This window comes from Pinus tabuliformis, chromosome 2_1, assembly GCF_031772625.1.
Source record: "Pinus tabuliformis cultivar Carrire ecotype Pingquan chromosome 2_1, CPIR1, whole genome shotgun sequence".
NCBI classification, from domain to species: domain Eukaryota; kingdom Viridiplantae; phylum Streptophyta; class Pinopsida; order Pinales; family Pinaceae; genus Pinus; species Pinus tabuliformis.
This window is the reverse complement of record NC_142299.1, coordinates 741,755,725-741,827,813: the sequence shown is the minus strand read 5'-3', so window position 1 is coordinate 741,827,813 and position 72,089 is coordinate 741,755,725. Positions and strand designations below refer to the sequence as shown.

General features: G+C 36.8%; 2 protein-coding genes across 2 annotated transcripts; one reads left to right on the top strand and one right to left on the bottom strand.

Annotated features, from left to right (window-relative positions):
• The first annotated feature begins 39,832 nt into the window (after positions 1–39,832).
• Positions 39,833–48,545, top strand: LOC149202718 (EIN3-binding F-box protein 1-like). Its single transcript, XM_089401679.1, has 5 exons — positions 39,833–39,852; positions 40,015–40,098; positions 46,661–46,743; positions 46,894–47,454; positions 47,938–48,545. Exons 1-5 carry the CDS (start codon positions 39,833–39,835, stop codon positions 48,543–48,545), a joined length of 1,356 nt encoding a protein of 451 aa, XP_089257805.1.
• A 22-nt stretch (positions 48,546–48,567) lies between these two features.
• On the bottom strand, positions 48,568–50,838 carry LOC149202717 (alcohol dehydrogenase 1-like). The gene is made up of 8 exons (XM_089401678.1): positions 50,446–50,838; positions 50,136–50,272; positions 49,894–49,940; positions 49,439–49,764; positions 49,247–49,329; positions 48,990–49,065; positions 48,789–48,850; positions 48,568–48,702 (listed from the first exon to the last, which is right to left on the bottom strand). The coding sequence occupies exons 1-8, from the start codon at positions 50,483–50,485 to the stop codon at positions 48,568–48,570; spliced, it is 906 nt and encodes a 301-aa protein (XP_089257804.1). The 5' UTR covers positions 50,486–50,838.
• Between the last annotated feature and the right edge of the window lie 21,251 nt (positions 50,839–72,089).

Below are 72,089 nucleotides of genomic sequence, written 5' to 3'. Positions count from 1 at the left end.
GTTGTACTAGGAGGCCAATGGCTACAATCCTTGGGTACAATAACTTTTAATTTTCAATAATGTTTTATGAAATTTTGTGCAGAAGGAAAGGAAGTTGAATTAAGGGGTATTTCAGGGAAACCTGGAAAGATAATCATCTCTAACGGTATGAAAAAACTTCTAAAGAAGGAACAACGAGGCGTAATTTCACAATTATGTTCAATAGAGGTTCCCACATCGAAATCATCTATTTCTCCAAATCTCCAAAAAGTCTTGTACAATCGTTCCAAGGTATTTGAGACTCCCAAAGGCCTCCCACCTATTCGTGATCATGATCATGCTATTCATTTGATTCCAGGAAGTGTTCCTCCAAACATCAGGTCGTACATATATCCCTATGCCCAAAAGAGTGAAATTGAATGTATGGTTGCAGAAATGCTTGAGGATGGTATAATTCAACCTAGTCAAAGTTCTTTCTCTGCTCCAGTAGTATTGGTGCACAAGAAGGATGGATCATGGCACATGTGTCCAGATTAGAGCGAGCTCAACAAGCTCACTATTGGACATAATGAAATCATAATGAAGACTGAAGACATTCCGAAAACAACATTTAGAACTCATGAGGGTCATTATGAATTTTTGTTCATGCCTTTTGGCCTTACCAATGCACCTTCTACATTTCAAGGTTTGATGAATTCCATTCTCAAACCCTTCCTAAGAAAATTTGTGTTAGTATTTTTTGATGATATACTAATCTGCAACAAGTCTTGAAAGGATCATGTTCAACATGTTGACAAGGTGCTCAAACTATTGAAGGAGAAACACTTATATGCAAAAAGCTCCAAATGTTTCTTTTGAGTACAAGAGGTGGAATATCTGGGTCATATTGTATCTCATGAAGGTTTTAAGGTAGACCCTAGCAAAATTAAATCCATTAAGGAATGGAAAATCCCCACATCCATAAAGCATCTGCGAGGATTTCTTGGGTTGATAGGGTATTATTGCAAGTTTGTTAAGAATTATGGGAGAATAGCAGCACCTCTAACAACATTATTGAAGAAAGATGCATTTTCATGGACTCTGGAAGAAACAAAGGCCTTCGAACATCTTAAAGACGCAATGTACCAAGCACCGGTCTTAGCTATGCCGGACTTCACAAAAACCTTTATTGTGGAAAGTGATGCTTCAGGAAATGGAATTGATGTTGTTTTAATGCAAGATGAAAGACCCATTGCTTTGGAAATTTGTCCAATAAGAGGAAAGTATTTACACAAATCTATTTATGAGAAGGAAATGTTGGTAATACAACACGCACTTAAGAAATGGTGACCCTACCTAATGGGAAGACACTTCAAGGTAAAAACAGATCATGATAGTCTTAAATACTTTTTAGAACAAAGATTATCCTCTGAAGAGAAACAAAAATGGGTCACAAAGATGATGAGTTGTGACTTTGAAATCATATACAAAAAAGGGAAGCAAAATGTTGTGGCAGATGCACTCTCAAGAAAGGATGAGGATGTGGAAGCATTGTTGTGCGCCATTTCTATTATCCAACTAGATTGGATAAACAAAGCAAGGGATGAATGGAAGAATGACGAAGAAGTGTGGGAACTCATTCAAAAGTTACAACAAGATCCCAGTACATCTGATACATTTAGCTAGAAAAATGATTCGTTATGGTACAAAGATCGCTTATACCTATGTAAGAATTCCCAACTCAAACAAAATATTCTTATGGAATTGCACACTTCTCCCTTAGGAGGGAACTCAAGATTTTTAAAAACTTACCACAGGGTTAAGAAGGAATTTTTTTAGGATGGCCTTAAATCAGATATTCAAAATTTTGTGGCAGAATGTTTGGTTTTCCAACAAAATAAAGTTGAAACAATTAAGGCCCCGAGTCTATTACAACCTTTATCCATTCCAAGCCAACATTGGGAGGAGGTTTCAATGGATTTTATCATAGGTTTACCCAAGTCCGAAGGAAAGAGTGTCATCATGGTGGTAGTTGACAGACTTACCAAGTATGCACACTTTTGTGCATTATCACATCCATTTAAAGCCAGTACAGTTTCTACTGCATTTATGGAAACAATTCAAAAGCTACATGGAAACCCAAAGATTATTGTAAGTGACAAAGATCCCATTTTCGATGGAAATTTTTGGACATAATTATTTTCTTATCTCGGTACTCAGTTCGCTCATAGCTCATCTTATCATCCTCAATTTGATGGGCAAAATGTGATAGTAAACAAATGTTTGGAAGGATATCTTCATTGCTTTGTATCTGATAAACAGACACAATGGGTCAAATGGTTGCCTCTGGCTGAATGGTGGTATAACACTTCCTTCCATATTGTAGCAAAAATGACTCCATTTATGGCACTTTATGGATATCATCCACCATCCATCACATCATATTTAAGAGAAAATTCTAAGGTTGAAGAAATGGAACATTACATCGAGCATCAACAACAAGTTCTCCAACTCCTAAAGGATAACCTCACCTTGGCGCAAAATAGAATGAAACAATAGACATATCAACATCACTGCGAAAGAAGTTTTGATGTAGGTGAGTAGGTATTCCTACGGCTACAACCATATAAACAAATGTCCCTCAAGAAAGCTAAGAAGGATAATAAATTATCACCAAAGTATTATGGTCCATACAAGGTGTTGCAAAAGATTGGTACTATGGCATACAAGTTGGAGATTCCTACAGCTTCCCGAGTGCACTAAGTTTTCCATGTTTCATGTTTAAAGAAGGTTATAGGTGAAAAGCTCCCAATTCAAACAATATTGCCAAAACTTGACGAGGAAGGAAAAATAATATTGGAATCGGAAGCAGTCATAGAAATAAGAACTCGATAGCTACAAAATCGATCAATTTCGGAGTATCTCATCAAGTGGAAGAACTTATCTATTGAATATTCCACATGGGAGGATGAGAATTTTATACAAAAGCATCCATAACTACTCAAGCATTGAGTAAAATTCTTTTCAGAAGGAGATGGGCATGTTAGGTCCCTATAACACTAGTGATTCCCCCATTATTATTGTCATTGCAGCCCTTATTGTTATTATTGTGCCCCTATTGTCCCCATATTGTTATTAGTGTGCCCCATAGAAACCCACTATTGTTATTGGTGTGCCCTTATGTTACTACTGTTGTGTCGGCTTGATTATATTGTGACCCCTTAGACTCCTATATATAGAAGGGAGATTTAGTCATTTATATCATCAAAGAATTGTTCATGTGTGTAATGTAAAGGAGGTTGCCCCCTCGAAGAGGCTGAATTATAAGGCTTTGATCTATCTTTTCTATCTTTTTGTGAGTTGGTTTCCTGACACTTGCTTTGATGATCTACATCTCCTGCTCTATCTCAGTGAACACATTAGCATCATAACAACCAACAACATTATGATGACACAAACTACATACAATGACCTCATAATACAGGTCTGACCTACTATACATGCATAACCATAACCATGTGTTATCGGGAAAACTAGTGTCCATTCAGAGCTGCTAGTCCCACTAAGACAGGTAGCTATCGTAGAAACAAACAAATTAAAGTTACTTGTGTTTTCATTTATGAGAGATAGATGAGAGAGAAGCAGAGAGTACCAACCTCAGTCTTTCGCTAGTCTCCTTGCTCGTTTCCTCTCTCCCTTGATAGAGCTTTCCCCGCTCCTTTCTCACTTGTCCTGCTTCAAAGAACACCTGTAGAGTCAAGGAAACAAAATACCATCAAAGCACAGAGTTCTATAACCATAAAAAATGTAGGATCAGATGTACATTAACCATACAAATGCATATACAAATACAAGATTCATAGATATACAAACATATGGAGGAAAACTCAAATAGCTTTATTGATAGAAGTAGTAGAAGAGAGGATTACAACCAAGCTGTTTGATCCAGCATCATCCTCCCAGCATGAAAGCCCTCTTCACCTCATACAAAGAAATATCACCCAACAATGTCTTCAAAGAGAAACCAACATCACTTCCTTGCAAATTACAAAATTCCAGCCTCCAGATCTCTTGGAAGAGGGATCCATATATAGATGTTTACAGGAGAGTGAGTCAGCTTCTGGGATTTTTATTAGTGTCATTTCACTGATAGTTCTTGGTTCCACTTGGAGATTTCATATCTCTTACTCATCCCTGGGCGAATTCAGAGAGGCAAGTGTCATGTGAGCAGTTTCTAGAAGATTATCTGGGTTTCCACCTAGCAAACTGCTTCTGCCATTTGTCTTCTCTCACTCATCACACCCTATAGAAGGGCTTTCCAGTATGAATCGCACCCCCCGTGTGTAATAGGTAGATGCATCGCACCCTATGAATGGAGCAGTCTGTATGGTCCAGTTTTGATCAGTTCTAAGTAGTTTTTCATGGAGAACTTCTAGGAGATGATGTAATCAGCTGACCTTGTTCCTTTAGGGTATGAAACAACACTTTTAGGGGTTTAGAAGACCTTGGTTTATGGACATATTTTATTGGGGTTGTAGTGCCCAAATATGTCTATAACAGTTGCCCCCTAAAGCATGAGGTCATAAATCTTTTGATGTTGGGTGAAATTGTTTATAATGAGGATCCAAGGTTTTTCAAACTGGAAGGTGACCTGTAATAAGATACAAAAAATATATTATCTTCACAATATTTTCATGAGCTAGCTGAGGCAGGCATTCCCATGCTCAGATTTATAAATTCATATTCACGTACATAAGACAGACAATCGTCTGTGTGGCAGACTGATGATTCTGTTGGAGCCATCATCCTTTAGCTTGGACGATTATCTATGCAGTTGTACATTTGATGTCTTTATTTTCCTGAATATATCGCAGCCCGGATGGATGAAACTAGATCCGGGGTCTTCAAACTCGTTCAATCTTTGCCCAAAGTACAAGTCGATCCATGTGAAAAGATGTTCTGATGTCGAACATGGAAAGACATTGCCTGATTACCAACCAATGATGCAAGCTGTTAGCAGGCACGAGAGGAATCACTGATAATGATGATGACCCTCAAGGTACTGTAGTACGATTCACGTGGTGTGAATACATGAGTTGATGTCGAACACCACGTAAATTATTTCAGTCGAAGGCCATTGATGTAAACCTTTCGCTGGAAGTGAGAAACTTTCCATTGAGGCATGAAAGCTTCAAAGTAATGAAAGGGTTGTCCCGAAGTCAACTTCTTAGATAATGAGCTGATGTTGACAAGAAGTGACCCATCATAAGAGGGCCTTAATGAATCCCACATCTATGACACGGAACAGAGAAAATGATTTTGTGGAGGTGAAAACAATCTGATGATATAAGGTTTAGGGTGGCGGTCATGAAAAATGGAAAATGAAGGTATTGCAGTAGATGAGGTGTTAGCTAGGTTGGTGAATTCTCTGAGTGACTTGTCTTGAACATATCGGCGACACTGAAATGGATTGGTAGTGTTAACCCCAAGGTGGATGGTACGGTGGACCAATGGTGATATGACCGGTGAACGGAATAACCCAACCCGACTCAATCATGGTGACGGAGTGAAAGTGTCATGTTTAAGAGTGACCTGCTACCAATGAAGCTATTCAAGTTTTCTTCCCTTTTTCCCCAGTCATTACTGACCAATACCTCTTTATTTTTGTCAAGCTTGAGGAGGATAACATATGCTCTTTCTATAATTTTCCCTTTGGGCAAACCTGTCGCTATGTTTTAACGAGCCTAGCGACAGTGAAACTTGCTCTTGTCTACATGGACAAGTTTGTCACTATTGTTTTAACAAGTTTAACGACAAAGATAACTTGGTCCTTTTCAATTTTAGAGAGTCTAAAAGGGACGGAAAGGAAACTCCAGTGGTCCTTTTTTGTAATCCCTTAAGTCCGAAAAAGTGTAAAATAATACCAAAGGGATGAATTTTCGATAGTTTTAACGAGCCGAATAAGACAAGCGCTCGATCTTTTTGTGTAATAATCCCTCGGGTCCAAAAAGATTAAAAATCTAGAGGAGAGATGGCACTTCTGATCACTTTAACGAGTTGGAGAGGCCAATTTCTCGGCAATCTTTTCATATTTTACGAGTCAGATGAAAAGAGCTTAAAGGAGACTCGTTTTTTGAGGAAAAAGTGATGTTTTTGAATAGCAACTGGTTCCAGGTAAGTTTTGGAACTTTTCAATCACGACAATGTAAAGAAGGTGGCTAATAGAATCACTTGTCGCAATTGTTCCTCAAAAGGGTAAACAATCAAATGGAGGCATATGATCGACTAAAAAAGAGTGGAGGTGATGGTAAGAACACAACCAAGGTTCAAAAGCTGATAATTATGTGATCGCAAAGATTATTTACTGAAGGTGGGGTTCATTTTTTAATGAGCTTAAACTCTATGGGAACACTTGCTCATCGCTAGGTTTATTTTTTAATGTGCTTGAACTTTGCGTAACACTGCTCATGCCAGTCGTATAATAAGGATGTCTCTCATTAAAGGGTTCATTTTTTAGGGAGCTTGCCCCATTGAAGCTTTGCTCCGAAGCCTTTCGTTATGCAAGCTAGGAACGACCAACCTATGAGTTTAAAGGGTTAAGAGCCTACAAACTAAGAAAATAAATGGTCGCTTTTCACTTGCATGCAAAAAGGTTTGCATGCCCCCAAGTATAAAGTAGAGTTTCCAGGTCACCATATGGAAGTTCTTGCATTAGCAAGATTGTTCCATCCGCGTCGCAGACAAAACGCTTCCTTGGCGATGTCCATCGAAATGGACAAAGGTGACTGTTGTCAGTGCCAATCACATAACCTTTGATGGGGGAATCCTTTTCCAGTCTGATCCATTTTCCTAAATGGACAGGATAGTTAGACTAGTCATATTCCTATGTGGAAACCTACCTTATATTTGGGGTTTTCCTACCGAAGCAGACCAGGGCGCATGCCTCCTGGGTTTCAGTCATAATCACCGAATCACTCGTGATCATCAGGTGGATGGACTAGAGATTGATGAGACATTCCTTGTGTAAAAAGACCAGTTAGGGATGGCATTGGACTAATAGCTATGTTTGAACCAGAGAATGAAATCTGGTGAACTAGGTGGACCACTCTGCCTTCATGTGGAAAACACATCACTCGGAAGAGTGAGGAAACGATAGCTCCCATGCTATAAATGTAGTCACGCCCAAGGAGTAGATTGTAATCTAGAGGTCCTTGGACTACCATCACATTTATATGAATGGTTTTCCTTCTCAAAGTTATAGGCAAATTTGGAAGTATCCCTAATGGTTGACTGGTTCCTTTGTTGAATCCTATCGGATTTCGAATCTCAGATAGAAGTGATGGCGAACCAAGCGCTTTCCGAGCAGTTGAGGAAATGATACTCAAAGAAGCCCCTTCATCTATGATAATACCAACCATGATAATTTTGTAAGCTTGTACTATGATTCGGAATGGTACATTAGATGGTAGGCAGGGTCTTCCTAGTAGATTCTAATTGAAGGAAATGACTAGATTGCTTGGAGGTGGGACCGAATAAATGGTCGGATAAATCTCTGACGAACTTCCTTCATGTGGTAAAGGAATGGGTAGACTTCCCCCATGTTCATCGGAGTCTCTGTTTACGAAGAGAATTTAAATGGTGTCGTTCTCATTCTCTTTGGTGATAGTATCATCTGAAGGTGGACCTTCTGAAGACAATATTGGGTCGACTGTCGTCTCGACCTGTTGACTTTGGTCTAGTGTGGACTCAAAGGGTTTATCTTCAATGATAGGTGCTTCGACTGACAACAATGGTGTGTCAGTCAGATTTTCAATTAGTGATGGACTCGGTAAGAGTTTCTTGTATCCAGGAGGAAGTCGTTGTGGTGATGCAGGGCGGTTATCCAAGACTCTTTTAGCTTCGTCTAGGAAGGGACAATGGTGGAGGGCATGATCACCTTCACACAGTCTACGAGGAAATTTGGATCTTCCTTTTTGTCCATTGATTTCGTTTTCACTAGTTGACGGTGTGCTTTCACATGACTGTCAGCGGTTGAAGACACCGAATTGTGCAAGCGGGGAAACCAGCCCCTCAAGATCCATGGGATGCAGGGACAATCTCGATGATAGTGGTCTCCCTTGCAATGACACATGGAGATTTAGGTTTGGAAGGTGCAGTGCGTGGATTTTCTCCAGATGATGCATGGTTGCCCCCTTTCATCGTTGAATTCTTCTTCTTCTTCTCCTTCCCTTCCTTCTTCTTCTCAGTTACTTGGTTTTTAGCGTTACTAGCTTCACCAAGCGAAGAGGAAGAAGGAGAGGGAGAAACAAACGAAGTAGAAGGTGGGGGAGCAACTTCATCTGGTTGCTGATTTGATTGTTGAGGAATTACGGCATTTTGAACGACAGAGGTCGAAAAAAGCCATACTGGAAGGCCAATTGTGAGTCCTAGAAGGGACAATGTAGCCATGTGTGGAGCACCAACATCCCCCCAAGAGGAGAAGGGACTAGGATTCCCCCCAAGGGGAAATCCTTGATTGGTAAACTCCATTTTCTCAACCTAAGACCAACGAGGGAACACTAATATTATTCCGACTAAAATAAATTTTATGACGCTTTGACATAACTTGCTTTTTCAATTTTTAAGCGTCGAGAAAAAGCTAAAGATGACTCTAGTCGCCTTCGATTTTCAATGAGCTTGAAGTGAAAAGTGCTCAGATGGACCTTTTCTTTTAAGGAGTCTGAAAAGGAATGAAAGTGACTACTCTAGAAATCTAGACAGAGGGATTACCAAACCAATTGAAAAACTGCAGAATACTTTTTATGGTACGACAGTCAATCTTCTCGAATGTTGTGTTCAGTGCATTGCGATCGATAGGGCGGTAGACACGACTTCCTAAGGATAAAGGATGTAGCCTATTGTGGTCTCCCAATATATACTCGACGGTATGTGGGAGCACAAGTCCGTACTGGTACTTGTTGTCTCAAAGAGGAGGAATCACCCAAACTATAATGAAAGCGATAGTTACCAGGCTTTACGACGTCGGAATACGTCTCTAGCCTAGACTTCCAGATGTTGTGCGTTAGGTTCCAAAGCATTTTTATGTTCATTGAAGTTTATTTTACAGTTGATCTTTCTTAAGAAGTCTGCCTTTAAGGTTCACCGCGTGATGTAGATATACAATTCCTAAATATGCAATCTAAGATGATAAATAGTCGTTTATTTTCTTTTTGCAATGAAAATCCTAGCTACTAAGGAAAGAGAAACGAAATTCTTTCAACATAGAGTAGAGAGCACACACTAGATGCACTTTTCCTAAATCAAATTCAGCATGCAGTCTAAATGCAAATGCACATGCATGTATTGTTTTTCAGTTTCCTTAATGTGAGAATGACAAAAAGAAAACTAACTATAGATCTAAACTATTTTATTTCAAAGAGACAATACTAACAATTTTCTTTTCAAAAAACGAAAGTAAGGTCAAGATGACACTTTGCGATTTTGAATTTAAAATTGCTTTCAACGCTTTAAATACTAATGATTCAAATCAAATACAATGGCAAAAGTGTAATCGACTATCTAAAATAGGAATTCTTTGTAACATTCTTTTTCTTGACTGAAAACGACACTTGCGACACTTCCAAATCAAAAGACGACAGTTCGATTAAGCTACTATTTGCAAAGGAGAATTGTAAATGATGAAAAATACATAAAAAAACATTCACAATTCCTTCTGATGGAGGCTGAAAATAATGCAAAGGAAGATGGTTTCAACAGAGAAATACTGATCATAGATAACAAAACTATTGAATAAAGCTGAAGACAATGAAGAAAAAATCAAAATCTGGAGGCAAAAACAGTCTTACTCAATCATCACACCTATAACACAAGGAAACATGAATGCACCTCACCTGCAACACATGGGAGGTGCGATGCATCCAGGTTGCCAAGAAGAGACGGTACGATATACCAGGGACGAGACTGAGATTGGCTTTCACTCACAGTTTGCAGCTAAGTTCAGGGGTTTAGGATGAGCTAATGATTGTCAGTAAACAAAAAGTATAGGTGCTGATCTAATGAGGTTATTTGAGCTACCACCAAGGCACTTAGGATGTTTGCAAGCTAGATGTTCAGTTCATAAACCAACCCAGAGATTGACTGAAGTAGCGTTGATCTACTTTGCAGTTGTATAGCAAAAGCAGTTCGAAGGCTAGTTGGCTTAACTTTAGGCTTCGTCTGTGGTTTATAAAGCAAAAAACAGTAACAAAACAGACAAACTATTCGCTCCCTAGTGGAGTTGCCAATTTGTTATCAAGAAAACTAGTGTCCATTCAGAGTTGTTAGTCCCACTAAGACGGGTAGCTATCTTAGAAACAAACAAATTAAAGTTACTTGTGTTTTTCTTTATGAGAGATAGATGAGAGAGAAGTAGAGAGTACCAACCTCAGTCTTTCGCTAGTCTCCTTACTCGCTTCCTCTCTCCCTTGATAGAGCTTTCCCCACTCCTTTCTCACTTGTCCCGCTTCAAAGAACACCTGTAGAGTCAAGGCAACAAAATACCATCAAAGCACAGAGATCTATAACCATAAACAATGTAGGATCAAATGTACATTAACCATACAAATGCATATACAAATACAAGATTCAGAGATATACAAACATATAGAGGAAAACTCAAATAGATTTATTGATAGAAGTAGTAGTAGAGAGGATTACAACCGAGCTGTCTGATCCAACATCATTCTCCCAGCATGAAAGCCCTCTTCACCTCATACAAAGCAAGATCACCCAACAATGTCTTCAAAGAGAAACCAACAACACTTCCTTGCAAATTACAAAATTCCAGCCTCCGGATCTCTTGGATTAGGGATCCATATATAGATGTTTACAAGAGATTGACTCAGCTTCTGGGATTTTGATTAGTGTCATTTCACTGATAGTTCTTTGTTCCACTTGGAGATTTCAGATCTCTTACTCATCCCTGGGCGAATTCAGAGAGGCAAGTGTCATGTGAGCAGTTTCTAGAAGATTCTCTGGGTTTCCACCTAGCAAACTACTTCTGCCATTTGTCTGCTCTCGCTCATCGCACCCTACAGAAGGGCTTTCCAGTATGCATCGCACCCCTCGTGTGTAATAGGTGAGATGAATTGCACCCTATGCATGGTGTAGTCTGTATGGTCCAGTTTTTACCAGTTCTGACTAGTTTTTTTTGGAGAACTTCTGGGAGATGATGTAATCAGCTGACCTTGTTCCTTTAGGGTATGAAAAAACACTTTTATGGGTTTAGAATCCCTTGGTTTATGGACATATGTGATTGGGGTTGCAATGCCCAAATATGTCTATAACACCATGACAATGCATGCATAACAACATATATACACTAACATGCATAACAAATGCATATACAACAAACATACATTCATGAAAAACACATCCCAACAATAACATCATCAACTCCTACATGGAAACACAACTATAACAATGACTACCACCATGCATACATAAAAAGCACATAAACATCCTTCACGCATGCATGACAAACACATTTTGCCCATCCAGGCCAAGGGTTGAACCATGCTCTGATAACACTCTGTGGTATCAAATGTCATCCAAAGACAACACAACCTAACATCACCCAAGGAGAACAGAACTCGTTCTAATACCACTCTCTAACACCCTCCTCCGACATTTGCCCAAGCTAATCATTCCACCGGGGTAAACTTACGATGAAGAGTTATTATGATATGATTAAAATCTCCATGTACAGCTAAGGAAGTGAAACCGACAAGACAAGACCAATCTGAACTTCCTTCGAAGCTACAGAACCTTCAGGAGCCAACCACCCCCCCAGGTGTCCAACCCCTGAGACAAATTGATGTTATGATGAACTAGACCCCTATTCACTCCCATGACATGCCTTCCATGTGACTAAGACCCTTCATTCGCTGTCACAGCAATGTATCCATGCGACTACATCCTTTTTTAGGCAGTTTTGTGCCAGTGACCCCAAATTCTAAGCCACTTTTTCAGGGCTAGGACTTATGCCTCTGCACAAAACTTGATGAAACTTCCAAAAATGGTAAATAACAATGAAATAAGGCCACTAATGCAAAAACTTGAAGAAGGACTAGACATAAACCCTACCAGCCATGACAGGCATTCATCGAACATATCATAAAAATATAATGTACATGTCATAAATACACATCTGAACATAGGGGTCTCATACTTATCTAAGAATCATCAAGAAGGACTGATGCCTCCTCATAATAGTTGCAAGATCATCTATTAGGCCATGCATTCATTAACATTTCATCTACTAATCAAAACATGATGAGATTCATAACTCAAGTCTGTCATAAAACATGCTTATAACCAAAAAATAAGCAAAAAAATATCAATAATGAAACTACCATTAAAGCCACATAATGACAAGCACATTTAATCCTAAAATACCAAAGGAAAAGGAGCTATTATTAAGATGTGAAAATCCAACCAAGTTAGGGACTTCCATGTACCACCCGACTATAGATTGGGCTGAACCAAATCTCTCTTTCAGCTAATAACCCTCGTGCCATATTCCAAGCGTGAATGTGGGACTCGCAACAAAATTGACCTAGGCTTCCCCAGGCTTTACCATATATCTTGCCAATACCGGTCAAGGATTCCTACACACGAAACCCTCATCTAAACAACTTGGCTTTACCGCAATCCCGTCAAAGGATTCCTAGGCCCAAAAAAGAAACATACACTACCAAGATTTACCGCAATCCCACCATATACCGATCCAAAGATCACTAGGCCTATACAAGCATGGATGCATCCATATATCTCCACCTAAACTGTGCGGAATTTGTTTGTATCCACACTCTAGGCTTTATTGTATATCTCGCCATTTACCGGTCAAGGATTCCTAGGCCCAACGAGAGTACACACAACTAGGATTTACCACAATCCCACCTTTACCGGTCCAAGGATTTCCATACCTTGTGATTTTTCATGAGACCACCCCACTCAATTTTGAAACCATCCAACAATCCAACTCAACCAAGTAAGAGAAACCCCCTCACACCATGGTTATCTAAAAATGGCAAGGAAAGGCTGAAACCATTGTCACACCTGGAAAAACCCATTCCAATGACAACAAGAGAACCAAAAACACACATGCATGTACCATGCATGTCAAAACTAGTAAGGAAATCACACATGCAACTCGATACCTACAAGTAATCTCGTTGCAGCCGCTTGATCCTACTCTTCCTTGCTTGATATTTACTTTCCTTTTCTTTGTTTTCCTTCCTTTGCCTTCCTTTCTCCAATGCTAGAGTGCTCCAAGAATGCTCTAAGTGTGCAAGAGTATGAAATAGTAGATAGAATAGAGAGAGAGCTCCAAAACTAAATTGACAAAATGCATAACTGACAAAAGCCATGAAATGATCCTCATAAGCTTTTTTATCACTGAGGCCTTTATTTTCTTCATTTTCCTTCTCATGCAAACATGTGACCTTTCACTTTCCTTTTCTCCTATTTTCCTTTATTATTAAATAAATGCCAATTAATGCCTCTTTGCCTTTTCAATGTCTTTGTCATTGCCTTTGCCGATTTCCCTTAGCCATAATAAACCAAATGAACACCCACTAGGATGTTTTTCTCAACGCTCAGCTTGGAATACGTGTCACATGACCTTGGTCTTATATTTTTTTACATGGAAATCAACCAAGCGTTGTTACATAGCTTAAAAGCAAAATGAGTTCCTCTGAAATGAAAGAATAATAAAAAAACATCGCCCCTCTCTTATTCTCCTGAAACTACAAAAACAAAGCCAATTAACTATCCTCGTGGAAACTGAAATAAAACTAATCAAAAATTAATGAAAATAATAAAAGTGGCCACCCCTAGAAACAAAGTACCCTTGATGTGAAAACCAAACGAGGACTAAAGAATCCCTTTCACCAGCCCAAGTATCATTGCAAACACACAAACAATAATAAAATCTTATATAAATATATTAAACATACGAATAAATATATTGAAAACCGAGTATAAATCATTCAACTTTTAATAAATACATTATTAAAATAGATTTAAATGATTTATAACTCATAAATATATAATTAATATTTTGTAAACATAAATATAATTCTATTTAATTAAATAAAGTAGGTAATAAATCTAATTTTAAAATAAAGTATGTAATAATAAATAAATAAATGTATGATTTTTATTTATATTCATAAAAATGTTTTTATTTATAATATGTTTACCTTTATAATATATTTTTTTATTATCGGCAAATTAACTAAATTATATAGGTTTTTTTAATTGATTTTTTATTTTTATTTTTATTAAAAATAAAATTAATTTATATCGATAATTATTAATGTATTATATCCACTTTTATTTTATTTGTAATAATATTTTTAAAATTTTTATTTTTTAGGAAGAATGTCTTTGTATAAACAATCGTTACATCTTTATTGGGGAATGAAGAGGTTATTGGCCAAAGCAACGGAGCAGGTGGCCATGAAAATGGTTGAATTGGCTCAAGGAATCCCCACCCTGAAAAAAGAATTGAAGAATATCCAGGTTACTCTACTTATTCAAGACAGAAAGATGGACGAGATTCTGCAGATGTTTAAAGCGAGCGGAATGGGAGTCAAGACAGAGAGAGAGTCCAAGCCAGATACAATGAATTAGTAGAAGATGGAGCTGCTGCAAGGAGGTTTTTATATATTTCTATTTTGTTTTTTGGAATATTAGATGTTAATGACTCAGAGAAAAAACAGTTTGACTATAGTAAGAATAGATGGGTATTTAGCGTGGATAGATAGACTGGTCATATACTTTTTTTGGATGGCTTTTAAAAACTTCAGATGGTCAAGAAACCCGGTTTCCCTTAAGGGCGGGTTGAGACCTGCGTATTTATGTAATGTCTTTTATTTTCAGTAATGGAAACATAGAATATCGCAAGAAACCCGGTTTCCCTTAAGGGCGGGTTGAGACCTGCCTATTTATGTAATGTCTTTTATTTTCAGTAATGGAAACATAGAATATCGCCTCAGCTTACAAAAAAATATTTTTTATTAAAATTTAAAATAATTATCTTTTTCCCTGTTTATTTTAATTTTTAAAATAATTCTTATTTAAAAACCTTTTAATTTGTTGTGATTATTATCTAAGTTCGATTAATTCGCTCAACTGTGTGAGGTTTTTTGGGTAGATAACGGGGGACCTTGTTACTCTAAAAAGCAATCGAGCATGTGTAAACAATCTCTACTACTAGCCGCAGTTCACGAATAGAAATGGTAACATTCGTGCCCACCCAGACCAACGGTAATGTCTTTCCTCATTACCCCTTGTTATAGCTTGGATACAGGATTTATATATGATTTTGACATGGTATTTTTTTTACATTATATTAAAATATATTTATATTTTAATTACATTTTTATCAATTAAATTAAATTAAATTATTTGTAAATATTAATTATAAATTTAAAGAAAAAAAATAATTAATTTATAATATCAAAATATGTTACATAAATTTTGAAAAATCAATATGTTATTAAATTATTTTTAATAATAATATTATGTTTAATTATTACATAAATTAAAAAAAAAATGAGAGAGCATCTAAAATAGTTATGTTAGTGGATTGGATAATTTTTGGCATATATGTATTTATTTGTATGTATAATTTGATTAATTTTTGTTTAAATAAAATTAATTAAAATAATTTAATTTAAAATAAAATAATATATATGATGATCTAAAGAAAACTAACTATTTAGTTTGATTTAAGATTTTATTCTTATAGAAGCCTCCTGAACTCACTATAATTTTGAAATGGTAAAAGGCTAAAAACAACAAAAATTATAAAACTAAATAATAAATATATAAATAAAATAATTCTTTGAATAATAAATTAATAAATATCCTTAAAATATTAATATAAATACAACACTTAATCTTTTTTCATTTTAATTTATAATACACATAATGTTTAATAATATAAATATTTAAAAACATTATTAAAAACTAGAATTTAAAAAATTATATAATAAACAATTTTTGTTTGACTCGGTATTAGTTTGTTTTTGACAAAAAACTTATGACACTTTTGCATAGTTTAACATTAGAAATTCAAATTTTATTATTATCTAAATTTATTTATTTGTAAGGTGATTGATTGAGATCTTATTATGGGTTGTTTAGTAACCTCCCTTAGTTAGAGTGTTTTTTGTTTTTTGTTTTATTTGTTTTTATTTAACTTTTCTTTTTTCTTTTTCTTTTTCTATTATTTCAATTTTCATGAATTATAATTTTTTCACAATATTTCCAATTTAAATTGACTTATTATAGTATAACCTATTCAGTTTTGTCTTTGACCAAAAATTTATGAAGCTTATCCATAGTTTAACATTAGGAATTCAATTTTTATTATTATTTAAATTTATTTATTTGTAAGGTGATTGGTTTAGGTCTTATTATGGGTTTTTTAGTAACTTCCATTTCTATTAGTTACTAATTTTTTGTTTTTTGTTTTATTTCCTTTTTATTTAATTTTTTTATTTTTTCTTTCTCATTTTTCTATTATTTCTATTTTCATGAATTATAATTTTTTCACCATATTTTCAATTTAAGGTGACTTATTATTATATTAAAAACATATTTTAATAAATTTAATTATAAACAATTATATATATTAATAAAAATAAAACACACACACATATAGATATATGTATGTTAATATAAACAATATTAGTTAATCGCATTTCTTAATTTTGGGTGATGACATTCAATAATACAATATTTTATTAGTTGTTTTATTTTTGTGTTAAATTTTTTGTCTTTCTTATTTTTTTGGTTAATTAAGGTATGTTTGAGTTAAGCTAGAGGTACTAGCTACTCTGTAGCCTTTATTATATTAAAAACATATTTTAATATATTTAATTATACACAATTAATATATTAATAAAAATAAAACATACACAGATATATGTATATTAATCTAAACATTATCTCAGTTAATCATATTTCTTAATTTTTGATAATAACATTTAATAATACAATATTTTACTAATTATTTTATTTTTGTGATGAAATTATATCTATGTTATTTTTGGTTTAATTAAATTATATTTAAATATAAATATGGTTAAATACAATATATTATCCTCACATATAAATACAATATATTATCATCACATATAATAAAAAACACAGAACATATCAAACAAATAAATCATAGATTAACCAGTTTAACCTAACAAAAACTTTACTAAAAATAATCCAAAGCATAAATTAAGCCAAGCTTCATTAGAATAGCCATCTCATTTCATAAGGGATATTTAGAGATATTTACATTGTCAGGTATTTATATTGTTCAGAGTTACTCAAGAGTGGAAGTCCTTACGGCTTTGGAAGATAGTTCAGCTCAGCAAAGTTAAAGTTATAACGTTTATATATATATATATATATTTTTGTTATTAATACTTTTTTAATTATGTGAATAATATTTTTTTAAGAATTAGTTTATTTGTTCTAAATTTTTAAGGTATATATATATCCAAAATTTCTTATTAAGAGTGTAGCAAGTTTTTAGTCTCAAAAAGGCTTTTGTTTTAACTTTAATGGTTGTCACATTTATGTAGTGGTAGTCTACCTTTTAGATTTTTTTTGGGAGCTTTTCAACTCATACCTTTATGTCTAAATTTCTTATAATTTAATAAAAAAAAATTTAAATCACAAATTTAAATAATAAAGGCGTTGTGTATGGAGAACATAAGTTTTTTCTGATTTTTCTAAAGAAACGGGAGAGTGTCTAACTCATGTTTGATGGTTAAAATGGATTAAGATTATCAAAAATTTTTGGTACATCCAAAATTTTAAAGCCCGATAACTATAATCTACATTTTTTAAAATTTCTATCAAATTTTCTCAAAATCATATCAAATTTTGTATTATTTACGGAAGAAATTATAATTTTATAAATCATATTGACAATAAATTCTCCATATTTCAAATTTCCCAAATTTTTCGGCCCGCTAAATAAACATATACCATTAAAAACACGTTTAAAATAACAAAACATCATAATTTAATAAAAAAATACATCATAATTTAATCAAAAATTCTTTTGACAAATATAGTGCCAAAACATCCATAATTAAACAACGCCCACGTAATTTGACACCACAGTTGAGGAAAGCTTTTGCTTTGAGTTGAATGGTTGCTGCACGTAATTTCACACACCACACCATCATAGATTTGTGATTCTCTTGGATTTGGATTTTGTGTACACAACAATCAATGCACCTAGTGATGCTTTCCACCTTGAAGTCACAGCCGATATTAAGATTGCAATTTTCAATGCACCAGATGCTTTCCACCTTGAAGTCGCAGCAACTTCCCTGAATTATTCGTCGCATAATTTCGGGCGCATAAATTCGTCTCCATTTTCGTCAAATCCGAGGGGCCAACGAATACCAATACCATGTGCTTTGAATAAATATAACGACCGCCTTTGTGCTATATTTTAAATCATAATAATACATTAACAGTTACCCAGCATCCAAAGCAGGGAGAAACCCAAAATAAAAGGTAGCTGTCTAGGCAGGCAAGGTAGCTGTCTAGGGAGGCCGGGGAATTTTCTGGACGGAGTTGTCTATAATGCGATTTTCTGGAGATTCTGGTGACGGAATCCGGCGGAAGAAATTGAGGTTAAATTTTGATTTGTTGCAGTTAAAATGGTTTTTTAACTACATATTTGGATTCAGCACCCTCGAAAACCCCTGGGACGCTTTCATTGTGCAGAAACTAGCTATCAAACTTGCGATTCCAATAAATTCCTGCAGGATTTCGACCGGAAAAACCTGCCGGAAAGGCTTTCAAAAAGTCGCGTTATAGACAACTGCTTTTCTGGACTGTTGAATTTGGACAAAAAATTTCAAAAAAATTTGTAGATGCTTGAATCGTGTTTTGTTTTGAAGGGTGGAAATAGATTAGCACCGTAAAAAATTTCTAAATCACTTAAAATTATGAAATTTAACAATTTTTAATTAGTTTACAAAAATCCCTGCCAGATTTTTTTAAAATATGATCGAAATTTCCAAAATTTTATGATCGAAATTTCCAAAATTTTTAAGAGTATAATGTTAAACTAAGGCAACTAAAAAGGTGAGTATATGAATCAAAACGGCATTTGTTTGTGTGTCATGGTACGTTGTATTGGTAATGGAATTTGATGGCTAGTTTGTTTGATTGATGTGATTTGTTTTGATGAACAACTTATTTACTACGGATATAATTTGTTTATTAAATATAATAATTTTATTTTATTTTAAAATGAAAAAGACAATTATTATTAGAATTATAAAAATATTAAGTTCGAGAAGTGTTTTAGATTTGAAATTTCTACTCTAATCTTATTCATTTGAGAACACTAAAAAATATTCATCTTACACATACATATTTTTGTTCTTATTAAATAGATTTAAAATTAATACTAAATACTATATAATAAATTTGAAATTAAATGCTAAAATTTTGTCGAAGAAAACGTTTTGCTTTGATTTGGAAGTCACTTCTTCTCCGCGGTTTGTTTCTAGTAAGGACGACCTTGTCGGTTATAATAAATTTGAAATTAAATGCTAAAATTTTGTTAAAGAAAACGTTTTGCTTTGAATTGGAAGTCACTTCTTCTCCGCTGTTTGTTTCTAGTAAGGACGACTTTGTCGGTTATAATAAATTTGAAATTAAATGCTAAAACTTTGTCAAAGAAAACGTTTTGCTTTGAATTGGAAGTCACTTCTTCTCCGCGGTTTGTTTCTAGTAAGGACGACTTTGTCGGTGGTAGTTGTTTTTCTTTATACAATCTCATAATGAATCCAAATTTGGGGATCACATAAAGTTGTAAATATAATTACTTTTTATTAGGTAGTTTTTTTCAATGTGAAGGAAAATTTAAAATTTTATTAATTTATTAAATTTTTCATTTTAATCCTAAGTTATTTTATTTTTATCAAACAATTTGAGAAATAAAGTAAAATAAAAAATCAATAATCAATTCACTGTTAGTGCTTTATATTTATTTTTATTCAACAAATTAAATATATAAAAATAAAAATTAATATTTATGATAACATCGTCGCAAAGAGTATGATATACAAAATATAGTTATCTTATGCTATACCAAAAACAACTATTGTAATCCTTCGACATTGATTTATTTTAGTTTTTAATTCGAGAGAAGTTCGGTCGTCAGAATTTACTTTAATTAAGATTATTTATAGGGTTGGGTAACCATATAGAATTCAACAAGATATCAAATTACAAAATGTAATATATGATGTATGGAAAGTAGGTTGATTTTAAATTTTGAGAATATTTTGAAATTTGATGATTAAGAGAGATAAATAGTTAATTTTTTTTTTTAATCAGAGAACGAGTTAACAATCTTTTACTTTAATAAAGAGTATTTTACATAAACATTATTGTTATGTTTTATATACGGGTTTTCATCTATTTTTTATTAAGACATATCTATCTGTTTATAAAATCAAAAACATATTATCTATCTGTGTCTTTACAACCTTTAAAACTATCATTTTCCACTGTACTAAGAACATATTTATCACTTATTCTATGATGTCCTAAAATCCCTTCATTATCACCTTGTATTTGTGGTCCAGAAATCCCTTCATCCTCAGTTTCTTGTTTAATGCTAATGAAAACATATAAAAGTATTATTTCATTAAAAAACATGATTAATTATGAATAAGCATGTTGACTTGGGGGCATACCAAAAAACTGTAAAGATTTATAATAGAGAGGACATTGTTTTTCCTTATCAATACATTATATTATTTTGAAATATGTTGTTAGTAAAGAAATAATTAAGTTTTAAGCATTTTATATTTCTATGAAAAAAATAATAGAAAAATATTTGTAAGTATTGGGAGACTTCAAGTTATTAATACGTTGGATAAGCAATAAATGTAAATTTAGAATATAATATCAGTTCCAATTAAAAATCAATTTTTGAAGGTTGTATTAATGTAGGAAATGTCTAAAACGCAGCAAGAGTTTAGAAGAAAAACTTAGATTGCATTTTCAAAAATATCTCTATATTAATATAAAAAGTGATATAATATCATAAATGTATTTGTTTGATTTTTTTTGTAGTTGTTGTAATAGTATTAAAGTCTTAGTAGTAAGGTTTAAAAAAGATTATGTTAAAGAATACACACACATATATATCCACAAAAAAAATCATAAAATAAAAATGTGATTGTTAAAATTTTTCAAAAACTTAAGTAAATTTTGTAAATTATTTTCAAAAGTTACATATTAATTAAAAGTCAAACATGAGTTTGACACAATTATCTAGAAATGAATTTTTTATAAATATTGAGATTTTATGTGTGTATTATTTTTCATAAATATTGACATTTGATATTTGATATATGTACTATTATGACATTTTGTAGCATATAGATTTTTTTTTCTACATAATTAATGAAATTTTCATAAATATTGAGATTTGATGTGTGTACTCTTTTTTAAAAATATAAGATTTGATATGGACTTTTTTATTTTATTTTTATTTTTAAAATAAATTTTATTTTTGGCAAATTAGATTTATAAACCCATAAAATTAGTCATTTCATTTATATGACCCAATAAGAAAATAAAAATTCAAATTTCAAAAATTATTTTTAATTTTCAAAATATTTAGTTTAATAGTTATTTTTTCAAAACTTTAATAAACTTTATAAAATATTTTTAAAATATTAAAAATAATTGAAAGTCAAATCATTTTGACTAAAATTATTACAATAAATATATTAAATATATATTTTTGATAATTGAAAGTCAAACCATTTTAACTATAAAATGATTACAATATATCCTGCCATATACTATATAATATACTATATAATAAATATATATTTTGTATAAAAAACTTTTTTAACAATTACTAAATATATAGGGGAGGGACGCCATTACCTGTGCGCCCTCCCCTCCACCTGGCGGACAAGCACGTTGCAGGCACGTGGCCTCGTACGACACCACGCCAACTCAATCCGCCACCTGTTAACATGCGTGTCAAGGGTTTACACTTTATTTAACGACCATGGATCCGCTCATTTCCGCCTTTACCGCGCGATGTATGCTCCGACTGTGGGTTTTCTGTTCGGGTCCGGTGTTTGTTCGAAGCCCTCCGCCGATGATGGCGCGGGAGGGCTCCATTACATGTGCATGATGTCCGCCATGGTTGAGCTCATGTCCGCCAATTGCTGTTCAGCCTGGACCGCCGGTGGTTTAGGGTTTCCTGGGTGGTTGTTTAATTCGCGCTATTTGCTCGCCAATTGCTGTGCCAATTGCTGTTTAGTCTGGACCGCCGGTGGTTTAGGGTTTCCTGGGTGGTTGTTTAATTCGTGCTATTTGCTGTTTGGGGAGGAGCCAGTACCAATTTACAGGTAACTGCAAATTTCGGTGGTATTTGTGTGGTTTTTTGGGTTTTTTTCTTCTGCATTTGCTCATTTGTTAATTTTTTCCAATTGTTGCAGGTGTGGCAGGTCCGGCGAGCACTGGAGAAGGTCCGCCGAATGTGTGGCGAGCTCTGGACTGATGGCTTCTATCCGGTAGGATTTTTATCCTACCAGCCATTTTCTGAAGTGTTTTTCAACACCTCTCACCGTGTGTTTCTCAACACCTCACCTTGCTTATTGGAAGTTTTGTTGTAGCTTTTCGGTGTTAAGGTCTTGTGCTTTTTTCGGTGTTAAGGTCTTGTGCTTTTTTCTGATATAATGGTAGCCCTCTGGTTTTGTTGAATGTATAATTTATTAGCTGCTTTGTTGAAGGGTTTAGGGTTTTGGATTCTAATGGCAGCTTGGTTTTGGTTGCCATCTCCAAAGCTTGCAGCTAGTGTGAGACTCCGAACATACGGAAATGATGTTGTAGCTTTTCGGTGTTAAGGTCTTGTGCTTTTTTCTGATATAATGGTAGCCCTCTGGTTTTGTTGAAGGTATAATTTATTAGCTGCTTTGTTGAAGGGTTTATGGTTTTGGATTCTCATGTGTATATTTCTTAATAGGAATTGTACATGCTCTTCCGAGGCCAAGATATGCTATTTTTACTACACCTCTTCGCTTATCCACCAGGAGATTGTGAGGCTTCAGGTCCCTGCCATATTATAGGCTACCTTTCAATATTGGAGCATGAACAGAGAATGTTTCAACTGCCTTTCGAGCTTCTGTACCATTCCATATAATTTAGGCATACTTCATGAATTGTAAGACTCCTAAGCCGGTGGTGTTCTAAATCCTTCTATGAGATGTAAGGTTGTTTGCTTGTAGGAAGTTTGTCAGACTGTCTTAAGGTGGCTAAGCTATTTCTAGGGTTCTACTGCGTCTAGTCTTGTTCTGAGGGTTTGAAGGGAGTTATACAGATAAGAAGGTATGCGGATTCCTTCCTAAGCAGGTATTGTAAGGATTCAAGGTCTAGTGTTTCATTCCAAAGATCTAGCTTCCTCAGTCCTTCTAAGCTAATGTTTATTCGCTGCTTTGTTGAAGGGTTTAGGGTTTTGGATTCTCATGTGTATATTTCTTAATAGGAATTGTAAATGCTCTTCCGAGGCCAAGATATGCTATTTTTACTACACCTCTTTGCTTATCCACCAGGAGATTGTGAGGCTTCAGGTCCCTGCCATATTATAGGCTGCCTTTCAATATTGGAGCATGAACAGAGAATGTTTCAACTGCCTTTCGAGCTTCTGTACCATTCCATATAATTTAGGCATACTTCATGAATTGTAAGACTCCTAAGCCGGTGGTGTTCTAAATCCTTCTATGAGATGTAAGGTTGTTTGCTTGTAGGAAGTTTGTCAGACTGTCTTAAGGTGGCTAAGCTGTTTCTAGGGTTCTACTGTGTCTAGTCTTGTTCTGAGGGTTTGAAGTGAGTTATACAGATAAGAAGGTATGCGGATTCCTTCCTAAGCAGGTATTGTAAGGATTCAAGGTCTAGTGTTTCATTCCAAAGATCTAGCTTCCTCAGTCCTTCTAAGCTAATGTCTCAGACCATCTTCAGATTGTCTCTGTCCTTCTTCGGAATGTTGGTTTGCTTCTTGAAGGATACTAGAGCCTATGGTGTAAGCAGCTTACGTATTATTCATATATTATGATAGCTTGTTTCTCTGTATTGGTTACTAGTAATCACAATGCATAACCTTATGGACAGTGTTCACATAATCTACATGCCTTAATTATGATAAGCTCTTGTTCCTGTATTAGTATAGCTTGATTACAGTGATATCATAACTCTTACATATTACTGATATAAGCTCAATGTAAGGATATGGAATATGAAGCGTATAGTCTAATCACTTACACGGTATCAATTGATGTACCATATATAATTGACTAAGCTTAAACTCCATATTAGTAGAAGCTGTAATACATTTATACCTATAACTATTTCACACATATGGCTCTGATTCCCATTGAATTGATTACAATGAGTACTCTTATTCAAGCATTGTGTTAGCTTCTCACTTCCATGGGACTAATCTGATGAATACCGATATAGTGCTTGCAGTAGTTTGGGTTAGGTTCCTAAAGACTATCTCCCATGTTTGCCTATGCCATTCAATTTTGTCTATCACATGCATTTTGTTCGTTTCCTTGGAACAATACTTAGCTCAATTATTTTAGAACTATATATGACTACATATTTGATTATTTTAAAATCAGATTTGTTGGATTTATTTACTTATTTATGGTTGAGAATTTATTTGCAGCTCTGTGTCTTATTATCTCAGTGTTTCAGGTTTTCTTCAACAAATTTAAATAATAATTACTTCAAAAATGAAGAAAATGACTTCAAAGAGTCTAGTAGTTCCAATTGTAACTCTTTATGATCTTTGTGGAGTACATATGTTGTGTAGGCTTTAAGTTTAGTTCAGTTTTGGTTTTGAGCTATTGTTGTGTATTAACTTCTTTCTGTATTCAATAGAAGATGGATGTGTTTGAGAGTTAGGATATTTTACAGAAGTATGTGCTTGTAGGTAAGCTTACTTAGATCTAGGTTATTCTTTCAAAGTTGAAAAACTGCTTACAGTGGCCTGCTTTCTATGATACTTGTTGACTGCAATGAATAATTAGATCTAAAGCATATTGCTACGGTGACTGCATAAATACCATAAGACAATAATAATAAGCCCAAGACCACTGCACATTGACCATAAGAGACTAATAAAGTCATATGTTTTTCTGTTGGTGACTTTCCAAGTGTTTATCTAAGGTATGGTATATGTTTTCTGATATCTGAAATATGCTTTTCGAGATCTGGTGTACTTGTTTTAGTAAGAAGAAATCAATTTGCTAAGGTTTAATATCCATAAGAAATCACTTATCAGGGTTGGGAGCATCATTTTGAAGCTAATGGTGAAGTATTAAGTGATTTATTTTGTGAAATATAGTTCATCTTTGCAGTGGAAAAAGATGCCCCAAGACATAATATGAATTGACATAACAATTTCAAAAGGGGAATAAGTATCTAAGTTATCATTGTAGCGTCTTTTGTGGACTGATATCATTTGTGCTTAACTCGCAAATAAAACTGCTTTACAACCAACCAAGCTGATGTTGGATTTTCAATGTAGTGAATGCATAGCACCATAATGTTGTTAGTGTTTCAAAGCAATAAAACAACCTAGGTTGTAAGCCAGAATGTTTTTGTGACAAGAAAAAGACACAATCCATCCAAAATCCACATCATAATGTGGTTACAAACAAAAACATATGACACCCCTATTCTTTATGGCCCTGAGAATCTTGAGTGCCAAAACTCCCCGAGTTACCTTCTTGAGCCAAGTAGGTTGGCCTATCTGTCAAGGGTTGATTAGGAAATGGTTGATTGCTGCCATATGATTGACTCCAATTTGCAGCTTCCAACCATGGAGGTATTGAGTACCCATACCTCACATTTGCACTACTGGTCCCTGCATTAAGTGGAGGTTTGTAATGAGCATACATAGAATTGGCACCAACTCTGGTAGGAATAAGGCAAGTGGGTAAACCCTCAGTGGTATAGTGAGGCACTTGAATGTTTATGAGATCTTGGAATAATGGTGTATTATCTGCAATGGAGTCCAATGAGTTTGAAATAATTCTGGTTTCATTAGCTATTCTTGTATCATTGTCAACCATATTGATCATCCCTTGTTCCTTTTCAAGCATTTGTTGTGCCTTTCGTTTTTCCTTTTCCTGTCTTGCCATTTGCTTTTGTTGGTCCTTAATTTGCCTTGCTTTATCTCTTTCAATCTTTTCATCTGCTCGATGTTGTGCTGCAACAATCCTTGCTGCCTTCTTCTCCTTGACTAGATCCTTCTTTTTCTGTTTTAATTCTTGCATTTCAAATTTCTTTTTTTCAGACTCAACTAACAGGTTTATATAGTCCTCTGAGGTGAGTAACTGTGAGCTTCGGCCCAGACGAAGACTACCTGGTGCACCTTGCTTTTTTTTCATTGATACTCTCTGTACTGGTAGCTTTAGGAATCGTCCAAGTGTCTTCTCCACCCCTCCCACTTGCATGTCATTGCTTGGTACTTCCCTTCCAGTTTCTGTTGGAACTGATCGAACTATATCATTATCTTCATTTGATGCCTCATTATGTCCTTCATCTTCTTCCATTGATATATTGTCCACAAAAAAATGAACAATTTCACTGTTCAATTCTGCTGGTTGTGAGGGCATGTTCATGCTTTCTTCATTGGTTGCTGAGACACTATGTGCATTCATATTGATCATTTCTTCTGCTAGCCATGAAGGTGGGGTTACTTGGCTTGGCAATGTCAATTGGTCATTGTCAACTGCATGTTCAGCAATAACATTAACAATATCAACAACAGGAATTTCATGTTCTTGAGTTGGTGGAACAATCTCCATGTTACTGCGAATTTGTTCATTGTTATATTGTGTTTCACATACAGTTTCATCATCTTCAGCATATAAGTGTCCTTGAGACAAGGAAATCATATTACCAACTGCAACAACATCATCTTGGTCATCTACTTCTTGCACTTCAACACCTGTTTGGGCATTCCCTTCTTCCTGACCATCCACATGAAACGCTTGGCTACAACCAGTATCATGCATAAGAGCATCATAGTTCAGTGGCCAGATTCCTGTCCTCCTAAAGCCAGCCTTGATATTTGATGGTGTCAAAGCCCTTTTAAAAGCTTTACTTGCAAGCTCTGCTAGCTCAAACCTTTTCACCTCAACCCCTGGATTCTTTGCCATCCATGCAGCACGCTCTGACCTGAAATAGTTCTTGAAAGGGCCAAACACACTAACATCAAGGGGTTGCAGTCTATGAGTGGTATGAGCTGGCAATGTCAATAGGTCGATGCCTAAATTGTTTGCTTCCTCAATTGTTTGTACAGCCATGTGGCTCCCATGGCCATCTAATATCAAAAGGTGTCTGTTATTAGGTGAAACGCCACCTGGTACCGATGCAGCAAAGTGAAAAAGCCAACTTAGAAACAGTTCTTTAGTCATCCATGCATGGGGATGTGTAGCCATGCATGCACCTGGTTCGCAGTTCTGTATATAGTTTTTCAGTTGATTTTTACCTTTGAATAGATAAAATCCTGGGATTGAAGTACCAATTGCATTAACACAACATAAAATAGTTATCCACTCCCTGCTCTTGGGCAAAATCTTTGGCACATTTCGGCTCCCTCTCTTGGCAATTACCCGCATGCCACAATTCCTCCCTGCCTATAAACCTGTTTCATCACAGTTCCATATATGGTCTGCTCCATAAGAATGTTTATCATAAGCACTAGAAAGTGTGTCATAGAATTTTTGCACAACTGCAGGGCGCAAATTTAATGCTCTGTCTCTGTCAAGGCCCTCAGCAGTACGCAATACAAGTTCTGGATGCCTTTTTTTAAACCCAAACCACCATGATTTACCAGGAAACCCATCTTTGAATGGGTTTGGCCTCCCTTGACAGATTTGAGCAACTGTTGATTTGAGTTGTATCAACTCTAGCCCATGTCCCAGTTGGGCCATCTCTTTACACCACTCAACCACCTCGGCCTCCTCATCCTCAGTCATAACTGTAAGAGGCCCTCTACGTTTTGTATGAGTCAGTCCATTTATCCAATAATGTATTGATGAGGGAGGAATACCATGTTTTTTTGCAGATGCCCGAACTGAGTATCCATTAAACTCTATGTCGTCAATTGCAACTAACATTTGTTCTTTTTTCCATCCTCTTATAGCACTGATTTTTTAAGTTGAGCTTGCCCCTTGGACTGTTGTTGATGGTGGTTCTGTGGCTGATGGTGTCTTAACATCAGCAGCTGTCACATGGTCATCTTCAACAATGTTCCCTGGTGCATTGCTGGCATCAACATCAGCTGGCCTGTCATCATCAGACGATGTGCATCGGAGCTGCACACCCCTTGTCACTCTCCTGCCACTTCTCCTTGTACGAGCAGAGTAACTTCCTTTTGCCATAGATGCAACAACCTATAAAATTATTGCATGCATTTAGACATTAGAATATATGTTAAATTATGCTTTATTACTTCTGCAAAAATTATCCCTATGAAGCTGATGATCGAATAATTCCTGTAAGCTAACCTTCAATTCTTGTAAGGTAAGCAACAAATAAGGTCAACAAATTATTACAGTTTTAAAAATAAAATTAAACATAAATAGATAGCATTCTTAAATTTTCAAGGCTAACAAAAGACTTACACACATGAATACCATTTTGAAAGAATTCATACCATTTGTAACTTACAACACTAGGTAGATCTTGAGATTAAGATTTTTTCTCATCTGTGATGTCAGAACAAGTTTTTACCATGGTGGTGAACTTGTGCTTTTATTTACATTATTGGGACTTTCTTTCTCTGCTTAGCATATCTGACTACAAAAATTTAGGTAGATAAGATGTTTTCTCATCTGTGGTGTCAAAACAAGATTTTTACGATGGAGGTAAACTTGTGCTTTTATTTACATTATTGGGACATGTCTTCCTCTGCTTCGCATATCTGGTTACAAAAACTTAGAAATGCTTCCCACTTGACTGATATGGAATTTGTGAGTTTGATTTTAGTTTTTCATGTAATGTCTAAATGAGTCTTTTTCTCTATCTTTACATAATTTCAAAAGAGTTGAAATTATTGCTTCAGTGCTTAGTATTTTATTGGTGTTTACCATGCTTACTGGAAATTTGGATTCAGTGCCCTGTTTTGATTGTTTCCTTTACAGTTACTCTGTCTCTTCTTTCAATTAATTTGTCCTTAGGCTTTTTGAAACAAATGGCTTGCATCTCCTCATATTACTTCACCGATAGTTCACTAAAATCCTATTTAGTTTGTTCCATGTGCTTGTTGCATGAGCAAAAATAAGCGCGACCTTTGTAAAATGTGACTGAACTTAAAATTCGGCTGAGAGGTCTCACTTTTCATTATATTTTGATATATTTGTGAAATTTTCTCTCATAATCATGTAAGTTCACGGGTTTCTTCAGTATCTGTTTTTCCTGGTATACCACTTAAGCGCGACCATTGTAAAATGTAACTGAACTTAAAATTCGGCTGAGAGGTCTCACTTTTCATTATATTTTGATATATTTGTGAAATTTTCTCTCATAATTATGTAAGTTCACGGGGTTTCTTCAGTATCTGTTTTTTTCTAGTATACCACTTTTGTTGCAGTTCCAAAATCTTTGCAATTCTAATATATATTCATAACATGACCAAGTGTGAAATAATAATTCTTACGCCAGGAGAACTTAAACTAGTATTTCTGAAATTGGCACCTTTAAAGTTTTGAGTTTTGTAGCTATGGCTTAATAGCGAGCTGGATTACTAATGTAGCCCAAGTATTTTTAAACTTAAAAAACACCTGTTTTATTAAGCAGACTTAAAATCTAATAACATCTTGTCCTCTTATTTGATTTGCTGTCTTTCTGAGCAAGATGTTTGATAGCTTACTGCACTAATTTGTTTGTAATCCTAGAAAAAATGATCTATTTTAGAAGTCTGAAAGTTGAGCTTACTGTACAGTGTATTGTTTCATATTGCTTTTGTTAAGTTGGTCCAATCAACATGGACACAGCGGGGCTTTCGTTGCGCTTACTGTACAGTGTATTGTTTCATATTGCTTTTGTTAAGTTGGTCCAATCAACATGGACACAGCGGGGCTTTCGTTGCGGAGACCCTACCGTGTATAAAGGGTTATCGGGAACGACAACAGGACGAGAAACGATGTTTAGAAGTTTCCCATTGAAGAAACTAGGAGAAACGATGTTTAGATGTTTAGAAGTTTCCCATTGTATTCAATAGGTTAACTGTATAAGCTAGAACACATACATAAACTCTGTATAAAAAAGGTTAATTGTAACTGTATAGGTTAACTGTCACCACCCTATGGACAGAACTGTAATGTAAGAAATCTGATAAATGAATGGACAGAACTGTAATGTAAGAAATCTGATAAATGAAAACAATGAAAACAGTACTGTAACAGAACTGTAATGTAAGAAAAAAGCATCATCCACTTGTGCCAACTGATTCATCAGCTTTATTAAAAATAATAAATATTATAAAATTAGAAAGTATTTTATCTTCCAAAAATATATATTTATTATATTGTTTATGGTAAGATATATTGTAATTATTTTACAGTGAAAACGGTTTGGCTTTCGAGTATAAAAAGTATAGGGGAGGGATTCCTATTCTTATGCAGGGACCAATAGTTGATATAATACTGGTCCCACCAAACCACCAATGATTAAGACTTGTGAAACCAAATTTTAAACAGAAATAAATAACATTATGTATAAATAAGTTTTAAATTATGTCCAAAAATCACCCATACATTGACTGGGCCCACAACTGTCCATAAATAGTATTTTACTACTTAATATTGCAAAACATATTGACCCAAGTAGAAAACAGCTAGAGCCATAAAGGCTTCCAAACTGGTCTATTCCAGAAGTACAAAACAGCAGTCACTTCAACCCCCACTCATGAGAACTCCAACTTTGCATCCCAAATAAATATGCCTACCTGCACATAACAAAAGGAATGTATGTCAGCCATAACTGCTGTGTTGTTCAACAACTAAGCACCCTATGTTCAATAAATGACACCCAACCCAATAAAATTAAATCCAATTTGTTCAATAAATGACACCCAACCCAATAACAATTAAATCCACTTTGTTCAATAAATGACACCCAGACCCAATAACTGCAATAAATGACACCCAACTCATTCTATTTCTCATTAAAACAAATCAAAGCACATGGATCAACAAATAAACAATTCCCAACCATTAGATCACAGCAAATTAAATCCATACCACACATTCAAAATGAAGCCATTGCAATCCATGTGCATCCATGTCCACCAATTAAAATCAAGTCCCCAAAACTATAAAACAAGTCCACCCACTGTTGAAGTTGTATCTTATGCTTTCAAACTATTCAGCAAACTTGAAGACAACATCACAAAACAGTGGCCAATATATTCAAGTTAGTTATATGAATTACAACTCATTCTTCTTACAGTTCTGTTTTCATTTATCAGATTTTTCTTACATTACAGTTCTGTTACAGTTCTGTTTTCATTGTTTTCATTTATCAGATTTCTTACATTACAGTTCTGTCCATTCATTTATCAGATTTCTTACATTACAGTTCTGTCCATAGGGTGGTGACAGTTAACCTATACAGTTACAATTAACCTTTTTTATACAGAGTTTATGTATGTGTTCTAGCTTATACAGTTAACCTATTGAATACAATGGGAAACTTCTAAACATCTAAACATCGTTTCTCCTAGTTTCTTCAATGGGAAACTTCTAAACATCGTTTCTCGTCCTGTTGTCGTTCCCGATAACCCTTTATACACGGTAGGGTCTCCGCAACGAAAGCCCCGCTGTGTCCATGTTGATTGGACCAACTTAACAAAAGCAATATGAAACAATACACTGTACAGTAAGCGCAACAAAAGCCCCGCTGTGTCCATGTTGATTGGACCAACTTAACAAAAGCAATATGAAACAATACACTGTACAGTAAGCTCAACTTTCAGACTTCTAAAATAGATCATTTTTTCTAGGATTACAAACAAATTAGTGCAGTAAGCTATCAAACATCTTGCTCAGAAAGACAACAAATCAAATAAGAGGACAAGATGCTATTAGATTTTAAGTCTGCTTAATAAAACAGGTGTTTTTAAGTTTAAAAATACTTGGGCTACATTAGTAATCCAGCTCGCTATTAAGCCATAGCTGCAAAACTCAAAACTTTAAAGGTGCCAATTTCAGAAATACTAGTTTAAGTTCTCCTGGCATAAGAATTATTATTTCACACTTGGTCATGTTATGAATATATATTAGAATTGCAAAGATTTTGGAACTGCAACAAAAGTGGTATACCAGAAAAAAACAGATACTGAAGAAACCCCGTGAACTTACATAATTATGAGAGAAAATTTCACAAATATATCAAAATATAATGAAAAGTGAGACCTCTCAGCCGAATTTTAAGTTCAGTTACATTTTACAATGGTCGCGCTTAAGTGGTATACCAGGAAAAACAGATACTGAAGAAACCCGTGAACTTACATGATTATGAGAGAAAATTTCACAAATATATCAAAATATAATGAAAAGTGAGACCTCTCAGCCGAATTTTAAGTTCAGTCACATTTTACAAAGGTCGCGCTTATTTTTGCTCATGCAACAAGCACATGGAACAAACTAAATAGGATTTTAGTGAACTATCGGTGAAGTAATATGAGGAGATGCAAGCCATTTGTTTCAAAAAGCCTAAGGACAAATTAATTGAAAGAAGAGACAGAGTAACTGTAAAGGAAACAATCAAAACAGGGCACTGAATCCAAATTTCCAGTAAGCATGGTAAACACCAATAAAATACTAAGCACTGAAGCAATAATTTCAACTCTTTTGAAATTATGTAAAGATAGAGAAAAAGACTCATTTAGACATTACATGAAAAACTAAAATCAAACTCACAAATTCCATATCAGTCAAGTGGGAAGCATTTCTAAGTTTTTGTAACCAGATATGCGAAGCAGAGGAAGACATGTCCCAATAATGTAAATAAAAGCACAAGTTTACCTCCATCGTAAAAATCTTGTTTTGACACCACAGATGAGAAAACATCTTATCTACCTAAATTTTTGTAGTCAGATATGCTAAGCAGAGAAAGAAAGTCCCAATAATGTAAATAAAAGCACAAGTTCACCACCATGGTAAAAACTTGTTTTGACATCACAGATGAGAAAAAATCTTAATCTCAAGATCTACCTAGTGTTGTAAGTTACAAATGGTATGAATTCTTTCAAAATGGTATTCATGTGTGTAAGTCTTTTGTTAGCCTTGAAAATTTAAGAATGCTATCTATTTATGTTTAATTTTATTTTTAAAACTGTAATAATTTGTTGACCTTATTTGTTGCTTACCTTACAGGAATTGAAGGTTAGCTTACAGGAATTATTCGATCATCAGCTTCATAGGGATAATTTTTGCAGAAGTAATAAAGCATAATTTAACATATATTCTAATGTCTAAATGCATGCAATAATTTTATAGGTTGTTGCATCTATGGCAAAAGGAAGTTACTCTGCTCGTACAAGGAGAAGTGGCAGGAGAGTGACAAGGGGTGTGCAGCTCCGATGCACATCGTCTGATGATGACAGGCCAGCTGATGTCGATGCCAGCAATGCACCAGGGAACATTGTTGAAGATGACCATGTGACAGCTGCTGATGTTAACACACCATCAGCCACAGAACCACCATCAACAACAGTCCAAGGGGCAAGCTCAACTTAAAAAATCAGTGCTATAAGAGGATGGACAAAAGAACAAATGTTAGTTGCAATTGACGACATAGAGTTTAATGGATACTCAGTTCGGGCATCTGCAAAAAAACATGGTATTCCTCCCTCATCAATACATTATTGGATAAATGGACTGACTCATACAAAACGTAGAGGGCCTCTTACAGTTATGACTGAGGATGAGGAGGCCGAGGTGGTTGAATGGTGTAAAGAGATGGCCCAACTGGGACATGGGCTAGAGTTGATACAACTCAAATCAACAGTTGCTCAAATCTGTCAAGGGAGGCCAAACCCATTCAAAGATGGGTTTCCTGGTAAATCATGGTGGTTTGGGTTTAAAAAAAGGCATCCAGAACTTGTATTGCGTACTGCTGAGGGCCTTGACAGAGATAGAGCATTAAATTTGCGCCCTGCAGTTGTGCAAAAATTCTATGACACACTTTCTAGTGCTTATGATAAACATTCTTATGGAGCAGACCATATATGGAACTGTGATGAAACAGGTTTACAGGCAGGGAGGAATTGTGGCATGCGGGTAATTGCCAAGAGAGGGAGCCGAAATGTGCCAAAGATTTTGCCCAAGAGCAGGGAGTGGATAACTATTTTATGTTGTGTTAATGCAATTGGTACTTCAATCCCAGGATTTTATCTATTCAAAGGTAAAAATCAACTGAAAAACTATATACAGAACTGCGAACCAGGTGCATGCATGGCTGCACATCCCCATGCATGGATGACTAAAGAACTGTTTCTAAGTTGGCTTTTTCACTTTGCTGCATCGGTACCAGGTGGCGTCTCGCCTAATAACAGACACCTTTTGATATTAGATGGCCATGGGAGCCACATGGCTGTACAAACAATTGAGGAAGCAAACAATTTAGGCATCGACCTATTGACATTGCCAGCTCATACCACTCATAGACTGCAACCCCTTGATGTTAGTGTGTTTGGCCCTTTCAAGAACTATTTCAGGTCGGAGCGTGCTGCATGGATGGCAAAGAATCCAGGGGTTGAGGTGAAAAGGTTTGAGCTAGCAGAGCTTGCAAGTAAAGCTTTTAAAAGGGCTTTGACACCATCAAATATCAAGGCTGGCTTTAGGAGGACAGGAATCTGGCCACTGAACTATGATGCTCTCATGCATGATACTGGTTGTAGCCAAGCGTTTCATGTGGATGGTCAGGAAGAAGGGAATGCCCAAACAGGTGTTGAAGTGCAAGAAGTAGATGACCAAGATGATGTTGTTGCAGCTGGTAATATGATTTCCTTGTCTCAAGGACACTTATATGCTGAAGATGATGAAACTGTATGTGAAACACAATATAACAATGAACAAATTCGCAGTAACATGGAGATTGTTCCACCAACTCAAGAACATGAAATTCCTGTTGTTGATATTGTTAATGTTATTGCTGAACATGCAGTTGACAATGACCAATTGACATTGCCAAGCCAAGTAACCCCACCTTCATGGCTAGCAGAAGCAATGATCAATATGAATGCACATAGTGTCTCAGCAACCAATGAAGAAAGCATGAACATGCCCTCACAACCAGCAGAATTGAACAGTGAAATTGTTCATTTTTTTGTGGACAATATATCAATGGAAGAAGATGAAGGACATAATGAGGCATCAAATGAAGATAATGATATAGTTCGATCAGTTCCAACAGAAACTGGAAGGGAAGTACCAAGCAATGACATGCAGGTGGGAGGGGTGGAGAAGACACTTGGACGATTCCTAAAGCTACCAGTACAGAGAGTATCAATGAAAAAAAGGCAAGGTGCACCAGGTAGTCTTCGTCTGGGCCAAAGCTCACAGTTACTCACCTCAGAGGACTATATAAACCTGTTAGTTGAGTCTGAAAAAAAGAAATTTGAAATGCAAGAATTAAAACAGAAAAAGAAGGATCTAGTCAAGGAGAAGAAGGCAGCAAGGATTGTTGCAGCACAACATCGAGCAGATGAAAAGATTGAAAGAGATAAAGCAAGGCAAATTAAGGACCAACAAAAGCAAATGGCAAGACAGGAAAAGGAAAAACGAAAGGCACAACAAATGCTTGAAAAGGAACAAGGGATGATCAATATGGTTGACAATGATACAAGAATAGCTAATGAAACCAAAATTATTTCAAACTCATTGGACTCCATTGCAGATAATACACCATTATTCCAAGATCTCATAAACATTCAAGTGCCTCACTATACCACTGAGGGTTTACCCACTTGCCTTATTCCTACCAGAGTTGGTGCCAATTCTATGTATGCTCATTACACACCTCCACTTAATGCAGGGACCAGTAGTGCACATGTGAGGTATGGGTACTCAATACCTCCATGGTTGGAAGCTGCAAAATGGAGTCAATCATATGGCAACAATCAACCATTTCCTAATCAACCCTTGACAGGTAGGCCAACCTACTTGGCTCAAGAAGGTAACTCGGGGAGTTTTGGCACTCAAGATTCTCAGGGCCATAAAGAATAGGCGTGTCATATGTTTTTGTTTGTAACCACATTATGATGTGGATTTTGGATGGATTGTGTCTTTTTCTTGTCACAAAAACATTCTGGCTTACAACCTAGGTTGTTTTATTGCTTTGAAACACTAACAACATTATGGTGCTATGCATTCACTACATTGAAAAGCCAACAGCAGCTTGGTTGGTTGTAAAGCAGTTTTATTTGCGAGTTAAGCACAAATGATATCAGTCCACAAAAGATGCTACAATGATAACTTAGATACTTATTCCCCTTTTGAAATTGTTATGTCAATTCATATTATGTCTTGGGGCATCTTTTTCCACTGCAAAGATGAACTATATTTCACAAAATAAATCACTTAATACTTCACCATTAGCTTCAAAATGATGCTCCCAACCCTGATAAGTGATTTCTTATGGATATTAAACCTTAGCAAATTGATTTCTTCTTACTAAAACAAGTACACCAGATCTCGAAAAGCATATTTCAGATATCAGAAAACATATACCAGACCTTAGATAAACACTTGGAAAGTCACCAACAGAAAAACATATGACTTTATTAGTCTCTTATGGTCAATGTGCAGTGGTCTTGGGCTTATTATTATTGTCTTATGGTATTTATGCAGTCACCGTAGCAATATGCTTTAGATCTAATTATTCATTGCAGTCAACAAGTATCATAGAAAGCAGGCCACTGTAAGCAGTTTTTCAACTTTGAAAGAATAACCTAGATCTAAGTAAGCTTACCTACAAGCACATACTTCTGTAAAATATCCTAACTCTCAAACACATCCATCTTCTATTGAATACAGAAAGAAGTTAATACACAACAATAGCTCAAAACCAAAACTGAACTAAACTTAAAGCCTACACAACATATGTACTCCACAAAGATCATAAAGAGTTACAATTGGAACTACTGGACTCTTTGAAGTCATTTTCTTCATTTTTGAAGTAATTATTATTTAAATTTGTTGAAGAAAACCTGAAACACTGAGATAATAAGACACAGAGCTGCAAATAAATTCTCAACCATAAATAAGTAAATAAATCCAACAAATTTGATTTTAATATAATCAAATATGTAGTCATATATAGTTCTAAAATAATTGAGCTAAGTATTGTTCCAAGGAAACGAACAAAATGCATGTGATAGACAAAATTGAATGGCATAGGCAAACATGGGAGATAGTCTTTAGGAACCTAACCCAAACTACTGCAAGCACTATATCGGTATTCATCAGATTAGTCCCATGGAAGTGAGAAGCTAACACAATGCTTGAATAAGAGTACTCATTGTAATCAATTCAATGGGAATCAGAGCCATATGTGTGAAATAGTTATAGGTATAAATGTATTACAGCTTCTACTAATATGGAGTTTAAGCTTAGTCAATTATATATGGTACATCAATTGATACCGTGTAAGTGATTAGACTATACGCTTCATATTCCATATCCTTACATTGAGCTTATATCAGTAATATGTAAGAGTTATGATATCACTGTAATCAAGCTATACTAATACAGGAACAAGAGCTTATCGTAATTAAGGCATGTAGATTATGTGAACACTGTCCATAAGGTTATGCATTGTGATTACTAGTAACCAATACAGAGAAACAAGCTATCATAATATATGAATAATACGTAAGCTGCTTACACCATAGGCTCTAGTATCCTTCAAGAAGCAAACCAACATTCCGAAGAAGGACAGAGACAATCTGAAGATGGTCTGAGACATTAGCTTAGAAGGACTGAGGAAGCTAGATCTTTGGAATGAAACACTAGACCTTGAATCCTTACAATACCTGCTTAGGAAGGAATCCGCATACCTTCTTATCTGTATAACTCCCTTCAAACCCTCAGAACAAGACTAGACGCAGTAGAACCCTAGAAACAGCTTAGCCACCTTAAGACAGTCTGACAAACTTCCTACAAGCAAACAACCTTACATCTCATAGAAGGATTTAGAACACCACCGGCTTAGGAGTCTTACAATTCATGAAGTATGCCTAAATTATATGGAATGGTACAGAAGCTCGAAAGGCAGTTGAAACATTCTCTGTTCATGCTCCAATATTGAAAGGCAGCCTATAATATGGCAGGGACCTGAAGCCTCACAATCTCCTGGTGGATAAGCAAAGAGGTGTAGTAAAAATAGCATATCTTGGCCTCGGAAGAGCATTTACAATTCCTATTAAGAAATATACACATGAGAATCCAAAACCCTAAACCCTTCAACAAAGCAGCTAATAAACATTAGCTTAGAAGGACTGAGGAAGCTAGATCTTTGGAATGAAACACTAGACCTTGAATCCTTACAATACCTGCTTAGGAAGGAATCCGCATACCTTCTTATCTGTATAACTCCCTTCAAACCCTCAGAATAAGACTAGACGCAGTAGAACCCTAGAAACAGCTTAGCCACCTTAAGACAGTCTGACAAACTTCCTACAAGCAAACAACCTTACATCTCATAGAAGGATTTAGAACACCACCGGCTTAGGAGTCTTACAATTCATGAAGTATGCCTAAATTATATGGAATGGTACAGAAGCTCGAAAGGCAGTTGAAACATTCTCTGTTCATGCTCCAATATTGAAAGGCAGCCTATAATATGGCAGGGACCTGAAGCCTCACAATCTCCTGGTGGATAAGCGAAGAGGTGTAGTAAAAATAGCATATCTTGGCCTCGGAAGAGCATTTACAATTCCTATTAAGAAATATACACATAAGAATCCAAAACCCTAAACCCTTCAACAAAGCAGCTAATAAATTATACCTTCAACAAAACCAGAGGGCTACCATTATATCAGAAAAAAGCACAAGACCTTAACACCGAAAAGCTACAACATCATTTCCGTATGTTCGGAGTCTCACACTAGCTGCAAGCTTTGGAGATGGCAACCAAAACCAAGCTGCCATTAGAATCCAAAACCCTAAACCCTTCAACAAAGCAGCTAATAAATTATACATTCAAGAAAACCAGAGGGCTACCATTATATCAGAAAAAAGCACAAGACCTTAACATCGAAAAGCTACAACAAAACTTCCAATAAGCGAGGTGAGGTGTTGATAAACACACGGTGAGAGGTGTTGAAAAACACTTCAGAAAATGGCTGGTAGGATAAAAATCCTACCGGATAGAAGCCATCAGTCCAGAGCTCGCCACACATTCGGCGGACCTTCTCCAGTGCTCGCCGGACCTGCCACACCTGCAACAATTGGAAAAAATTAACAAATGAGCAAATGCAGAAGAAAAAAACCCAAAAAACCACACAAATACCACCGAAATTTGCAGTTACTTGTAAATTGGTACTGGCTCCTCCCCAAACAGCAAATAGCACGAATTAAACAACCACCCAGGAAACCCTAAACCACCGGCGGTCCAGACTAAACAGCAATTGGCACAGCAATTGGCGGGCAAATAGCGCGAATTAAACAACCACCCAGGAAACCCTAAACCACCGGCGGTCCAGGCTGAACAGCAATTGGCGGACATGAGCTCAACCATGGCGGACATCATGCACAGGTAATGGAGCCCTCCCGCGCCATCATCGGCGGAGGGCTTCGAACAAACACCGGACCCGAACAGAAAACCCACAGTCGGAGCATACATCGCGCGGTAAAGGCGGAAATGAGCGGATCCATGGTCGTTAAATAAAGTGTAAACCCTTGACACGCATGTTAACAGGTGGCGGATTGAGTTGGCGTGGTGTCGTACGAGGCCACGTGCCTGCAACGTGCTTGTCCGCCAGGTGGAGGGGAGGGCGCACAGGTAATGGCGTCCCTCCCCTACTGTTGGTGTTCTTTTAATACATTTTGAATCAGTGAGCATTAATCCGAAAAAGACATGCAATGGAAGGTAACATCTGAAAAAGACATGCAATTCATTGCGTCTGACACTCGGAATATTTTATTCACTCGGTTTGACAAATTGTACTCATTTTACGACATAATAATATTTTAATAAACCTTTTACCTAGACAATGGTTATATTAATAAAATTTACAAAGATACGGTCTGACAAAATATGCCATGCTATACCAGTGTTAGTTGAGGTATGAGTATTGAACCTTGCCATCATTTGACTATGTGGAATGGCTCGGAGAATACTTATTTTTGGACCTAGGTTTTATGGAGTAGTGTGGAAGGTATGTGACAATTGGTTTATTATGATATATGTAGAGTTCTCAAGTTTTGGTTCTAGAGGTTATTAGGTGTATTTATTTTTTATTTTTTCTTTGTGATCTTCACTCTATGTAGGTGGTAAAGACATGCCTCAGAGCATAACTTCACTTTCTAGTTTAAGGATGTGGTGGTTTATTAAGGTATCCAGATGCACAAGCTAGCAACGTCCACACGTGTGTAGAATTCAATTATGGAATCCACTAATAGATTTTGGGAATAGGTTCTTCCCCACATCCATGAAGAGATAGAGACTATTGAAAATGAAATCCAAGGGGATCATGGTATAATCCATGATTGGGACATTGATGTTGAACTAGGGAATTGGGTCCCTAATACAAGGAACTCTATGGCACAAGACACCAAATGCTAGAAAACAATGGAGTCGTATTCAGATATGAAGATGCATGTGGAAAAGTTATTGTTAGGATTTCATGAGGCAAATGAAGAAATATTGTTATAAGCGAGTGTATATTTTCATAATTGTTCATGTTGTAGAGAATTTTTTGGAATAACTTTTGTAAATGATTTAATCCTTTCTACTTTTTGGGTGAACACTTCACCCATCATTAGGGATGAAAAAGCATATTGATATCAAACGAGTGTTTAGGAGTCCTTAAATAGTGAAATCTCTTAAGAAAGGCCAACCAATAACTCATTTTTTCATTTTTATGGTTAGCTTCTCAAATAATTTTATATCTTTGAGATATGCCTCTTTTTAGAGGCTAGTTATAAGTGAATACATATTTTCACACTGGTTCATGCTGCAGAGAACTTTTTGGAAGACACTATGTAAAGGATATCAATTGTCCCACTAAAAGATATCGGTTCTAGGTTGACATCATCTGCTCAACCATGTCAATGCCCTTAAGCCTTTTAGTTATGCTCCAAGAATTCTATTATTGGTGCCTTGACCCCCAGACTGGATGCTTCCATTCATATAATAGATTAATGTAAAGGATATCAATTGTCCCACTAAAAGATATTGGTTCTAGGCTGACATCATCTGCTCAACCATGTCAATGCCCTTAACCCTTCTAGTTATGCCCTAAGAATTCTATTATTGGTGCCTTGACCCTTGGACTGGATGCTTCCATTCAAATAATAAATTAATTTTTTTTATGTTTATAGATTCCATTCATATGTATGTACTAATTAGGGCCCTTAGTTCTTTGAGCTATCATTTTCACAATGTTTTAGTTGTGATATTGATTTTGACGCATACAATCATACTAAAAACTTATTTCATTATTGTTTAACTAATTTTCTAAATTACAAACAATTCTTATTAAACATTTTGTATAATTTTACTTCTCAAAAATTTATAAAAAATCTTAACTTACTAAAAAAACATATTAAAAGTCACCAATTAATAAAAAATTCATTCATCAATTTTTTTTATCTTTGATTACAATTTTAATAAATATTAACGAAAAATAAAATTAGACATAATTGTTTACATTAATATTAAAATTCTGCTTTTAATAAAGGAGAAAAATACTATAACATTAATTTTAAATAAATGATATTTTATAAAAATTTAAAATATTTAATATTATATTTAATTTAAATATATTTACATAAAAAAATTTATTTTATTAATTATTAAATAAAATTAGTAAGGAAAAATGAAAAAGTTGATTTCCATATTGTCAAATCTAAATATAAAATTAAACTTTATAATTTTATAGTCTCATACTTTGAAAACCGATAAGGTTGACGAATCCTATTACGTGGATAGCCATTAATAATGAATCAGTCAGCGTGCGTGAATACCGATTACTCCGGTTAACGGTTCATAGATTTTGTAAATCAACATTAAACATTTAATAAGTGAGAATGTCAATATCTTATTATTTTTCCACATATTTAATGATAATCTATGTATATATCAAATATTTATGAAGATAATGTCGCAGAAATGCGCAATTTGTTCGGTTTGACTTAGGATTATATTATTTGTTCGGTCTGAGAATTTGTATGCAATTTAAGACAACTCCAACACAAATAATATTTTATTCATTGTTTCATTCAGGCCATGATTATTATTTATGAAAACAAGAATTGAAATATTATGTAAGAAGACAAGATTTGAAATAAATATGTGATTTAGAGGGTCTGTCGGCCTGATGATAAAAGATATTTGGTCATTCGTTTTGAATATTTTTATACAATTTTAGACTAATGTCTTTTAATTGATTTAAGATAACTTAGCATGCGGCTAAATTTTACAACAATGTTATATTATTAAGGGGTAGGTCTATATTGGAATTGAGTTTCATGAATTTTGATTTTTAAATAAATGTGTGGATAAGATTTGATTTTAAGAAAATATTTTTCGTTTAATATATTATGTAAAGAATGATATTATTATTATTATTATACAATTTTAAGGATCATACACTAAATTGGTTTAGAAGACTCCCTGTTTATGGGACAAGGGACCTAACCTGCGCAATGAATTGACTGCTAAGTCTACAAAAGCATACATACTCTAACCCCCTTTGATTTTGAACTTGTGACCTCTTAGGAGGAAACGCATGCTTTAATCATTAAACCCACTCAAAATATATATATAAAATATTTGAACAATTCAGTTTCAAATCAAACAATAACATATTTAATTTAATAATTATTTATTTGACAACTTGTTAAGTAGATTGGAATCAAATAGTGTCATGTCCATATCATCGAGTTCTTAATTGTAGATTGCTTGGGGGTAGGCAACGTTGGCTTGGTCTCCAAGCGTCAGTGTATAATCATAACTGCTCACAGACGTGATTTGTTCCAAAATTATGAACAATTTTCCGAGAGCACGGAAGAATGGACTTTTGCTTGGGATTTGATTTGCGTTACAGTTAGTCGATATGGGTCTCTAGAACTTTCTGCGAGCCCTCCACATGCCACATGGAGTAGTAAAACTAGCAATTGCCCCAAAAGGTGCAAAGAGAGGCCGATAGAAATGTTAAATTGAAAGAATTGTATTTTGGTTTAAAATAATAAAAATTGTTCAGGACTACACCACTGAATATAAGAAATCAGCAAGCTTGCTAAATCTCAAAGTAGAAGTTCCTCAAACGTTGATAAAAAATTGAGGAGAACTACATGGCTACATCAGAAAGGAATTTACCCCATTTGAAGTAAAGAACCTTAATGATTCTGGTAAGAAGGCTCTATTTATTGAGTACAAGAACAGAAAACCAGCAGTAAGTGGGGAAATGGAAAACCAAGGAAAGGCAAACGAACAGAAATATGACTTTCACCGCTGCTTAGTGACTCAAAAGACAACACCAGGAATCACTACAATCATTGCAGTGTTGATTTATGGGCACACTGAGATATAATGCTGGAAATTACACCTGAAATTATATCCTACAATTTGGAAGAAAACATCTACAAGAATGTTGAGGGACAAAACTGGAAAGTTTCCAGAAGAGAAGAATATCGCTTATATGAGTGCAGACCACCAACTAAAGAGGACACATTATTTAATCCATTGTCACATATTTAAAAGCATATGTCACCTTTTGAGGTGTTTTGGGATAAGGACACAATGTTGAGGTCTTCTCTACAGATTTAGAGGCTAGCTCTTTCCTTATGGAGATGACAAGTAGCATTGTGGGCCTATTTTATTCACTCAAAGGGAAAAAAAGGAGGATACCAGGGTCTTTTGTAAAGAAATATTATTTTATTATTCAGGTTTTAATTTGAATGTTATAAATAGAAAAGAGGATTCACTTGCTAAAGTCACGGTTGGAGTTGTGGCAGTTCCTCTACAAGCTTAGTTGAAAAATATTTGGGAGAATGCAATTAAGGGGCAAATTCAATGTGAGGTTTTCGCTCTATGTTTCTCTTTTATCGATGACTAGGTTTTTTTGCAAGGATTGCCATTGTTTTTCCAACTGATATAAGCTTTGAAGAAGGTCAGTCTTTCTCCAATAGGAGGACGTTAGGGTTTAGGTTTTGCTAATGGTAAATATCTTAAATACTGGCAATAATTCTAGACCTTGCTTTAGCATATCACAACATTTGCACTTGCAATGATTATATCAGATCCGGTTTAATATTGCTAAAAAAGGAATGGATGTTTTTACTTTGAGACGAATTACAAAGAGTGGGCCAAATGACTTCATTCAAAATTTTCAGTTGACAGTTTAATAGTTTAATGGTTGGAATATTTTCTTAAGGCTATACTATTTAAGGGCAGATTCAGTTTAAGGCAGAATCAAGAGAGTAATACTTCACTTGGAATTATTTGTATAGCATTTTAGATGTTTTTGTTTTCATTCATTTGCAATCACTATTTCTTATGATAACATTGATATATGCCATACTTTGAAATATTATCTCATTGCTTATATTGTGATCATACACACGTACTAAGACAACGCTTCAAATTGATAACCACAACTACTTACAACCTAACACTTTGATAAGCGCTATTTGAGCGTGTCAATACCCACTGGTTCTAGAGATATTGGATATGACTCAAATTCGCTGCATTTTTGTGAATAAGATCACTCTCTTAAGGAGTAATACATGAAGCAAAAATGATTTATCACAAAATCTTATGGTCTTCAGTTGCAATTTTTGAATGGTATTTAAAATTGGCCTTTATGGATTACTTCTTGCAATTTCCATACGTGAATGGTCTCTATCTAAAGAGGGGTTTTAGATTCAGCATTACCTTGTGACTTGAATCAATCTAATTTTATAACAAATTATGCATCACTTGGGATACTTCACAATTGTTCTCAACATTAATCTACATTTTGTAATCATTTAAGCATCACTTTGGGATTACTTCACACTTGTTCTCAACATTAATCTACTTGTTTGTAACCATTTAAGCATTCACTTCGGGGGTATTTCACACTTGATCTCAACATTTGCAAATTCTCACATCTTTGACGAATGAATCGATTTGATTGAGTTAAGTATAAGAGTAGTCAATTCATGCTAGTATTTTCCAATTTCTCTCCCAACAATCTAAGTTTAAATTGATCATGCGGATTCCCCCTGGGATAGGCAGTCTCCTTGGTCAGGCAAGGCCATCAAGGTGTCATGCTAGTATTTTCCAATTTCTCTCCCAACAATCTAAGTTTAAATTGATCATGCGGATTCCCCCTGGGATAGGCAGTCTCCTTGGTCGGACAAGGCCATCAAGGTGACAGTGAGTGGCTTGCGTATTATGCGTCCAGGTTGTCCCATTGAGGTTAGGACTTTTCCTCCTAGGTGATAATTTGAGTGGTAACAGTGAGTTTGGGTGATATTTATGAGTTAAACTTTAAAGAATAAGTCGGGATTGATTCAGATTCAGCTGATTAGACTCTGTTTCCTCTTAAAACATAGTCAAACTCCCAACTCCACTTGGACTGCGAAGAGTCTGATAACACTGCCAAGAAGCTTCGTATGGCATAAATTGCAGAGCAGTAAAGGCATTAGTGGACTGAAAATAAAATGTCATACAGATCAACTTGGTTAATAATTTACTCAGTCCATCTATATTTAAGAAGCACATCTATAATAATTGAAAAGCCACTGACCTTGAAGAAGAGGGGATGGTTGAGGTTCTGTTCCTCCATCTGTTTGAGCACTGCAAGCCAATCTACTCTTTTGGGCTTCATTATTCTCACCCACTTCATGATTAATTCAGATGGATCATCCTCTTCTGATAAACAAATTATATGTTTCATCAAGGCCTTGCTCCTTCCATACAACTTTGGAGGCAGAGCTTCTATGAGCCTTTTTTTGCGTCTTATCCAATCCATTGTCGTCTACATCAGCCCACCTCAATCCCTTGCCCTTTACTTGCTGGTTGTCTTTATCTCCCCAACATCAGAATCTGATTCGTCCTCTGCATCTTCAACCTCAAATTCATAATACTTTTCTTCTTCGGTTGTCGCTGTTGCTATCGTTAATGGGTGTCCGGGGCTTTAATGTTTTGGACTTTTGATTTGTGGATTTTAAATCATTTGCTACGTTTCTTTCCATCCATTTTACCTTGTGCTTTTGCTTGTTCTTGCTGGGTTTAAGGCAACCTTTGACTATCATTTAGCATCTTAGGAGCAGGAGCCTTGGTTTTGTCTAGTTTTAGGCCTTCAGCTGCTGTGTAATTATTTGAATAATTAATCTTAATATTAACTTAAAAGGGATAAACGTATTATCACTCTATTCATCAATCTGGAATTATTCTCTGAACGATCTGTGGGTTTGTTTCAACTTTTCAAGTATGGTAGATGATTTACGAGGGTTGGTTGTGATCTGTTGGGTGTTGTAGCTAAATTTCAGTCTTTATGTTTGGTTTATTTGCCATTGAGGTAGTAAAAAAATGACTGGTGCTATATATCTTTTGTGCTGAGGGTGCTATACCTTGGATCTGCAGGTGATGAAGACTTTGGAAGGCCTAAGTTTTCTGGTCATGTGGATACAGATCTTTTCTTGTCTCTTGCACCTCGAATGGAAGTACTTTGCCCTCCTCAGAAAAGTCTCCGTGGTAATTTCATCATACCATTCAGAGAGACAAAGCGAAGGCAAGAACAGAAAGATCTTATTAGCATGCTGCCTGATGAATGTCTTTTTGAAATATTCAGACATCTACCAGTAGCTCGAGACCGCAGCGTATCCGCGTGTGTGTCGAAGCGCTGGCTTATGCTCCAGAGCAGCATGCAGAGAAGTGAAATCAAGAGATCCAAGCCAAGCCCCAAAACTTGTGGAGAAACACCTAATAGAGACTGCTCAGAACAATGTAAACTGTGTCAAAAGAATGCAAGTTTTACTGGGAACAATTTTGAAGAGTTTTCCGATGATGGATTTGGTGAAGTGGAATATTTAGAGTCAGAGTCAACGGAGTTGGACGTAGGATGGAAAGGAACAGGTGAAAAGCAGCCAAGATGGGCTATTAGAGACCTGTCCAAGTGTTTGGAAGGAAAGAGAGCTACTGATATTAGGCTTGCAGCAATTTCTATAGGCATGGGTGGTCGAGGAGGACTAGACAAGCTCAAAATCTGAGGAAATCACCCTTCTCGAGGGGTGAGTGATCTAGGTCTTAGTACAATTGGTCTTGGATGCCCAGCACTCAGGGTCTTATCTCTCTAGGATTGCCCCTTAATTAGCGGTAAGGGACTGTTGGCAATTGCTAAGGGCTATCATCTGTTGGAAAAGCTTGACCTGTTCAACTGCCCATTGATTGGAGACAAGAGTTTGGAAGCTATTGCGGAAAATTGCCCTGGCTTATTAACCCTCAACATAGAAAGCTGCCCAAAAATCGGAAACAAGTCCCTGGAAGCAGTTGGGCAGCACTGTCCCAATCTTAAATCCTTATCTGTCAGTGACTGTTCTCTTGTTGGTGACCAAGGGATTATGTATTTAGTGTCAAGTTCAACAAAGTTGGAGAAGGTGAAGCTGCAGGCCGTAAAAGTTACTAATCATACTTTAGCTGCTATCGGACTTTACTGCAAGAATTTAACTAAATTAACATTTGTAAATCTCCATAAAGTCACAGAGAAGGGTTTTCAGGCTCTGGGAAATTCTTCAGTTATGCAAAAGCTGAAACTACTGTCAATTACCTATTGTCGAGGATTAACAGACCCGGGTTTGGAGTCCATAGGACAAGGCTGCCCTAGTGCGCGCAAGTGTGAATTATTGTCTGACAAAGGTTTGAAAGCATTTACCAAAACTGCAATTTCGCTTGAGAATTTACAGTTAGAGGAACGCAATATGATATCTCACTTTGGCCTGATAGATGCTTTAGGAAGCTGTAGTGGAAAGCTGAAGGTGCTCACACTTGAAAAATGCACCGGGATCAAAGAGTCTGGACTTAGGGAAGTTTCAGTACCCACCTGTGAATCTTTGAAATCTCTTAATATTCGCTCATTCCCATTCCTTGGAAATGGATGCTTGGCTTTACTGGGACTCTGCAGGCATGGCACAAGATGCCATGGGCTTGGGACTCTTGTCGACCTCGACGAGACACGAGACACATACGGCGATAGACAGGCGGGATACCCATGTGATCAGCATATGCATAGTTGCTAAAACTGAGCGTATATTTACAATTTCAGAAGAGAGGGAAGGCAAGGCAGGGCAGACTAAATACGTCATGACAGGATTCGAAGGCTTGAATCATGGCCTTAACATTCCCCGTGCACTCGATACTGTAGTCCACCCCTCCATCAGTTTTCTCAGCAATAACCTGTAAAAGAATTTAATCAGCAGTTCTTGCAAGGCAAGGTAAAACTGTATTCAGCTTTAAAAGTTAATTAATATAAACTAAGTGACCTCTTGAACAGGCTTGGCGTGGTCCAGTGGGTTAATAAATTCCGTTACACCAAAGAGTTTTGCTGTAAAAGGATCAAAAAAATTAGAAAGGAAAGGCAATTCTTCAGTCAAACATATACACACTGACTCACAAATGACGGAAATGGGCAATTTAACATATATACACTGATTAACAAATGGTGGAAATGGTCAATTTTCAACCTTTTTCAAATCTTTCACTGTTTAAATCGATTCCAATTATTCGAGAAGCTCCTGCAATTCTTGCCCCTTCAGCAGCCTGCATAGATTAACCCAAACAAGATGCGTAACAGAAAACTAAAGGGTACACTCATGATATTGGTCCCAAAATATTCAGGAACAGTGCTGAACTGTTAAATAATCATCATAATCCATTAATGACTGTAAAATAAGAGTATTGACACGAACATAAAGAGAGTACACTTTTCGTTAGTACTTACACCAAGCCCAACAGCCCCAAGGCCAAATACTGCTACTGTTGAACCCTTCTTGGGTTTGGCTACATTCAAAGCCGCACCCATCCCTGAATCCACAGCAAAATGAAGTTTGCATGACATTTCTAATCTAGGAAACGATCATGGGTTTCACAATCATCAACCAAGTACATTAAGAAGTTCGCATGAAGTAGTTACCTGTTGAGGCACCACAACTTAGAACACAGACTTTGTCAAGAGGGGCCTCTGGATTAATTTTGGCAACACAACCAGCATGAGCAACAGTGTACTCGCTGAAAGTCGATGTACCAAGGAAATGGTAAATCGGTTTCCCATCTTTTGAAAACCTTGTTTTTCCATCATTTATCATAACCCCTCTCTCAGTGTTAATTCTCAGAAGATCACACATGTTGCTCTCCTCTGACTTGCAGTGTCTGCATTCTCCACATTCTCCAGTAAATACAGGAAGCACAGTGTCACCCTCCTTGAGGTCAGTCACCCCTTCTCCAACACTCTCAACAACCCTGTGTCAACCAACCTATAGTTAGTGAACAATAAATCACAAAGTTTCTGTCTCGTTTTCCCTTCTGAAATTCTACATGCCTACTAGTATAACTAATTAATTTATTTTGAATAAAAAACAGAGTGCATACCCAGCTGCTTCATGTCCCAAAATGCGGGGAAAGAGAGGGGTTTGGCCCTGCAACAGAAAGCAGTATGAGTATCAGTAATTTAATTTCACTGTTGAAAATATGTAATAATCAATGTTTGTAGTGACTTAATTGTATAAAGAGGAAGCTAATGTATCATACAGTGCAGGGGAATGCCACATATCCAGACTTTAATTTTTATTGATGTTTAATAAATTTAGTTCCAATAATTTTTCAAAGCATACCTTTGCTTCCCAGAAATAAACGTCTGTATGACACAAGGCAGTATAATGAATTTTAATTCTGACTTCCATTGCCTGTGGGGGAGCCACCTCCACTTCTTCAATCTTCAGAGGCTCCCCTGCTGCCCAGGCAACAGCAGCTGCAACAGATATACAAATATCAAAATATATCAGATTTCAAGAAGCACACATACAGTTTGCATAAATCCAACTTAACCCTGAAATTCAATTTTGCCCTGAAATGATATACATGAAATAAATAGAATGTGGCCATGACTCTTTGCACTGAACTGAACTCAACTGGAGTAATTACCTTTGCATTTGATAACCTGGCCTGCAGTAGAGCTCGCCATTTTCCTTTCTGCGCAAATGGTCTTCTCTCGCTATGGTAGTATTATGCAGGACAAACAAAGGCTTGCTTCTTGCGTTGGTGGTGAAGGCAGATATGGTTCCTGAATTTATATCCCACTTCCCTTGAAACACTGATAATCGAATGCGGTGAAGGCGTTGCGAAGTCAGGCATGCCATATTTGTCGGGATAAGCCTCCATGTCATTAGTTTGAATTAATGAGGGCATAGTTATCTGCAATATTTATGGAGTCCATGGTTATCTGGTGGCCTTACCTATCAGCCATACAGGATCTATGAAATCCGAGTCTGCGTTTTGCGTTTTTCCACTTAACTGCTAACAGAAACGCTTGAACAATTTCCCGCTGAATGTGGATGCCAGGTGTCAGTCTCACAAACAAAAGGACGACGAAAAAGGTCTTTCAAAGGAAGGCCTATCGGCCTAATTAGAGGTAAAGTAAACCCAAATGACTTGATCGTCATTGTTTGCCTCAAATGAAATAATATCACCTCTAATAAAAATTTGATTCATCTAGGTTATTTTCTATGCCTTCTGCTCTTTTAATAATATGATATAATAAAGTAATAATATAATAAAATAATGAAAATAATATTAATAATATGATCTTTAGAATGTATTTGTTTTCCTCTATGATTAGGATAATGAGATATGAAGTGATGTAATGAAGTAATAATATAAATAGATGTGAATAATACTAACACTAACATAATTACATAGATAAATGTGGATAGACATATACCAATCACATGCACAATCACATTATTGAAAAATGTTGATAGGCATTAATGGTACATAATAATAATAATAATAATAATAATAATAATAATATTAAAATAAAAAAATATTATTATTATTATATTTTAATTATGGTTATTAAAAATTTATTTTTATCTTAAAATTATTACTAAGTATAATTAATCACTATTAATTAAATAATAATAATAATAGAACTATAATTATTCAAAATAATAAAAATAAAACATATAAATTTATTATAAACTCAATGAAGCACCCTCCTCCCACATCTACCCAAGTAACCGACCAACCAGAGTAAACATGTGACGAGAAGTTACGATGATATGATTTGACCTCTTAGATCACCTTAAGGAAGTGGAACCAACGAAAACACACCATACAGGCCTTCCACACCAGCAACAAGATTCTCAAGAACCATCCCAACCTCTCAGGTAACCAACCCCTGGGTCCCACTGAGTTTTTAAACCATTAAACACCCAGACACTCCCTTGATATGGTCAAGCATGTGTCCAAAAGGATTTGGACGCTCCCACAACATGGTATGCTAGCGTCCAAGGACTTTCCTTCCCAGCGTTGTGCTCGCGTCCCTAGGATTTGAGCCACTTTTTCAGGGCTCGAGCTGAGGTCACTACCCAGAGCTAAATGACACCTTCAAAATAGAAAGATAACAATAGAATGATGATACAAATGCAATTACTTGAACAAGCTCTTAACTGGACCCCTACTAACCATGACAGACATTTCATCAAACATGTCACAAATATGTAATCTACAGGTGTAAACAATATATTTTTGCATAGGGGTATCATACTCATCTGAGAATATCTAAGAAGCATTGATGCCTCAACACATTAGCTACAGTTTCATCCATTAGGCCATAGATAGATTGTTCATTCATTTACAATAAAAAACATGATGAGAGCCATACATAGCTACTGTCATAATACATGTTCATAACCAACATAATAACAACAGAAATATGAAGGAAACAACAACCATATGATCCACATATAAACCAATACAATACTCATAAAATAACAAGGAGAAATAATCTCATATTAATCATACAAAGGCCAACCTGTTGTGGGACTTCCATGAACCACTCGACCGTAGACATGGTTGAGCCAACACTCTCTTCACCCAATCACCCTCGTTCCATATTCAAGCATGAATGTGGGATCTCATAAAACACATCAATCCAAAACCATCCACGGCTTCCAAAGGCCAACCACCTCACCGATCAAACAATGATTCCACTTCACGGTCGAAAATCACAAAACCATCATCAAATTGGTCTCTACCCAAGCCTTACAGGACTAGTAACTCAACCCACAATTGTCGTTGGGATTCTAGAGCATTTTTCCAACCAGGGCTTCCGGGACTAGTAACTCAACCCACCAAGGGCTTGCAGATCACTTGTCCAACCAAGGCTTATAGGACTAGTAACTCAACCCAAGTTGTTACAGGGCTTCTAGAACATTTTTCTAAAGGAATCATGAGAACCAACCAGAAAAACAAAGAAATAAACCAAAAACACCATGACTATCCAGGAAATGGCAAGGCTAGGAAAATCCACTATCAATCTAGGCAATCATCCATGCCAGTGACAGATCATGACCAATAAACCACATGCATATGCCATGCATGCCAAAACTACTGAGGAAAACATACATGCAACTCGGTACCTACAAGAAAAAGCCTTTATAGATGTTAATCTCGATTTCCTCTTGCACTTTCCTACTCTTCCTGTGCCTTCTTGCTCCAAAACTCCAAGTATGCCACACTCTCCAAGATTTCTCCAAGAAAACTCTAAGTGTCCAAGAGTATGAGGGAGAGAGAATAGAGAGAGAGCTCCAAAACTGAACTGAAAAAATAAGTCTGTGAATTGATCCTGATAAGCATTTTTATTAACGAAACCTCTATTTTCTTCATTTTCCATTATTTTCCTTCATTTTCCTCACATGCAACCTATGATGTTTCACCTCCCTTTTCCCCTAATTTCCATTATTTTCGTAAATAAATGTGACAAAATGCCACTTTTCCTTTCCGAGGCCTTTTCCATTGCCTTTGCCAATTTACCTAACCATTAATCAATAACCAGTGATCCCCATCACTATGCTTTTGCCCAACATTCAGCTTGGAATAAGTGTACCATCAACCGTGGTTATTATTTTTCCTTTATTAACTTTTATTACATGGAATTTTCACCAGGGTTGTTACAAAACCCTCACCGTCCTCGGTGTTCAACAACACTTACAGCAAGGAAGGATGCTATAAGCAAAACATATTTCCCATGGAGCTTTATAACTTAGCTTGTTGCAATATTTACAATGGTCATCCTGTTGAGAAGCAAACCAACATGAAAACATAACAAGTCAAACATCATAATGACATGACACCCATACCACATATTGGAGATTTATAACATAACTCATGACGATAATTACATCCATATACATATGTACATATACCAAACATCACCAAAACATGTACCAAAAACATATACCAAAACATCCACTCAACCAGCAAATAAGGAAGGATACATAGCCCACATCTAATCTACCATCTCCCATGTAGCTTCATCAGGCCCAAAGTGCTTCCAATTCACTTTAACCTACTCGATTTCTCGGTTCCGGAGCATGATAATCTTTCTCCACAATATAGTTTGGTTCTGCCTGGAATTATCCTTTTGTATCCACCTGCAATACAAACCAGTCAATCACATGATCAACTTATTTAACATACTTTTTAAGTAATCAATCATGGAAAACATAATGGAATTTCACTGTTGGAGGTAGTGCAAGTTGATAGGCTACTGGCCCAATCCTCTCAATAAGCCTAAAAGGTCCACAAAACCGGGGTTCCATATTGGCACAAGATTCAATCCGTAAGGATCTATTCTTTAGTTGATGTGCAAGTACACCTATTCCCCAACCTCGAACTCCTTGAACAACCTATTTCGATCTTCATATCTATTCTTCCTATCATGTGCTTCTTTCAAACTGTTCTCGATTACTTGCATTCCCTGCTCCATGACTACCAATATGTCCGGTCCAATAAACACCCCGTTAATTGGATCACTCCAACTAATGGGAGTATTGCAACTCCACCCATACAATGCCTGAAACAGACTCATCTTAAAAGATTCTTGGTACCCATTGTTATGATTGAACTCTACCAATGGAAGGTACTCTTCCCACTTTCACTGTTGATGCATCACATACATCCTCAACATGTCCTCCAATATCCTATTAACCCTTTCTATCTGTCCATCTTTTTGCAGATGATAATCTAGAGTTAAGGCCAAATTCATGCCCAAACCTGCAAATAACTCGTTCCAAATCTTGGAAGTGAACTTCGCATCCTTGTCTGACACGATATTCTTTGGAAAACCATACAATCTAACCATTTCTCTGATGAAAACTTGTGCCACATCAATAGATAAATACGTAATCTGCACTGGAGCGAAGTGCACAACCTTTTTCAATCTATCCACAATAACCATGATGGAATCATGTTGTCTCATTGTCCTCGGAAAACCTGTGATAAAGTCCATGTAAATGACCTCCCATTTCCACTTTGGAATCGCAATCAGTTGTAGCTGTCCACCTAGATGCTTAGAATCTACCTTCACCTGCTGACAATCCAAGCACCTAGCCATAAACCCTTCTACTCCTCTCTTCAAGTTCGGCCAATAATAAAATTTCTTCACCGTTGTTAGCATCTTATGATAACCTGGGTAACCCGAATATGGTTTCGCATGAAACTTCCTCAAGATCACCTTCTCGAGCTCACTGCTATCCGGCACATATATCTTGTCCCTAAATCTAACCAATCCATCTACTGTGAGATAATACTCTACATCCTTTGCACCTACACTTGTATCTATACCTGTACCACTAACTATACTTGTACCTGTACTACTACCTATACCTTTACATTTACATGTACCTATACCTAGACGTTTTCATGTACCACAACCTATACATGTACATGTACCATCACCTGTACCTGTACCACTACCTTTACCTATACCACTATATGAACTATGTTGTAACCTATGCACAATCTCCGTATACCTGACATCCTGCTAACCTACGTGCAAGATCATATCCTATAAGTCTATCCCGTAAGAGCTCATAACTGCTAAGTGATTTACCTGTATCCACATGCTAAGAGCATCTTCCATCCTATTCTCTTTACCTTTGATATACCTGATCTCAAAGTTGAACTCACTGATTGTAGCCAACCACCGAACATGCCTGCCATTCAGATTCAGTTGGTCAAATAGATACTGCAAACCACTGTGATCACTCATCAATACAAACCTCCTCCCAAGAAGATAGTATATCCACATCTTCAACGCATGTATGATTGCCACCAACTCAAGATCATGTGTGGGGTAGTTTTTCTCGTGCTCATTCAGTTTTCGTGACTCATAGAATACCACATGTCCATCCTACAATATAAGGACTCCATCGATTCCTCTCTTGCAAGAATCTGTACATACTACAAACTCTTTGTCCAGATCTACAATCTTTAACACCGGTGCATGTGTCAATAACTTCTTTAGCTGCCAAAAACTTGCCTCACACTCCTTTATCCATTCAAACTTCTTACCTTTCCTCTACAATGATGTGATAGGATAATAAGTTTGCGAGAAGTTCCGAATGAACCTCCTATAATAAAGTTATAACCCAATGAAAGTTATCACCTCATCTACATTCTTGGGAGTTTCCCACTCCATGATAGCTCTTACCTTTTTTTGATCCACTACGATGTCATCCTTGGAAACAACATGCTCCAAGTAATGTACCTCAATCTGAAGGAAGCTACAGTTGTTGAGCTTAGCATACAACTCATTCTCTCTCAAAAATCTCAACACTTCTTCAAAATGCTTGGCATGCTCTTATTTATTTTTAGAATATACCAATATATCATCAATGAGCACAATAAAAAACTTCTTCAAGTACGGATGCAACACAATATTCATCAAGCACATAAAGTTAGCTGGAGAATTAGTTAAACGAAATGGAAATACAACAAACTCATAATGCCCATACCTGGTCCGAAAAGTTGTCTTGTAGATGCCCTTTGCTTTAATGCATACCTGATGATATCTGGATCTCAGATCAATATTTGAGAAAAATGCTACTCCCTTCAACTAATCGAATAAGTCATCAATCCTTGGTAATAGATACCTATTATTAATGGTCACTTTTTTTAACTACCTATATTCAATGCATAATCTAAGAGTACCATCTTCTTCTTGGAAAATAATATTGATGCACCCCAAGGTGATATACTTGGCCTAATGTATCCCTTTTCCAACATTTCCTTCAACTGCAGGTTCAAATCTACCAAATCAGGTGTACTCATCTTGTAAGGTGCCTTTGATGTCGGAGCTGCCCCTAGAACCAAGCCAGTAGAAAAGTTTACTTTCCTGTGACATGGAAACTCTGAAATCTCTGTGGGAAACACATCATGAAATTGTTGTAGAATTGGGTACCTACTCAAAACATTTGCATCCTCAACTTCCTTACCTTTTTCACTAGAAATGTGCACTACAAATAATACACACCCTTTCTTACAACTACACTTTTCCAACATAGTTGTCAGCATTCTAACTGATGTTGCTTTCTTCTTACATTGCAAAACTCTTGGTTCCCCATTGTCATCCAAGTACCCAATGGATTTGTCATAACAATCCACCTTGGTCCTATGAAGTTACAACCAATTCATACCCAACAACATACTATATGATCCAAATGGTAATACATTCAAATGTGTTGCGGTAGGCATACCATTCAAATCAAATGAACAAGCTCTTACCCAATGATGAACTCGCTTCTTTGTACCTGTAGCCAACAACACTAACCAAGATTCTGCATGCACTTCTTTATTCAAACCACACTTATCCACCAAGTCAAGACTAACATAGCTATAATTAGATCCAGGATCAATCAAAATATAAACAACTTGATCACAAACGTTACCGTCCATCTCAATGATAGATGTCTGATGGTCTACATGTTTGTTATCCACCGCTGCATAGATCCTAGGAATACTCTTCCCAGCATACCCAACAGTCTACGCCTTCTGCGCACTATATATCTGAGACCTACCACCCTTGTTCTACTAAAAATCTCTCTTGCGATGATATTTTCCACAATTCCAACACTCTATAGGCTTCCAACCTGCATCCTTGTTTAGTTCCTTAGATCGAAGTCCTTGTGCTATGTCAGATGCATTAGACTTCTTTAATGGTGTTGCCTTCTCTTTATCCCCTTTACCCTGAGATCTTACTTTCTTCTTGTCCCATTTTCCTTTGTTCCTTTCATTGCCTTTCCAGTCCAGCTTAGTCTCATATATGTTCTTTGATTGCTCATAGAAATTCTCTAGGTTTCGTATGGTCTCCTCCAATGATCTAGGCTAATCAAACTCAATTCGGTCTTTGAATGCAATTGTTAATCCACTAATGAATATTTGAATCTTGGCCTTCTCCTCTTTGAGGTAAGGTAGATACCTTAGTAGCTCCATGAAGTTGCTAGTGTACTCCTCATCTATGATTGATCCCATATTTAGCTCATAGAATTTTTTCCCTTGTCATCAAAGTATCGCTTTGATAGGTACTTCCTCTTGAATAGTCTTTTGAACTCATTCCAAGTCAATTCCTCCTCATGAATACCTCGAACATTCTTCACATCTTCCCACCAAATATATGATTTTCCTTTAAGACTGAATGTAGATATTCTGGCTTTCATGTTCTCTGAATAATCATGCAACCTGAAGAACTTCCTCATACCAAGAAACCATGCCTCTACATCCTATGATTTCTTCATCTCTCCATCAAATCTAGGTGGATTTTCTTTCTTAAAACCATATGGTAAATATCCCATGTCACTCCTCCTATAAGGATAATAATGATTATGACCATAATGCCTATCAGAACTAGAACTAGATTAGTACCTGTGTCCATCACCTTTCCTATCCGTAGTATCCAACGACCTGCCATCTCTCACTGTGTCATCTCTATCTAACCTGTGACCACTATGAGACCTACTGTCATATGCCCCATTAGTTTTGTCCTCTTGCTCATGGCTGATACGAAGTGGTACCTTTCGTTGTTATTCTGAAAAACTTTGAAGTATCACCACATATACCTCTTCTTGTTTCTCCTATGCCTGTATTATTTTGTCATTGTCTACCTTACAACTCCTTATTTATGCCTTTAAGCTTCTAAATGTGTTTTTCAAATTGGTTTTATTTTTTGGTAGCGCCGGAAGTTCTCTAGACTTGAAAATTGGTGGAGAGGCTAAGGCACATGAGTTCTAAAGAACCCAGAAATCGTTTGGTGAAATTCCACCCAGATTGTATTTTATTAAAATAATTAATATTTTTAATGGGGCTCCTAAGTCTAAACTTAAGAAAATTAAAATATTAATGAGTATTAATCAAAATATGGGTGAGAATGATCTAGAAGGTGGATCAAGTCATGTTTTAATATTAGTCATTGATTAGAGACTTAATCTCGATCATTGAAGACTCAATAGGAAAAGTATAAAATGGAGGCTTGGGGTTCATTTGGAAACACACAAAGAGAGAGAGAGAATTGATTTGGAGTTCGATTTCTAGGGCTAGGAAGCTGAGAAATTTGAACTAAGTGATCATTCAGCAAGAGAAGGGTAGTGAGAATCCGGGAGAAGGACTTTCCAGAGAATATTGACAGAGAGGCAGAAAGAGCTTGCAGAGAGGCAGCACAGAATCCGGGGGAGTTGACGTTGGGCCAGTCTGGGTCCACGCAAACTTGACACAGAGCCAGAAGGGCCAACGCAAAGCAGAAAAGTTGCCTATCACGTAGAATCGAGAACTGTCGGGAACTGTCGAGAACTACAAGAACTAATGAGATAACTGACGCAGAGGGAAAAATAGGTGACGCGGGATTGATACAGAGCCTAAAAGGTTGATGCAGGGCCAGCGCAAAAATAGTCGAGGTTAGCCAGTCTTGTGCCGGATCAGCCAGAATTCTTCCAGATGAAGTGAGGTAAAACTCCCTCATATTTTCTGGTAGTATTTTCTCTGTAAAGGATTTCTAAATGAGGATCCTAGATTTGTATTCAGATATTTTTGCCGCATAATAATAAACCCTTAGACTGTTGCACTAGTTTTCCCACAATGGGTTTTTCCGAGGACTATTATGTCCAAAAATAAGTGTGTCCTATGTATCTTGTTCTTTTCTCTATTTTTTGTTTCATGAGATCAAATATTTAAATAGTGTAGGTTATAGAAGTAATTTGCTTCAGTATTCAGAAGAATAACTTGGTGAATTTAATTTTAAAATCAAGTAGGTGAAGTATATTAAGATTTTCTACAGTAGGTGTTCCTTCAGTGTAGGAATTTTCACATGGTATCGGAGCATTGATTTTGTAACAGGAAGAACAAACCCAGTGTTGAGCAGTGAGGCCGAAAGTTGCACTTGGCAACAATTCGAATCCCCTTGAAGGGATTGCATAGTCATTGCTGGGAATCAGATCCGCGGAAATCTCTCTTTGAGTGAGATGACATAGGTACGATTTCCAATTCGTGAGTTTGCAAAGGCAGAGGGAGTGACACAGAGCCTCAATGCAGTTTTTGAAGGGTGCAGTTTCTGCCAGGGTAGAAATCTTTTGGAAAAGAACGAAGACATGTAGAAGGGGAATTTTCTCCTTAGAGAACTTTTCACCAAAAAGTTTGAATTTCTCACTTATTAAGAAACTGAGTAGTGCTAAACAGTGACTAGAGGAGTTAGTTTGAAAATTGGGTGAAATGGCATTGCATGGGCTTAGAGATCAGGATAGGTTGGAAGGAGCTTCCAACTATGTCATATGGAAGACCAAAATCCTCAATATTTGGGAGGAACATGATCTCGAGACCTACACCAATAGTGTTGTAGTTTTTCCCACTGACAACGATCAAAATAGGAAGTACAAAGCTGAGCAGGGGAAGGAAAAGAGGCTCTTATTGATGGAGTTCAAGATCATGTGGTCTCACACTTGCAGGGCAAGGATACCACTCAAGAGATGTGGGAAGCCTTGTCTTCTTTGTATGAAGGCCCTTCCAAACAATGTAAGATGTATTTGGAGCAAAAGTTGTGGCAGAATTTGATGCAAAAAGGAGAAGGGGTCAACCTCTATCTTCAGCGTCTTTAGGACACTAGAGACCAGCTTGCTGCAGTGGGGTTTACTCCTCGGTCAACCGTGATGGTGAGGATAGCCCTGAATGGACTCTCGAATAAATGACAAGTTTACGTCCAAAGCATATTGGGTAGAGAAAAACTACCTTCATGGGAGGAGATGTAGGCAAATCTTCAATAGGAGGAGTTAAGGAGGGACCTAGTGAAGGTCAACCTCAGTGGCAGCAGTGGGAGTGGCGCAAAGATGAAGGAGGAGGAAAACATAACTCTAGTATGAAAGGGGCGACAGAAGCTGAAGCAAAAGAAGGAAATTTCGAAGGTGAATGTTTCAGTTGTGGTGAGATGGGCCGCTATGCATCCTAGTGTCCTTTGAAGAAAAAGGATAAGGATGAGAAACATGACCCTAAGCCTGCTTCAACAAATATCAATGAGGATGATTTTTCCATGAGTGCCCATGCATCTCCAGGCAAGAGATGGGGCGATATTGAGTTGTAGTCGGGAGGACTACATGTGGGCAGGATCCTTGAGGAGTCCGCCTCTTGGATCAATTCCTTGCTATAAGAGCCCAAGATTCAACAGTAGTGAGATGGATTTAGTGTTATATGATGTCGTGGAGTGTTTGGAGGACAGATGCAGTGGCTTGGGACCAGAGACTGATGAGCACATAGAAAGGTTGGCAACAGTGCAAGAGTTAGCAGTAGTGCAGAAGATTCAGAGGGTCAGAATCAACAACAGTCAGATTCGAACATTCATTGTATTATGTTGAACAAATTTAAGTTCAACTAGTTTTGGATGTTTTTCAGTTTCTTCTCTCAACAACTGAGTTGCAGTACAAATGCAGTGTTAGCAATGGCAGTGCTAGCAACATAAAAGATGCAATGTTTGAGAGGGAGTTGTAGTACAAATGAAGTAGTGACATTGATAGTGTCATGGGTAGTAGTATAGTAGCAACAACAACACAATGTTGGTGGCAGCAACAGTGCAAAAAGGAGGTGCTTCGGAAACAGAGCAGCATGTAGGTGGACATTGTTGCTAGGGCACTTTCCTCATTAAGAGGGAGTGTTATGTTTTTGTAGCATCAGAAGTGATATATCCTTAAAAGTTGGTGGAAAGGCTAAGGCACATGAGTTCTAAAGAACCCAGAAACCGTTTGGTGAAATTCCACCCAAACTGTATTTTATTAAAATAATTAATATTTTTAATGGGGTTCCTAAGTCTAAACTTTAGAAAATTAAAATATTAATGAATATTAATCAAAATATGGGTGAGAATGATGTAGAAGGCGGATCAAGTCATGTTTTCATCTTAGCCATTGATTAGAGACTTAATCTCGGTATTTGAAGATTCAACAGGAAAATTATAAAATGGAGGCTTGGGGTTCTTTTGGAAACACAAAGAGAGAGAGAGAATTGATCTGGAGTTTGATTCTGGGGCTAGGAGGCTGAGAAATTTGAACTAAGTGATCATCCAGCAACAGAGGGACAGTGAGAATCCAGGAGAAGGGCTTTCCATAGAATACTGACAAAGATGCAGAGAAAGCTTGCACAGAGGCAGCACAGAAGCCACGAGAGTTGACACGGGGTAGTTAGTGCCCACGCAGTCCTGACATAGAGCTAGAAGGGCCAGCACAAAGCAGAAAAGCTGCCTGTTACACAGAATCCAGAACTGCCGGGAACAGTCAGAACAACTGGGATAGCTAACGTAGAGGGCAGAACAGGGGACGTGAGGTTGAAGCAGAGCCTGAAAGGCTGACACAGTGCCATCGTAGAAATAGTCAGGGTTAGCTAGTCTTGTGTCGGATCAGCCGGGATTCTGCCGGGTGAAGTGAGATAAAGCTCACTCATATTTTCCGCTAATATTTTCTCTATAAAGGATTGCTAGATGAACATCCTATATTTGTATTCATATATTTCTCCTGCATAATAATAAACCGTCAGAACTATTGCATCAGTTAAATTCCTGCATTGGGTTTTTCTGGGGACTATTGTGTCCAAAAATAAGTGTGTCCTATGTATCTTTTTCTTTGCTATCTTTTCTATTTCATGAGATCAAATATTTAAAATAGTGTTGCTAGCAGAAGTAATTTGCTTTAGTATTCAGAAGAATAACTTGATGAATGTAATTTTAAAATCAAGTAGGTGAAGTAGATTCAGATTTGTTGCAGTATGGATTCCTTCAGTGTAGGAATTTTCACAATCATAAGAGTGTCCAACACCACGTTGCTCATCTGATCCATAAGGAGAATCTAGTGAAGTGTAGTCTAACATCTTGCTAGTCATCTTTGATACTATTCCTGCAAGGTATATCATGTCAGCTAAACCAAATCACAATAAACCATCGTACCTTATTATAGTTCATGGATGATACCTCATCTGCAAGATCAACCAATCCACATAATACATGTATAACATAATCATGAAAACATATATAAATTTAACACATAAGCATATAAGAATATAACCATCATTCTAGCTAGAGTCCATTCATCACTGCATGACCACCAACTATACATACCATGACCTCATGCACGAAAACAACCACCACATCACTGCACACTTGACCACATGTGAATACTAACATGCATAATCAACCATACACTCATGACGACACAATCCACAACACTACCATCGAATTCAAATGGTGAGATCACTACAATCATGACCCATACCATGCAAATGCAACAAGCGCATTGTCTTACAACACAAGAAACACATATGAAATTGAAACGAATGCATGAACAACACACATCCCATCTAGTCCGAATAGTGAACCATGCTCTGATACCACTCTATAACACCCTCCTCCCACATCTACCCAAGTAACTGGCTAATCAGGGTAAACATGTGACGTGAAGTTACTATGATATGGTTTGACCTCTTAAGTCACCTTAAGGAAGTGGAACCGATAGAAAAACACCATACAGACCTTCCACATCAACAAAAAGACTCCCAGGAACCATACCAACCTCCCAGGTAACCAGCCACTGCGTCTCACTAAGTTTTTAAACCATTAGACTCCTGGACACTCCCCTAATATGGGCATGCATGTGTCTAGAAGGCTCTGGACGCTCCCACAACATGTTATGCCAACGTCAAGGGACTTTTCTTCCTGGTGTTGTGCCTGTGTCCTCGGGATTTGAGCCATTTTTTTAGGCCCAAAGCCCAGGTCACTTCCTAGAACTAAATGAAACCTTTAGAACAAAAATATAACAATGGAATGATGAACAAAAATATAACAATGGAATGATGATAAAAATGAAATTACCTGAACAAGCCCTTGACTAGACCCCTACTAGCAATGAAAGACATTTCGTCAAACATATCACAAGTATGTCATCTATATGTGTAAACAACATAAATGATCATAGGGGTCTCATACTCATCTAAGAATCACTAAGAAGCATTGATACCTCAAAACATTAGCTGCAGTTTCATCCATTAGGTCATAGATGCATTGTTCATTCATTTACAATTAAAAACATGATGAGAGCCATACATAGCTACTGTCATAAGACATGTTCATAACTAGCATAATAACAATATAAATACCAAGGAAACAACAACCACATGATCCATAGATAAACCCATACAATACTCATAAAATAACAAGGAGAAATAACCTCATATTAATGATACAAAGGCCAACCAGTTGTGGGACTTCCATGAACCACCCGACTGTAGTTATGGTTGAGCCAAAAATCTCTTTAGCTAGTCACCCCCGTGCCATATTCCAAGTATGAATGTGGGATATCATAAAACACATCAATACAAAACCATTGAGGGCTTCCAAAGGCCAACCACCTCACCCATCAGACAATGATTCCACCTCACGGTCGAACATCACAAAACCATCATCAGATTGGTCTCTACCCAAGCCTTCTAGGGCTCCAGAACATTTTTTCAAACCAAATCTTCCAGGAGTAGTAACTCAACCCATAGCTACAAATGGGTTTCCAGAGCATTTGTCGAACCAAGGCTTCCAGGAACTAGTAACTCAACCCAAGCTAAATGAAACATGAGAACCAATCAGAAAAACAAAGAAATAAACCCACAACCCCATGAATATCCAAGAAATGGAAAGGCTATGAAAATCCACTATTAATCTAGGAAATCCTCCATGCCAGTAACAGATCATGACCAATAAACCACATGTATATGCCAAAACTAGTGAGGAAAACATACATGAAACTCGATACCTGCAAGAAAAACCCATTGTAGCTATTGATCCCGATGTTCTATTGTGATTTCCTACCCTTCCTTTTCCTTCTTGCTCCAAAACTCAAAGTATTCCACACTCTCCAAGAGTGCTCCAAGAAAACTCTAAGTGTCCAAGAGTATGAGAGAGAGAGAGAATAGCAAGAGAGCTCCAAAAGTGAACTGAAAAAAAGCTTGTGAACTAATCCTCAAAAGCCTTTTTATTAATGAGGCCTTTATTTTCTTCATTTTCCATTATTTTCGTTCATTTTCCACCTCACATGTGACCTATGACCTTTCACCTCCCTTTTCTCCTAATTTCCATTATTTTCATAAATAAATGTGCCAAAATGCCACTTTTTCTTTCCAAAGCCTTTTCCATTGCCTTTGCCAATTTCCTTAGCCATTAATAAATCATCAGTGATCCCCATCACTATGCTTTTTCCCAACATTTAGCTTGGAATAAGTTCCCCATCAACCATGATTATTATTTTTCCTTTATTAACTTTTATTACATGGAATGTTCACCAAGGCTGTTACACTCAACGAATTAATAAACCCACAAGATGAATATTATAAACCCATGGATTAACAAACCTAAGGGATTAATATTAGAAATATAGGAGATTAATAAACCCAAGGGATTTTTTTTTTTCTCGTTAAAATACTAATCTATTATATACAGAACAAAAATACATTACAGTCACAGAGATGCATCCTCAGAGGCCTGATCTTGGCACTCTGGTATGTTTGAGATCAAAAATGGCTACCTTCGCAGAGGTGCCCATACTAGTTATGACCTTCCATGCCGGGGTTCCTTGTTCTTCCATTAATATTTTCCCCATTAGTCTAGAAAGCCCACGCAGGGGCATCACAAAATCAACAACATTATCCCACACAGAGGCTTCAAGAAACTTGACACTAACAGGCATTAAAAACTGATAATATAAACCGAACGCCGAATCAAAACCTGAGAGTCGCTGAGGCTGGTGAAGCTGCGCGGGAGACCTGCTACTCCTCTGGTTCCTCTTCGACGATCGGTGTCCATCCGAATCCTCCAAATTCCTCCTCAGAAGGGAGGGGGTCAGAGTTGAAGTCGACCTGCTTGGACGAAGATGCTTCCTGGGGCCGAGGAAGGTTGGGGGCTTGGTCCACTTCCTTCCCAGATGAGGCCTGGCCCAAATTCGCTTCCTTCCCCGGCGAGGCCTAGACCAATTCTGGCATTTCACCCTGGTGCATCCCCTGATCACGGTTCTCAACATTGACAGATTGTTCCTCCTCCATAAATAGAACTGAGACATGGGCATTGATACGAGGCCTAACCATCGAACTGTTGAAAGCAAAAATGGCTGAGCCAAATGCCGGTGAAGGAATTGAGTCCGGGTTAGAGCTATAGGAGTTCATGAATTGCCTGGGTTGGATAGGACGAGCTGCAAGAGGGCTATGGCAGGGGCAGCGACAACATCTGGGCTGAGAATCCTCAGCTGGTCTCCGGGATGAGCTTCCTCGAGAAGTGCCTCGTCTGCTGAGCAATCGCTCGCGAGGCAGGACCATTGTTGTCAGGGCACTGAGGCCAAAGAGCCGATCGGGGAGGGAAGGCGGAATTGGCGGAGAGGCAAGCGGGAGGCTAGAGATGAAACAGGGGCGGAATACACACAGAGGCCTTTCAGTCCCAGAATAACATACAGTAAACAGTGTAGCAGAGGATGATGTCTCCCAGAGGGCCTGAGACCATACAAGCGTCTGAGCGAAGAATGCCGAATGCCAAGCATGAAGCATCTTGTGCTGGCCCCCCTTATCGCCTTTTCTAGGCCCTGCAACCAAATTTCGTTCCTTGAGCACCATAACTGCTCTCTGCTATCAGCCCAGTAACTTGAATGCGGCAATGAATGCCGACTTGCAATGAGCCTTGCCATATATCCCATGGCGGCGTACTGACAGAGGGGAATGTCCTCACGCCTGAGGCAACACATGCCTGTCATGTGTCTCCTCGTTTTCTGCAGTCGTGGCACCCGCATCCGGGGAATAAACCCAAGGGATTAATATTACAAACTAAATGTATTAATAAACTGAACGAATTATTAATATTATAAAGCGAAGTGATAAAAAACCCAAGGGATTAATATTATAAAACTAAGTTATAAACAAAACCAAGAGATTAATATTATAAACTGAAGTAATTGATGAATCAAATGAATTATTAGTATTATAAACCAAAGCAATTATTAATATAAACCCTAGTTGTTGTAGTGTTTTCTCCTCAAAGATGTACGAAGAGAAAACACTTAAGGCTATGGCTGACAAACAGTCTCAACAATATAAATGGGTACTAAACATCGTAGATTTTCAGCAATTGATAGAAACAAAACTTTCCAAAGTCTTTATCTATGCCACAATCATAGTTAAATAACAAAAAGAAATAGTAATAACTCCAATCATCCAATGGAAACCATATATACAAAGAATAGATTTTATTATAACACCTGTGAAGGGAACAAATAAATGTTACCAGTCCCCCTCTATGGGATGGGTTCTTGTCTATCCTAAAATGTCTTCAGCTTGTGTAGAGTCTCTCTCCTCTATAATGTGAAAACCCAACAAATAAAATGTTTGAGCTTAATGGGAACTCAAATGGCAGAGAAATGGTGTGCGACAATGAAAATAATAAGAGTTACAGCAATGAGTGCAACAATGAAAATAATCAAAAGTGAATAATGAATGGAAAACCCTTCTATTTATAACAAAATATTGAGTTATCATCGAATAATGAACAATAATAAAATATTGTTAACTCCATTCTTGGAATAACCACTTGGAATATTTTATTATATTTGGTTAGGAGGGAAAAAGTATTTAAACTCTTATTTAGAAATATTAAATAAATAAATGACTTATTTATCATCTCAAGAAATTGGTTAAGGAATAATAAACAATTAATGATTTATTTAATTATTCCTAAGGGATTTAGTCAAATTTGACAAGGAATAATAATAAATTAGTGATTAATTAATTATTCCTAGAGAAAAATAAGATAATTAATGATTTATCTGTTGATTTTTCATAATTCGGCCAAATATGACAAGGAATATTAATTGAACAATGGTTTAATTAATTATTCTTAGAAGAAAATTAAATAAATAATTATTTATTTAATTATTCTTCATGGGCCTAATTATAAATTACTTAACAAAGGTAGTTTATTAAGTAGTTTCTCACAGTGAAAGCAATTTTACTATGGTAAAATTGGCCTTACATGGTGTACTTTTATCCATCTAGTAAATTAGGCTAGATGATCAATTTTTTTGTGATAACATATTGTCCCCCAATGTATGAGTGTTAGGAGCAAAACATATGACCGAAATACATTGTAAAGACACAATAAATAGACAACAAAGTGGAGAGAGAGAGACCAATAGAGATGAAGCGAAAGAGGATAGGGACAGAGGGGGCAAGACCAATGCGAGTCTCCTTTTATGTTGTGGTACTGGACCTCAGTGAGGAGGGGGAAGGCATATCTATACCCACCGAGATAACTTAGTACAAAAATATTGATGCACCCAGAAACCAAAACTGAGAAATGAAGTACATGCTGAATGGTACATGACATGCTAGCATAACGGAGCTAGAAAATAATAAAATGTGTCCCATATACATAATGCATCTAGAAAAACATGAGCCAAGACTGAATACAATAATATCTGAATACATGAGATATAATGGCCCTTCCCTCAAAAAATGGGTGGGAGGGAGGGTAGAACAACCGAAGAAGCCTGATGAACATGGAAGGGCTCTGGAAAACTGAATGGATCATCTAAAGGATATGTGCATGCTATGAACACTGCAATCAGTATGAACCAAACCCATCAAATCTATGGAACTACATATGAAGTTGTAGCATAATAGGAATGCATCCGGGCATGTGGGGGGCTACTCAAAGGGCCACCCCCTCATGAGGTCTGAAACATCTCACACACACCTGGGAATCATTGGTACAATCCGCTACATCACTGAACCATCAAGTGTATGGATCACAAACATGAAACAACCAAGTCAAAGGGCAATAATAAGTCCCTCTTCTCGATCTAAGGTGTCGAACAAGAATGGAAGTTGGAACCAAGATACACCGCCCTCTAGGTCATTCTTCTAGAATAAGTGAGTTGATGTCGATAGAATAGGGCTTGCGATAAGTGAGGCAATGAGGATCCTCAACTAAGGAACGAGGGAAAATAGTAATGTGACTGATGGTCTAACACTAGTGATAATGGAAAAAGTGGGATTGAGGGACAAACAAACGAGTTCCCTTGTCAGAGCATAAAGTGCATGGTTGACTTAGCAGCAACTGACTCAACTTTGGAGGGGATGGGGATAGTATGACCAGAGGCAAAAATGGGCAAGACAGGATGAATGGTATGAAAATATGGATGGAATATTGTCATAGGATAAAATGGGACGTGAAACAGACTCCATGGATGCAAGGTGACTCATTGCAGATGCTCTAAACAAGGGTGACTCGATGACACTGCCACACAGAATAGGCTTGGTGGGGACCATGAAATCATAATAAATGATGATTACTCATGAAAAAAATCGACACATGGTAGGCCAAGTATTAAGAGGAGGTGTCCCTCAAAGTACAAGTGTCACTTTATGAAGAAATTCGATTTTGAGAGGCGACAAAGTGACCCTTCTTGGAAAAATGACTTCCTGGTGAAGTATCAAAACATCAAAAACTAAGGAAGACAAATTATATTACTCAATGAGATATTTCCCATGGTGCTGATGGTTTGTCAAACTGAGCTACGGTTTGGTCGCAATGGGTGATAGAAAAGTTGTGGATTTTTCTATGAAAGGATGTTTTCCCTCCAATTTGAATTCATTTGCTAAGTAAGCTATGGTGAATTTGGAGAGGAGGAAAAGGCCCTAAATCTTATGGAGATCATAGCGGACAAACTAACCATCGGAATTGGGATCTGTGGCTATCAGGCAAGTGGCCTTACTTGTATAAATATGGCTTTAATGCTTCTTGGAATGATGGTTCCTAATGAAAAATTAAGGGAAGAGGAAAACGAGAATCAACTACTAGAGGAGGTCTAGAATCATTCTCATCCACTAAGTCAAAAATGGGGACTATGTGGACATAGAGTATAATATTGGAAGATATGCTATCAAATTTCTACGATATGCGATGTGCATATGGCTCGTCGGAGAGGTCAGTAGGACAAACTATCCAAGGAATGGGAGGATAATCGACCATACCTAGATTCGGTGGGATCGAGGCCGAGACTTAATTGAGAAGATGGTTAGGGGAAAACCATCATGCCCCCAAGCATGGGATACTTCCCACAAACATATGTGATGGAGGGGATTGATTTGGTATGCAAAAGGTGGGAATGATGCCCCCTAGTAGGAGGCATTTTTCGAGTGCCATTGTGTTCTGAGTGCTTGAAAAAGGGATTCAAGAATCTAGACCCAACTTGGCACGAGATCCTCCAAAGGATGATAATGAGATGTAGGTATCTATGTGCCTCCCAGTATGCTATGGCCATACTGGATGTACTTAGAGTGGTGGACTTCAAATACTTATGTGTTTTATGTGATACATAATATGATTATGCATTTTTATATGACGATGATGGTTTTCCATGTGTTGTGTTTTATGTCTGTATTTTGTGGTATACATGTGATAAATTCCAATTTAGAATTTTATTTGCAATGGTATCTACATAGTTATTTTGGGCTCTAGGAACATGACTGAAAGTTTTGGTTTCAAATTCACGTACCAACAGCTTAACTCGTAGGTATTTTCTAAATAGGACTTGGTTATGCACATGATACACACCATTCAATTGCATTAAAAGTAGAAAGGAATCTAAATGAACATGAAGATGAAGGATGCGATGAGCGAGGGAATTGAATAACAAACCTATCAGTGCATCATATTCAACCTAGTTACTGGTGGTAGATCCAATGCACATGCCGTTCAAAATAACTAACGTATGCAAGGGGGTAAAAGTGGCCAAGGCTAAATTCCTGGAGAAGCGACTCGCACTGTCGACATGATTGATATACGGTGTGGATGATAGATCCATATGAAAGGTGCAAAAGACAACAGATGAGATGATGTAGCCTACCTAACTTCATGACAGAAATAAAGACACACAAATCAATGGGATATGCTATGAGCAAAATTTCTTGAGGTAGAGTGCATTGGTAGAATTAGGAAGGAAATGGCCTTCAGAATCCTCCAAAACATATGCCCCCTAGCCTAAGTGCAAGGGTAATCAATGGTAGACATAGCTTCCATGATGTCCTCATTAGAATGGAACATGGGCAGATAGGAGGAAGAGGGACTACATGATGTGGAAACAGTACCTGGTGCATCAACCTAAGAGAGAAAGTTCACATATGCATCATTTGGAGTGGTAGACGACGAGCTGGTAGATAGAGGATCTACGGATGTTGAGACCTAGGATTATGTCAAAATAGGTTTGATAGAAGCAAGCACAAAAGCCTCAGAAAGGATTTCCTGTGAGGAACTCAAGGATGACGACATGTAAAGAATATGGTCCATGGAGTCCATCATCTCGACATTGGGGGAGGGATCACAATGGTGGGACTAGAGTCCCCCCGTTTTGGTTGACTAGTGGTACCAGAATCCATAGGTAGAGGATCCACTATGAGTGGCCTTGTATTCGCGAAGCGCCTCAAGGAAATCATGCAATTCATCAAGATGAGAACAATAATGGGAATAGTGACCATGATGATCACACAGGGCACAAGGGTGATTTGTGCATAATGTTCTGAGTTTCTTGGGTGGACCCAGTAAGTTAACAGGGAATTCAGGGATATTTTACTTAGGGAATGTTTCATGAACCAAAGGTTTGAGATGAGGAAGCTCAAGACAATTATTTGTGGCATTCCCAACAACTTTACACAAAGCGCACGGAGGTGACAACTTTGGGGCCTTGGAAGCTGGAGTAGTTTGGGGAGCCTTGTCCTTGGGTTCTTTCCTCTTAGCTTTTCCCCTTTGTCTGGATGCTTTCGCAATAGGAGTGGGTTCCTGTTGAGGTTGTGATGGAACTGAAGTAGCGGCAGGGGTCGTAGGGACTGATTGAACCTGGGTCAAAGCATGATAAGGTCTTAGCTAACCAGGAGGAATGCTTGCAGGGGGATAAATGTACCATAGTGGGATCCCCAAAGTCATGTTAGGAAGAACCAACAAAGCCATGACAGGGACATAAAATATTCCCAGAGGGGAAAATAAGAAAGGTATCTAGCCTACAGGGTAATACCCTGGCATAATGACTCTTGGATGGTTGAGACCTGGAGGAATGGTTCTTGTTTGGAACATTGGAGAGGCACCCGCAAACGGAGGAGGTCCTGGGGGGGTGGATCCAGATGGCTTGGCTGAGAGGTAAAAGCAGGGTGCTGAGGAGTTGCAACTCGTGCCTTAAGGATCTCTGATG

Coding starts and splice junctions, on each gene's coding strand:
- LOC149202718 (XM_089401679.1), top strand. CDS start 39,833: ATGGCGGACATCATGCACAG. Junction 40,099..46,660: donor GTGGAGGGGAGGGCGCACAG/GTAATGGCGTCC, acceptor TTAACTTAAAAG/GGATAAACGTATTATCACTC. Junction 46,744..46,893: donor GTTTCAACTTTTCAAGTATG/GTAGATGATTTA, acceptor TTGGATCTGCAG/GTGATGAAGACTTTGGAAGG.
- LOC149202717 (XM_089401678.1), bottom strand. CDS start 50,485: ATGGCGAGCTCTACTGCAGGCCAGGTTATCAAATGCAAAG. Junction 49,330..49,438: donor AAGTTGTGGTGCCTCAACAG/GTAACTACTTCA, acceptor CTGTGGATTCAG/GGATGGGTGCGGCTTTGAAT. Junction 48,703..48,788: donor ACGCCAAGCCTGTTCAAGAG/GTCACTTAGTTT, acceptor ATTCTTTTACAG/GTTATTGCTGAGAAAACTGA.